This window comes from Triticum urartu, chromosome 7A, assembly GCF_056163025.1.
Source record: "Triticum urartu cultivar PI428250 chromosome 7A, HENAU_Tu73, whole genome shotgun sequence".
In the NCBI taxonomy this organism is placed as follows: domain Eukaryota; kingdom Viridiplantae; phylum Streptophyta; class Magnoliopsida; order Poales; family Poaceae; genus Triticum; species Triticum urartu.
Genome location: NC_141879.1, coordinates 80,488,975 through 80,561,063, shown reverse-complemented (window position 1 = coordinate 80,561,063; position 72,089 = coordinate 80,488,975). Strand labels below are relative to the sequence as shown.

The 72,089-nt window shown below is 45.8% G+C and overlaps 2 protein-coding genes and 2 pseudogenes across 3 annotated transcripts; 2 read left to right on the top strand and 2 right to left on the bottom strand.

Annotated features, from left to right (window-relative positions):
* Positions 1-13,193: 13,193 nt before the first annotated feature.
* LOC125518357 (uncharacterized) lies at positions 13,194-16,193 on the bottom strand (annotated as a pseudogene). Its single transcript, XR_015611515.1, has 6 exons — positions 15,933-16,193; positions 15,666-15,858; positions 15,245-15,440; positions 14,669-14,872; positions 13,818-14,167; positions 13,194-13,728 (listed from the first exon to the last, which is right to left on the bottom strand). The product of XR_015611515.1 is annotated as an uncharacterized LOC125518357 (transcript).
* Positions 16,194-29,879: 13,686 nt separating this feature from the next.
* LOC125523306 (uncharacterized) lies at positions 29,880-33,280 on the top strand. Its single transcript, XM_048688354.2, has 4 exons — positions 29,880-30,023; positions 30,104-30,219; positions 31,031-31,218; positions 32,258-33,280. The coding sequence occupies exons 3-4, from the start codon at positions 31,038-31,040 to the stop codon at positions 32,923-32,925; spliced, it is 849 nt and encodes a 282-aa protein (XP_048544311.2). The 5' UTR covers positions 29,880-30,023; positions 30,104-30,219; positions 31,031-31,037; the 3' UTR covers positions 32,926-33,280.
* Positions 33,281-43,068: 9,788 nt separating this feature from the next.
* Positions 43,069-45,332, top strand: LOC147957986 (uncharacterized). Its single transcript, XM_087531911.1, has 2 exons — positions 43,069-43,489; positions 44,665-45,332. The coding sequence occupies exons 1-2, from the start codon at positions 43,069-43,071 to the stop codon at positions 45,330-45,332; spliced, it is 1,089 nt and encodes a 362-aa protein (XP_087388037.1).
* A 6,009-nt stretch (positions 45,333-51,341) lies between these two features.
* LOC125531680 (small nucleolar RNA Z247) lies at positions 51,342-51,480 on the bottom strand (annotated as a pseudogene).
* Between the last annotated feature and the right edge of the window lie 20,609 nt (positions 51,481-72,089).

The following is a 72,089-nucleotide window of genomic DNA, read 5'->3' as shown; positions in this document are numbered from 1 at the left end:
AATAGACGGCCGTCTCACCGCCATCCACAGATCCTTCAGAAAACTACCCTCCATGGATGCAAGCCACGAAGGCACGCCTCACGGCGGACTGAGTCCGGAGAGCCGCCTCGATGAGGTCGGTGCAGATATCTGGCTCAGGGCCCGGCTTGCCGATCCGGCCGATGAAGACATGGATTCCTCCGAAGGGGACCCGATACCCGTACTCAATTGAGCCGGCGTCGAGGCCCCAGTCTGCGTCGCGATGTAGAGCTTGCCACGACGACTCTTGGTCATCTGGCCCACAGCGTATCCCTTGAGCCCTTCGAAGCTTACCTTCAAGAACTCAAATCCACCGTGCGCTGGCCCCACGGTGGGCGCCAACTGTCGTGGAATCATCACGGCAGATGTCCTAGTGAAAGGACATAGTCGTGGAGCCATCACAACTAGGAAGCTTAAAGGGGTTAATTGGGACAAAGGACACGAGAGGTTTATACTGGTTCGGCCCCTTGCAGTGAAGGTAAAGCCTTGTCCAGTTGATGTGGTATTGCTAGGTTTCGATGAGCCAGGAGCGAATCCGCTAGCTTGGCTCTCGATCTGTTGTTTCTTACCCTAAGCTGCCGCCGGGTCGTCCCCTTATATACACGGGTTGACGCCCTGCGGCCTACAGAGTCCCGTCGGCTCATACAACATGTCCGGCTCGGTGGCATCTCTTACATGCCTTACTTTACAAGTATTATTCATACATGGCGGTATATACTTATGGGCCTTAAGCCGCCTCTGGGCTTGGGCCTATTATAAGCCTTATCATAAACCGTCACCCTGTATACTCTTCGGGCTTCACTTAAGTAACCCGCCATTACGGTTGACCCGGCCCCTCCTGGGCGGGTCATATCTGGTAGTCATATCCCCAACAGAATTTCTTGAAAATTTTACTAACTCTCAAACAAATCTAAGTGAAGCAAGAGAGCATTTCTTCAAAAATACTAAAGCACACCGTGCTCAAAAAGATATAAGTGAAGCACTAGAGCAAGTCCATAGCTCATAAAAAAATTATGTGAAGCATAGAGAGCAATTCTAACAAGTCATGACATAATTTTGGATCTCTCAAATAGGTGTGTCCAGCAAGGAATCAAGAATTAAAACACAAAATAAAACAAGCAAAGACTCATATCATAGAAGACGCTCCAAGCAAAACACATAGTATGTGACGAATAAAAATATAGCTTCGAGTAAAATACCGATGGTCGTTAGAAGAAAGAGGGGATGCCACTCAGGAGCATCCCCAAGCTTTGTTGCTTGCTCTCTTTTGGATAATAGCGGGGGATGCCAGGGCACCCCCAAGCTTAGGCTCTTCTTACTCCTTATTCCTTCCTCCATCATAAGATAACCCAAAACTTAAAAACTTCAATCACACAAAACTCAACAAAACCTTCGTGAGATCCGTTAATATAAGAAAATAAATCACTACTATAAGTGATGTATCAAACTAATTCATATTTTGTTCTTGCATTATATCTACTATATTCCAACTTTTCTATGGAAAAAACTCATCAAAGAAACCATAGAGCCATCAAAACAAGCACACAACGCAAAGAAAACAGAATCTGTCAAAAACAGAACATTATGAGGCTATCTGGATGTTTCGAATACTTCTGTAACTCCAAAAAATTCTGAAAAATTAGGACAGCCTGGGCAATTTGCATATTAATCTAGTGCAAAAGGAATGGGTATTTTATCGCTCTCTGGTTAAAAATGAAAATTAATTTCCCGAGCGCAAAATTTCTTGTTTTTTTCAGCAAGATCAAACAACTATAACCCAAGAAGATCCTAAAGGCTTTACTTGGCACAAACACTAATTAAAACATAAAAAACACAATCATAACAGTAGCATAATTGTGCTAACACTCAAAAACAGGAAGCAAAAAAGCAAAAATAAATTTTACTCATTGGGTTGGTTCCCAACTAGCGCTATAGTTTTACGCCCTTAGCTAGGCATAAAGCAAGGATCTAAGTTTTGTCATCTTTGGTTCGAGATCCATAAGATTCCCTCATGATTGATTCATATGGTGGCCTAATTCTTGTTCTAGGTAATTCTTCCATACCCTTCCTCAAAGGAAATTGGAACTTGATATTGCGTCTTTCATATCAATCACGGCACCGATAGTGCGTAAAAACGGTCTACCAAGAATAATTGGACAAGACGGATTGCAATCAATATCAAGAACAATAAAATCTATGGACACATAATTCCTAGTTTCAATAATAAGAATATCATTAATTATTCCCATAGGCTTTTTAATAGTAGAATCCGTGAAGTGCAAATTTAAGGAACATGATTCAATATCGGTAAGACCAAGCACATCACATGAAGATTCCGGAATACACTAGTACAAAAAGGGTCAAATGTTCAGCTCATTAGTCCCGGTTTGTATTTGAGCCGGCACTAATGTGACCAATAGTGCCGGTTCTAACGGCTAGGCGAGCGGCGCTCATTAGTACCGGTTCGTGGCGAACCTTTAGTACCGGTCCGTGGCACAAACCGGTACTAAAGAGGTGGTGGCCTTTAGTACGAGTTGGTGGCTCCAACCGGTAATAAAGACCCCCCCTTTAGTACGGGTTGGTGGCTCCAACCGGTACTAAAGGTGGTGGCCTTTAGTACGGGTTGGTGGCTCCAACCGGTACTAAAGACCCCCCCCCCTTTAGTACCGGTTGAAGCCACCAACCAGTACTAAAGGTGGTGCGCTGCCACCCGCAGTGCACAATGTTTAGTCCCACCTCTCTAGTTGAGAGGAGCTCGCACCGGTTTATAAGCCCCACCGCGGCTACCGTGTCGAGCTCCTCTCTAAGCAGGCCTTTGTGGGCCAATTGCAAGTCTTCTGCCCTATGGGGCCTACTGGGCCGTACGGGCCTGCATCCTGGCCCAACTAGAGGTTGGGTTTCTAGTCGTATGCAGGCTGTGTCGGCCCAGTAGGCGGGCTGTTTTTGCTTTATTTCAAAAAAATAAAAAAATCCACCAACCGGGACTAAAGGTCCCCAAGACCATGGCGCGCCTCGTGCCACGTGTTAAGCCTTTGGTCCCGGTTCGTGCTGAACTGGGACTAAAGGGAGGGACCTTTAGTGCCCGCCCTTTAGTACCGGTTCCAGAACCGGTACTAAAGGTCCTTACGAACCGGTACTAAAAGTCGTTTTTCTACTAGTGATAGTAGAAACACTAGCACCCAAGTCACACAAAGCAAAACACTCATAATTTTTAATCTTGTTAGATAGTAGGTTCCCATTCATCATGCAATTTTCTAGGAATTGAAACTTCTAATTCCAACTTTTCTTCTAAAGCTTTCATCATAGCATCAACAATATGTTTAGTAAAATCTTTATTTTGTTCATAAGCATGGGGTGAATTTATCATGGATTGCAACAAAGAAATACAATCAATCAAAGATAAACTATCATAATTAAAGTCTTTGTAATCCAAAAGAGTGGGCACATCACTAGCTAAAGTTTTGACCTCTTCAAACCCACTTGTATCAATTTTCTCACCAAGATTTTCACCCTCCGAAATAGCGGGACGCCTTCTAGCTAAAGTTGACTCTTCTCCAGTCCCTTTTTCATCAATCTTAATATTACTAAACAAGGAATCAATAGAAGAACCACCAATCATTTTAAGATCTTCATCACTTTTATCCTCTAGTGAGATTGGTTTAGCAGCCATTTGATTTACTAGGGTAGCTTGTGCATCGGATATCTTTCCTAACAAACTTTCAGCAAAAGCATACTTAGATTGGAGATGTTAAACTTCTCTAATAATATCATCAAGTTGTTTTGTTATAGCATCCAGCACAACGGAGTGCTCCTTATGTTCTTTAGTAAAATACTTATTATGCTCAAATTGTGTAGTCATATATTCCTTAGTACTTTTGTCAATTTAAAGTAAAATATTGGGGTAAGGAACATCATAATATTTTCTTTGAGGCATCATGACTACGCAAACAAGAACACACACAAAAACAGATCCGGCAAGAAAACGGCGAATGAAAAAGAGGGGCGAATAAAACGGCATTTTTTGTGAAGTGGGGGAGAGGAAAACGAGAGGCAAATGGCAAATAATGTAAATTGTGAGGAGATGAGATTTGTGATTAGGAACCTGGTATATGTTGAAGATCCTCCCCAGCAACGGCGCCCGAAATTCCTTTTGATGTCGCTTGAAGCTACGTCAGTATTTTCCCAAAGAGGGAGGGATGATGCAACACAGCGGCGGTAGATATTTCCCTCAGATATGAAACGAAGGTTATCGAACCAGTAGGAGAACCAAGCAACACAACATAAACAGCACCTGCACACAAATAACAACTACTCGCAACCCGACGTGTAAAGGGGGTTGTCAATCCCTTTCGGGTAGCGGTGCCCCAAGATGGGAAAACGGACGTGAGAGGTTTGTAAATATTGATAGATCGAATGCCAAATAAAATAAATTGCAGCAAGGTATATTTGTATTTTTGGATTTAATAGATCTAAAAATAAAAGAAAAATAAAATAGATCGCAAAGGCAAATAATATGAGAAAGAGACCTGGGGCCGTAGGTTTAACTAGTGACTTCTCTCGAGAAAAATAGCAAACGGTGGGTAAACAAATTACTATTGGGCAATTGATAGAACTTCAGATAATCATGACGATGTCCAGGCAATGATCATTACATAGACATCACGTCCAAGATTAGTAGACTGACTCCTGCCTGCATCTACTACTATTACTCCACACATCGACCGCTATCCAACATGCATCTAGTGTATTAAGTTCATGAAGAAACGGAGTAATGCAATAAGAATGATGACATGATGTAGACAAGATCTATCTATGTAGAGATAGGCTCCATCATTTTATCCTTAGTAGCAATGATACATATATGTTGGTTCCCCTTCTGTCACTGGGATCAAGCACCATAAGGTCGAACCCACTACAAAGCACCTCTTCCCATTGCAAGATAAATAGATCAAGTTGGCCAAACAAAACCCAAATATCAGGGAAGAAATACGAGGCTATAAGTAATCATGCATAAAAGAGATCAAAGAAACTCAAATACTTTCATGGATAAAAAGATAGATCTGATCATAAACTCAAAGTTCATCCGATCCCAACAAACAAACCGCAAAAAGAGTTACATCATATGGATCTCCAAGAGACCATTGTATTGAGAATAAAACGAGAGAGAGGAACCCATCTAACTACTAACTATGGACCCGAAGGTCTACAAAGAACTACTCACGTATCATCGGAGAGGCACCAATGGAGGTGGTGAACCTCATCTGTGATGGTGTCTAGATTCGATCTGGTGGTTCTGGACTCTACGATGGTTGGAATTGATTTTCGTCGACTCCCCTATGGTTTATGGAATATTGTGGTATTTATAGAGCAAAACGGCGGTCCGGGGGCACTTGAGGTGGGCACAACCCACAAGGGCGTGCCTGGGCCTCCTGGCGCGCCCTGGTGGGTTGTGCTCTCCTCGGAGCACGCCCAGGCGCAGCCTTGGCCCATTAGGTGTCTTTTGGTCCATAAAAAAATCTCCGTAAAGTTTCGTGGCATTTAAACCCCGTTTAGTATTGCTTTTCTGCGATGTAAAAAACATGCAAAAAACAGCAACTAGCACTTGGCACTATGTCAATAGGTTAGTATCAAAATGATATAAAATGACTATAAATTGATTATAAAACATCCAAGATTGATAATATAACAACATTGAATAATCAAAAATTATAGATACGTTGGAGACGTATCACACAGCCGGAGCCCGACGTGTCATGGCTGCTGCGAGGCGGTGGTGCAGCAGGAGTTCGTCCACCAGGCCAACAGCACCGTCGTCTACCCGCCACTGATGGCGACGAACTACTTCGAGTGGTCGTTGATCATGAAGGTGAACATGGAGGCCCAACGCGTGTGGGACGCCATCGAGGGAGGCGGGAGCTTCAGCCGGGACAGGGCGGCGCTTGCGGCAATACTGCGAGCCGTGCCGCAGGAGATGCACTCCACGCTTGCCATGAAGGCGATGGCAAAGGTGGCATGGGATGCCATCAAGATCATGCGGGTCAGCGATGCTAGCGTCCGTGAGGCCAAGGCGCAGACTCTCCTAAAGGAGTGTGATGCCGTCTTCATGAGGAGCGGCGAGACACTCGATGAGCTCGCCATATGCATGAACGGGATCGCCAACAGGCTGGGCACACTCGGCGAGAACCTCGACGAGGTGAGGGTCGTGAAGAAGCTTCTCCGCATCGTGCAATCCAAGTATACCCAGGTAGCTATTGCCATTGAGCAGCTTCTTGATCTTAAAACCATGTACATGGAAGATCTTGTGGGAAGGCTCAAAACAGCGGAGGGCCGGAGCGACTTGGACGAGGGCGCCAGCAACTACGACTAGGGTGGTGGGAGTCGCCTTCTCCTCATGGAGGAGGAGTGGCTTGCTCGCCACCGCAGCGGCGCCGGCAAGAAGGAGAGAAACTTCGACATTCGCAAGGTTTGTTACTACACTTGCCAACAGTACGGACATTAGTCCAGGGACGGTACCGAGCCAAAGAAGGAGTGGGCGCTTCTCGCCGACGCGGCCGCCAACGACAAGCCGGGTTGTACTGAAGGTCACCATGGAGTTCCCAATAAACACAACAAGGTTAAGGGGGTGATTGTTGGTGTTAACCATTGTTGTTTAGTAGATCATCTAGTTTATTTCTGTTTGGGTTTGTTCAGTCTAAGTCTAGTACATCAATGGTTGGCATCATGGTGAAGTGGACTAACGGATCAGCAATGGTGCGAGCTGACCATGGGTCATGTGAACCCAGGAGTTGTGAGTACATGCATAAGTTTTAGATAGATTGTATCGGTACATGCATGCAGGCGATAGCGAGAGGGATCTATACGTTGCCGTGCCAAGAGACTAGCTCAAAGTGAGGAGAGTTAGTTGAGGCAAAGACGTTGAGTTGGTCCATCAGAGTTGCTAGATGTGCATGCACTTGTTTAATGGAGTACATGTGTGCGTGGAGCGTGATTTTAGGATCACGCCGGTGTGTGTGACTTGGCCCGTGTGTTTGCTTCCCTTTTAAATATCCTTGTAATAGATTTGATTAATTAAGAGAAAGAGAGTCAAAAAAGGCACAAGTTGTGAGATGCCAAAACTCCCGTGTAATCTTCTTCTATATTGTGTGCGTGAGTTCATCTTCTACCTTGGGCAGAGATTACACTTGGCATCAGAGCCATGGTGAGTGAAGGTTCGCGCACTCCATCGCCGGGTCGCCGCCATGTCTCGGCATCGCCGGTGCGCCACGGCCGGAGCCCGACACGGCGTGGCTGCCGCGAGGTGGTGGTGCAGAAGGAGTTCGTCCACTAGGCGAGCAGCACCGTCGTCTACCCACCGCTGACGGTGACGAACTACTTCGAGTGGTCACTTATCATGAAGTTGAACATGGAGGCCCAACACATGTGCGTCGCCATCGAGGGAGGCGGGAGCTTCAGCCGGGACAGGGCAGTGCTTGCGGCAATTCTGCGAGCTGTGCCACAGGGGATGCACTCCACGCTTGCCGTGAAAGAGGCTGCAAAGAAGGCATGGGATGCCATCAAGATCATGCAGGTCGGCGATGCCCGAGTCCGTGAGGCCAAGGCGCAGACTCTCCTAAAGGAGTTTGATGTCGTCCTCGTGAGGAGCGGCGAGAGCCTTGACAAGCTCGCCATACGCACGAACAGGATCGCCAACAAGCTGCGCATGCTTGGCGAGAACGTCGATGAGGTGAAGGTCGTGAAGAAGCTTCTCCACATCGTGCCGTCCAAGTATACCCAGGTAGCTATTTCCATTGAGTAGCTTCTTGATCTTAAAACAATGTCCGTGGAGGAGCTTGTGGGTAGGCTCAAAACGGCGGAGGACCGGAGTGACTTGGACGAGGGCGCCAACAACTACGACCAGGGTGGTGGGAGTCGACTGCTCCTCATGTAGGAGTGGATTGCTCGCCACCGCAGTGGCATTGACAAGAAGAAGAGAAAATTTGAAATTTGCAAGGTTCGTTGCTACACTTTGCAAGATTGCGGGCATTGCTCCAGGGATTGTACCGAGCCGAAGAAGGAGCGGGCCCTTCTCGCCGACGCGGCCGCCGCCGACAAGTCAGGGCTGTACTGAAGGTCGCCATGGAGTTCCCAATAAAGAAAGACAAGGTTAAGGGGTGATTGTTGGTTTTAACCATTGTTTTTTAGTAGTTCATCTAGTTTATTTCTGTTGGGTCTGCTCAGTCTAAGTCTGGTACAACAATGCATGGCACAATGGGAAGTGGACTGTTGGATCGGCAATGGTGCGAGCTGATCATCGGTCAAGTCAAGCCAGGAGTTGTGAGTACATGCATACACTTGTTACATGCATGCAGGAGATAGCGAGAGGGGTCTGTACGTTGTCGTGCCAATAGACTAGCTCAAAGTAAGGTGAGTTAGTTGAGGCAAAGACGTTGAGTTGGTCCATTGGAGTGGCTGGATGTGCATACACTTGTTTAGTTGAGTACATGTGTGCGTGGAGCGTGATCTTAGGATCAGGACGGTGTGTGTGACTTGGCCCGTGTGTTTGCTTCCCTTTTAAATATCCTTGTAATAGATTTGATTAATTAAGAGAAAGAGAGTCAGAAAAGGCACAAGTTGTGAGATGCCAAAACTCCCGTGTAATCTTCTTCTATCTTGTGTGCGTGAGTTCATCTTCTACCTTGGGTAGAGATTACACTTGGCATCAGATCCATGGTGAGTGAAGGTTTGCGCACTCCGTCGCCGGGTTGCCGCCGTGTCTCGGCCTCGCCGGTGCGCCATGGCCGGAGCCCGACGCGGCGTGGCTACCGCGAGGTGGTGGTGCAGCAAGAGTTCGTCCACCAGGCCAACATCACCGTCGTCTACCCGCCACTAATGGAGACGAACTAATTTGAGTGGTCCCATGACCCACAAGTGTAGGGGATCTATCGTAGCATTTTTGATAAGTAAGAGTGTCGAATCCAACGAGGAGCAGAAGGAAATGATAAGTAGTTTTCAGTAAGGTATTCTCTGCAAGCACTGAAATTATCGATAACAGATAGTTTTGTGATAAGGTAATTTGTAATGAGTAGCAAGTAATAAAAGTAAATAAGGTGCAGCAAGATGGCCCAATCCTTTTTGTAGCAAAGGACAAGCCTGGACAAACTGTTATATGACGGAAAGCGCTCCCGAGGACACATGGGAATTATCGTCAAGCTAGTTTTCATCACGTTCATATGATTCGCGTTCGGTACTTTGATAATTTGATATGTGGGTGGATCGGTGCTTGGGTACTGCCCTTACTTGGACAAACATCCCACTTATGATTAACCCCCATTGCAAGCATCTGCAACTACAACAGAAGTATTAAGGTGGAGACTAAGGCATAGCCTAGTGGTGGGAAGGGGCTGATGCCTTCCCACCCACCCAGGTTCAAGGCATGGTACTTGCATTTTGGGCTTGTTGCACCAATTATACTATAGGGGGTTCCCTTGCAGTCTTTCTGTCAAAAAAATAGAAGTATTAAGGTAAACCTAACCATAGCATGAAACATATGGATCCAAATCAGCCCCTTACGAAGCAACGCATAAACAAGGTTTAAGCTTTTGTCACTCTAGCAACCCATCATCTACTTATTACTTCCCAATGCCTCCCTCTAGGCCCAATCAATGGTGAAGTTTCATGTAGTCGATGTTCACATGACGCCACTACAGGGATGACAACATACATATTATCAAAATATCGAACGAATACCTACCCCTTCCCCTAGCGCAGCCATCCCCCTCTCAAACTCCTCCTCCTCCTCCGTTGAGCTTGGTGAAGCCCTGCTGGAGAACTTCAAACTCCACCACCACGCCGTCGTGCTGCCGGAGTTCTTCCCCAACTTCTCCTTCCCCCTTGCCGGATCAAGAAGGAGGAGACGTTCCCGTGCTGCACGTGTGTTGAACGCGGAGGCGCCGTTGTGATCGGAATCAACCGCGATATGAATCGCCGTGAGTACGACTCTTTCATTCGTGTTCTTGTAACGCTTTCGTCTCGCGATCTTTAAGGGTACAAAGATGCACTCCTCTCTCTCTCTCTCATTGCTAGTCTCTCCATAGATTGATCTTGGTGATGCGTAGAAATTTTTTAATTTCTGCAACGATCCCCACATGACTACTTATAGCAAGACTTCTCCCATGTCCTCAGGAACAAACGTAACTACTCACAAAGCATATTCATGTTCATAATCAGAGGGGTATTAATATGCATAATGGATCTAAACATATGATCTTCCACCAAGTAAACCAACTAGCATCAACTACAAGGAATAATCAACACTACTAGCAACCCACAGGTACCAATCTGAGGTTTGGATACAAAGATTGAATACAAGAGACGAACTAGGGTTTGAGATGAGATGGTGTTGGTGAAGATGTTGATGGAGATTGACCCCCTAGAGATGAGAGGATCATTGGTGATGACCATGGTGATGATTTCCCCCTCACGGAGGGAAGTTTCCCCGGTAGAGCAGCTCTGTCGGAGCCCTAAATTGGTTCTGCCAAGGTTCCGCCTCGTGGCGGCGGCGTTTCGTCCCGTGAGCTTGCTTATGATTTTTTCCTCGACGAAAGACTCCATATAGCCAAAGATGGGCATTAGAGGGCCACCAGGGGCCCACGAGGCAAGGGGGCGCGCCTAGGGGGTAGGGCGCGCCCCCACCCTCGTGGACGGTGGGTGGCTCCCCTCTGGTACATCTTTCGCCCAATATTTTTTATATATTCTGAAAATAATTCCCGTGGAGTTTTAGGACTTTTGGAGCTGTGCATAATAGGTCTCTAATAATTGCTCCTTTTCCAGCCCAGAATTCCAGCTGTCGGCATTCTCCCTCTTCATGTAAACCTTGTAAAATAAGAGAGAATAGGCATAATTATTGTGACATAATGTGTAATAACGGCCCAGAATGCAATAAATATTGATATAAAAAAACGATGCAAAATGGATGTATCAACTCCCCCAAGCTTAGACCTCGCTTGTCCTCAAGCGAAAGCCAAAATCAAAAAATATGTCCACATGTTTAGAGATAGAGGTGTCGATAAAATAAAATACGGACATGAGGGCATCATGATCATTCTTAGAACAACAACATATAGATATATTGTCATATGATCTCTTATGATAAAGTAACAATTTCTTGGGGATCGTAGCAGAATTATTAAATTTTCTATGCATCACCAAGATCAATCTATGGAGTAATCTAGCAACGAGGGGAAGGGGAGTGCATCTACATACCCTTGTAGATCGCGATGCAGAAGCATTACAGGAATGCGGATGAAGGTGTCATACTCGTAGCGATTCAGATCGCGGTTGATTCCGATCTAAGCGCCGAACAACGGCGCCTCCGCGTTCAACACACGTGCAGCCCGGTGACGTCTCCCACGCCTTGATCCAGCAAGGGGAGAAGGAGAGGTTGGGGAAGACTCCGTCCAGCAGCAGCACGACGGACTGGTGGTGGTGGAGGAGCGCGGGAGTCCAGCAGGGCTTTGCCAAGCACTACGAGAGACGAGGAGGGAGAGAGGTAGGGCTGCGCCAAGAGAGAGATCAAATCATATGTTGGGCAGCCCCATACCTCAAGTATATATAGGGGGAGGGGATGGGCTGCGCCCCCTCTAGGGTTCCCTCCCCAAGGGGGGCGGCAGCCCTAGATCCCATCTAGGGTGGCGGCCAGAGGGGAGAGGGAGAGGGGGCGCACCAGGATGGGCCCTAGGGCCCATCTGCCCTAGGGTTTGGCCCCCTTCCCCTCTTGGAGGCGCCTTGGGCCCTGGTGGGAGGCACCCCAGCCCATCTAGGGGCTGGTCCCTTCCAACTATTGGCCCACGAAGGCCTCCGGGGCTGGTGGCCCCTCTCGGTGGACCCCCGGACCCTTCCGGTGGTCCCGGTACATTACCGGTGATGCCCGGAACACTTCCGGTGGCCAAATCCTCACTTCCTATATATCAATCTTTACCTCCGGATCATTCCGGAACTCCTCGTGATGTCCGGGATCTCATCCGGGACTCCGAACAACATTCGGTAACCGCGTACATACTTTCCCTATAACCCTAGCGTCATCGAACCTTAAGTGTGTAGACCCTACGGGTTCAGGAACCATGTAGACATGACTGAGACAACTCTCCACAGGGGAACGACCGAGCGACGCTGCTTGGGCCGGCCCACTTACATAGATACGTTAGGAACTGCCCAATCCGGTTTTGTGAACCTTCTAGAAGGTTCCCTGAACCGGGTTTTCGTTTCTTTTATCGGTTTGCTGGTTTTTTCACCTTTTTTCTTTTTTTTCTGTTTCTGTTTCTTTTCCTTTTCCTTTCTTTTTGTTTTTCTTTTTTCTTTTTCAACACAAGTTCGCAGTTCTACAAAATGTTTAGGATTTTCCGAAAAAGCAAAGAAATGTTCTTATTTTTTCAAAAAATGTTCTTGTTTTCTAAAATTTGTTTCATAATTTCTAGAAATACGTGAAAGTTTCAAAAAATGTTCGTGTTCTGCAAATTGTTTTCAAATTTCCAAAACTTTCATGTTTTCTGATTTTTGTTCATAAATTCAATAAATGCTCCGAAATTTCAAAAAATGTTCGTGTTTTTTAAACTGTTCAGAATATTAAAATATGTTCCTGTTTTCAAATGATGTTCTGCAATTTTAAAAAAATGTTCATGGTTCTGAAAAACTGTTCAACAAGTCAAGAAATGTTACGAATATAGAAAACTATTCAGAATATTCAAAATTGTCTCACAAATCCAAATATTGTTATTGTTTTCGAAAAATGTTCTGAAATTTAAAAAAATGTTCAAGCTTTTAAAAACTTATTTAACAATTCAAAACATGAACACATTTTCAATTTTTGTTCTCAAAATTCTATAATTGTTCGAGCTTTTAAAAAAATGTTCGGGAATTTCAAATTATCTTTGCACTTTACAAAAATTGTTCCCATTATTCAATTTTTTGTTCTCAAAAGTCAATAAATGTTCACTATTTCAGTCAATGTTCAGGAATTCCAAAATTTGTTTTGTCGAAATATGTTCACGCTTTTATTTTATTTATTGGAATTTGTCCGAGTTTTTCAAATTTTTGTCTTCTTTATTCAAACTTTGTGCGTTGCTACAAAAAATAACAATTTCGAGGAAAGTTCGAACTATATCAAAAAAGCTGTCCGGGTTCTTTTATACCGCCACGCTCCTCTTTTTCACAAGTAGTTGTTAGGTCAACTGGTTAGCTGCTCTCCGACCGTAGTTGTAGGTGCTGAGTTCGAATCCTGGTGACAGAGACTCTGCCTGCGTTTCCGTTTTTTTAACATCAATGCGCTCACTACATCACCCTCTATTTGGGCCGGCCCAGTCGGGGGGTACGTGCGTGCGTCGCTTCGCTGTTTGACGCAAAATGCGTCGAGTAGGAGCTCCCACTCACAGTCTCCTCCTGTGATTTACTGTACTGGTATGATATGCATAACTTGGGCGTCTTTTGTTGTTCCTGGCCCAAGAATGTGATAGCTCCACCATATTTTTAGCTAGCAACTGGCATTCATCAACATTAGAAGGGCATAACACCCACAAAAGGTAAAATGCTGCCCTCTGAGCAAGACTGATATCGCTTATTGATTCAGCAGTTTTCTCCTCAGATAATACTTCTGATAAATAACCTTGTGAACCTTCCTGGTGAAATAGTAGAGCAGTGGCAAAATTGAACCAGGTAGGGAAGTTCGTAATTGTCAACCTGCAGCACCACAGAAGGAGCAATTAGCTTTGAATTGAACAGCATTGCTAAATATCTGGATATTATTGTTTGCATGTTAATAAGCATACCAAGCAGAACTGTATTTGAATTTGACCAATCCCTTTGGTGGCTGTTTCTTGCCAAAGTGTGACCCTTTTGATGTTTGTGATTGTATGTTTTTCCATGAAGAGTTGTCGCTGCTTGTTTCACCCAAGAAAACCATAGCTTCTATGTAAGAAACAAGATCCAAAATCGTCTGCATGATATGGGTCCAGTTAGTATGGCAAGTAAATCCCTTTGTTGGCTTGGGAAATAAGCATGTGTAAAGGGACATTTCTGTCCCAGTTCCATGGATATTCCCCATCCCATAGGCTCAAGAAGAATCTCTAACACTCATGATACCACTGCTGTGCAAAGTACTAGCACAGAACCCATACCCCTGCAAACAGAAATGATATACACAAAATAAGGACAAATTATAAAAGAGATCTCCACAAAGAAGCCCAGAAGATTAATGCATTCAGACAACATGCAGAACCGTGTGGATCCATAATAGTGCTGTGGGTATACCACTTACAACAGGAGGAAGGAATGCTACAGAAGATTAAACAATTAACTCTCTGGTTAATAAAGTTCCATAACTAACAGATGATGAATTTTAAAATGATACAGAACATGAATCTGTTAATTCAGTTTCGAGGTAGTTTAAATCCAAGCTTTGAAGAGTTTACTTGGCCATGAATATTACCCTATTTTCTAATAATGAACTTCAACCTTGCTAGATGCAGGCTCAAGACATAACACTTTTAATTGTGCTGTGTGCAAGTTTAATTGCAAGTGTGAAAATGATTCGAGATGCCAACTGACATAAACACAACAAACTCAGAGTCACAAACAAAAATAGAGAAGCTAGTACAAGTATTATGAGGTGTGAACTTACGTCGCAAGAAACCATATATGGAATAATGACCACATCTCCAAGAACGCTGATGGGGAGCAAACTAAGCATATTACAATCACACGCCATGCTACCCGATCATGTAATTCTTTTCTCAGACAAAGCAAAGGCCTTGTAATTGCTTCTCGTAGCATCTCTGAAAGATCATGTTTCAGAATTGATGGGTCGTAATGCCACAAATGGACCCTGCCACACACAAACCAAAAATGCAAAACAAATCAGTAAAATACGTAAAAGAATGGCAGGATTTTTTTTCTCAAATTAGGCACAGGAGAAATGATCACTTAATGTAAGCACAGATAAGGTTAAAAAAAGTGCCAATAACCCAACATTGTACTACTCACAAAACAGTACAATTTTTTTGATAAGAGAGGGTTAAGATCGTTGTACACTTCTGGGATTCCAGTTGCACTTTAGCATACATTGCCTTATTGTTCTATATCATGTTTGCAGCGAAAACATTACTAGAAGACAGCTCAAAGCAGACGAATATCATACAACACCCTTAAATCTAATGCTAGTACCATGTTGGTCCATGTAGAACTGTCCCAAGCATACCTCGGCGGGATTGAGCCATCATCGGGAAGCACTTGATAAGATGGATGGGTTGTTACATCCAGAGAAATGGTACCCATCTCGCAACTGCTTTCTCCATCTTCTCTGTAATATGGCGAAGGAAAGAGACACTGGTAACGAGGGGATAACAAGGCTGTTTTCACAGCAGCATGCAACAGATCATAGGAATGCCCCGCAACTGCACAAAATAAAGTCAGAATACATGAACATCAACACAAGCAATTAACATACTGTTAACCTACAGCCAGCCTGAGGAAATGTCATGAGTTGAGCACTGAATTGCAAGTCACGTAGATATGAATGATTAATAATGCCGCGCCATCTTAAAGTTCGTTTGAAAGTTGCAGCATTGCAATCTACTGCATGCTATTCGGGGAGAGCAAAGGAAGGGGAGAAATCTCACCATCCCGGCCCCCCAATTTCTCGACGAGGGCGGCGCAAGAGCGGACCAGCTCGCGGCAGTCCCGGGGCGAGATGGAGCTCCCGACGCAGAGCATCTCGGCGCGGTCGTCGGTCCGGGCCACTCGGCACGAGGCCGAGTCGGAGAGCGCGGAGACGGCGGTGCGGACGAGGCAGCCCAGGCGAGCCCTATCCACCTGCAATGCCAACGCACATCAGCACCGACCAAGGCTCGCAGGGAGGGCAAGGAGATTGGGGGGAGGGGGATTGCCTCCTGTGGGTCGAAGCACATGAGGGAGAGCGCGGCGTCGAGGACCCTGGTTCTGGAGGAGGCAGGGGCGGCGGCGCGGGGGTTGAGGGCAGCCACGAGGGAGGAGATGGAGGCGGAGAGCGAGTCGGCGGCGACGGAGGAGGGGCCCGCGCCGCCGGGAGGGCGGGAGAGGCGGGAGGCCACCTCGGCGAGCAGGTGCGTGAGGTCGTCTAGGGGAGGAGGCGCCATTTTTTTGGGGTTTGCCGCCGCGACGGCGACGGCGACGGCGTCCAAATCCGAAGCCGGGAAGAGGGAATGGCCCGGTGGGCTTTTGTGCTTCGGTTCAGCTGGAAATGGGCTTGGATTCGAAAATCTGTATGTCCTAGTCTTAAACTTGTGGCTTTGCAAGTTGCGGTGGTGTAGCAAGACATGAATTTTGTAATCAGACATAAACTCAGTTTTGCTGATCTGGGTGTATTATACTAGCTTATAGTATAGAAGAAATATATATGGCTTTACAATCATGCCAATTAATAATTAATTAAGATGGAGTTTTAGAAGCTTCACATTTGATAACTATTACTTTAGTAAGTTTGCTTGCATGCTTCACATGATATTTGCAGGAGAACAAACCCACAAGTTCAAACCAAGATTTGCATGCAAGTTCAAGTCTCTTTGTTGGATTAAATATTTATTTCTGAGGCTGCACTTGCAAAATACATCGAATTGGTTGCTAAACTTGGTAGTCGTGTTCAAATACGGTGCATTTGTCGTCCATTCTAAATATTATGGAAATTGTAGTACTAGTACTAAAAATAAAGTTAGAATATTCTTGTCATGTAATAATATGCATACAAAAATAACTTACTTTTAAAACAAGTTAATGTAATTTTTAAAAATATTCACATGTTACTTAAAAAAATCACGCAATAAAGATAATATTGATGTATTTAAAAAATGTATGTATAATTTCAAAAAGTGTTCATTTGAGGATCTATAGTCTTGGGGTACAGTAGGCTATTAATTTTATTCACACAATTTTTTCCATTTAAGTTTATTCAAAAACCAAGTTGATTGGATGATCCAAGAACCAAGTGAGGCTAATTTTGTGGGATCTTCAAAATTAATCAAGATTTGGGGGGGGGGGGGAGCTAGTAACACAAGGGGGTGGAAACACATGTCAAATCCATGCCAACCATGATCTTTGATACCATCTAATGCAAGGTTCCCGATCTTTACGATCCGACTAGTGGTATGAGGATGAACACAAGGGAAACAAGTGTTAAACAAAGGGGGAAAACTCAAATAAAGCAACATAAAGATAACAAGAGCTTGAATGGCTCAAATCCAATAAAACACACCCAAATATGTAGCCTTGAATCTTGGGAACCAAACCCACTCAAGTCTTAATGAAACTAAAATCTCTTATGGTAAGTCCACCGATCCAATAGAACCCAACAAAGAGAAGATTGACAAGAAAAGGTCATGATGTCACTCTAACTAGATCCACTAGGGGATGGGTCTTGGGCACCCCACGAGGGGAGGATCTTGACTCCACATAAGGAGTGGAAAGAGCAATGTTCAATTATCTTTATTAAATTCTAGTCTGACCCTAGATCTGAGGAGAGGAAGAGGTATATACCAGTGTAAGGTAGAAAATGGCATAAGGGGTAAGTGTTGGAAATATGCCCTAGAGGCAATAATAAAATGGCTATTATTATATTTCCTTGTTCATGATAATTGTCTATTGTTCATGCTATAATTGTGTTATCCGGAAATCGTAATACATGTGTGAATACATAGACCACAACGTGTCCCTAGTGAGCCTCTAGTTGACTAGCTCGTTGATCAACAGATAGTCATGGTTTCCTGACTATGGATATTAGATGTCATTGATAACGGGATCACATCATTAGGAGAATGATGTGATGGACAAGACCCAATCCTAAGCATAGCACAAGATCGTGTAGTTCGTTTGCTAGAGCTTTTCCAATGTCAAGTATCATTTCCTTAGACCATGAGATTGTGCAACTCCCGGATGCCGTAGGAGTGCTTTGGGTGTGCCAAACGTCACAACGTAACTGGGTGGCTATAAAGGTGCACTACGGGTATCTCCGAAAGTGTTTGTTGGGTTGGCACGAATCGAGACTGGGATTTGTCACTCCGTATGACGGAGAGGTATCTCTGGGCCCACTCGGTAATGCATCATCATAATGAGCTCAATGTGACCAAGTGGTTGATCACGGGATCATGCGTTACAGTACGAGTAAAGTGAATTGCCGGTAACGAGATTGAACGAGGTATTGGGATACCGACGATCGAATCTCGGGCAAGTAACGTACCGATTGATAAAGGGAATTGTATACGGGATTACTTGAATCCTCGACATCGTGGTTCATCCAATGAGATCATCGAGGAGCATGTGGGAGCCAACATGGGTATCCAGATCTCGCTGTTGGTTATTGACCGGAGAGTCGTCTCGGTCATGTCTGCGTGTCTCCCGAACCCGTAGGGTCTACACACTTAAGGTTCGGTGACGCTAGGGTTGTAGAGATATTAGTATGCGGTAACCCGAAAGTTGTTCGGAGTCCCGGATGAGATCTCGGACATCACGAGGAGTTCCGGAATGGTCCGGAGGTAAAGATTTATATATAGGAAGTCCAGTTTCGGCCATCGGGAAAGTTTTGGGGGTAATCGGTATTGTACCGGGACCACCGGAAGGGTCCCGGGGGTCCACCGGGTGGGGCCACCTATCCCGGAGGGCCCCATGGGATGAAGTGGGAGGGGAACCAGCCCCTGGTGGGCTGGTGCGCCCCCCTTGGGCCTCCCCCTGCGCCTAGGGTTGGAAACCCTAGGGGTGGGGGGCGCCCCACTTGGCTTGGGGGGCAAGCCACCCCCTTGGCCGACGCCCCCCCCCCCCCCCTTGAGATGGATCTCTAGGGGGCCGGCTGTTGGGGAACGTAGTAATTTCAAAAATTTCCTACACACACACAAGATCATGGTGATGCATAGCAACGAGAGGGGAGAGTGTTGTCCACGTACCCTCGTAGACCGAAAGCGGAAGCGTTATGACAACGCGGTTGATGTAGTCATACGTCTTCACGATCCGACCGATCCAAGTACCGAACGTACGGCACCTCCGAGTTCTGCACACGTTCAGCCCGATGACGTCCCTCGAACTCCGATCCAGCCGAGTGTTGAGGGAGAGTTTCGTCAGCATGACGGCGTGATGACGATGATGATGTTCTACCGACGCAGGGCTTCGCCTAAGCACCGCTACAGTATTATCGAGGTGGACTATGATGGAAGGGGGCACCGCACACGGCTAAGAGACGATCAACTTGATCAACTTGTGTGTCTAGAGGTGCCCCCCTACCCCCGTATATAAAGGAGTAAGGGGGGAGAGGCGGCCAAGGGGAGGAGGCGCGCCCAAGGGGGGCAATCCTACTCCAAGTAGGATTCCCCCCTCTTTCCTAGTCCAAGTAGGAGAGGGGAAGGAAGGGAAGGAGAAGGAGAAGGAAGGAGAGGGAGGAAAAGGAGGAAAGGGGGGCCGCCCCCTAGTCCAATTTGGTTTGGGCTAGGGGGGCCGCGCGCCCTGCCTCCTCTCTTCCACCACTTGGCCCATGAGGCCCATTACTTCTTCCTCATATTCCCGTAACTCCCCGGTACCTCCGAAAATACCCGAATCACTCGGAACCTTTCCGATGTCCGAATATAGTCGTCCAATGTATCGATCTTTACGTCTCAACCATTTCGAGACTCCTCATCTTGTCCCCGGTCTCATCCGGGACTCCGAACTCCTTCGGTACATCAAAACTCATAAACTCATAATATAAATGTCATCGAAACTTTAAGCGTGCGGACCCTACGGGTTCGAGAACTATGTAGACATGACCGAGACACGTCTTCGGTCAATAACCAATAGCGGAACCTGGATGCTCATATTGGCTCCCACATATTCTACGAAGATCTTTATCGGTCAGACCGCATAACAACATACGTTGTTCCCTTTGTCATCGGTATGTTACTTGCCCGAGATTCGATCGTCGGTATCTCAATACCTAGTTCAATCTCGTTACCGGCAAATCTCTTTACTCGTTCCTTAATACATCATCTCGCAACTAACTCATTAGTTGCAATGCTTGCAAGGCTTATGTGATGTGCATTACCGAGAGGGCCCAGAGATACCTCTCCAACAATCGGAGTGAGAAATTCTAATCTCGAAATACGCCAACCCAACATGTACCTTTGGAGACACCTGTAGAGCTCCTTTATAATCACCCAGTTACGTTGTGACGTTTGGTAGCACACAAAGTGTTCCTCCGGCAAAGGGAAGTTGCATAATCTCATAGTCATAGGAACATGTATAAGTCATGAAGAAAGCAATAGCAACAAACTAAACGATCAAGTGCTAAGCTAACGGAATAGGTCAAGTCAATCAAATCATTCTCCTAATGATGTGATCTCGTTAATCAAATGACAACTCTTTGTCTATGGCTAGGAAACATAACCATCTTTGATCAACGAGCTAGTCTAGTAGAGGCATACTAGTGACACTCTGTTTGTCTATGTATTCACATATGTATCATGTTTCCGGTTAATACAATTCTAGCATGAATAATAAACATTTATCATGATATAAGGAAATAAATAATAACTTTATTATTGCCTCTAGGGCATATTTCCTTCAGTCGCCCACTTGCACTAGAGTCAATAATCTAGATCACATTGCCATGTGATTTAACATCAATAATTCACATCACCATGTGTTTAACACCCATAGTTCACATCGATATGTGATCAACACCCAAAAGGTTTACTAGAGTCAGTAATCTAGTTCACATCGTTATGTGATTAACACCCAAAGAGTACTAAGGTGTGATCATGTTTTGCTTGTGAGATAATTTTAGTGAACGGGTCTGTCACATTCAGATCCGTAATGTATTTTGCAATTTTCTATGTCTACAATGCTCTGCACGGAGCTACTCTAGCTAATTGCTCCCACTTTCAATATGTATCCAAATTGAGACTTAGAGTCATCTGGATCAGTGTCAAAATTTGCATCGACGTAATCCTTTACGACGAACCTTTTGTCACCTCCGTAATCGAGAAACATATCCTTATTCCAGTAAGGATAATTTTGACCGCTGTCCATTGATCTACTCCTAAATCACTATTGTACTCCCTTGCTTAACTCAGTGTAGGGTATACAATAGATCTGGTACACAGCATGGCATACTTTATAGAACCTATGGCTAAGGCATAGGGAATGACTTTCATTCTGTTTCTATCTTCTGCCGTGGTCGGGCTTTGAGTCTTACTCAATTTCACACCTTGTAACACAGGCAAGAAACTCTTTATTTGACTGTTCCATTTTGAACTTACTTCAAAATTTTGTCAAGGTATGTACTCATTGAAAAAACTTATCAAGCATCCTGATCTATCTCTATAGATCTTGATGCTCAATATGTAAGCAGCTTCACCGAGGTCCTTCTTCGAAAAACTCCTTTCAAATACTCCTTTATGCTTTGCAGAATAATTCTACATTATTTCCGATCAACAATATGTCATTCACATACTCTTATCAGAAATGCTGTAGTGCTCCCACTCACTTTCTTGTAAATACAGGCTTCACCGCAAGTCTGTATAAAACTATATGCTTTGATCAACTCATCAAAGCGTATATTCCAACTCCGAGATGCTTGCACCAGTCCATAAATGGATCGCTGGAGCTTGCATACTTTGTTAGCTCCCTTTGGATCGACAAAACCTTCCGGTTACATCATATACAACTCTTCTTCCAGAAATCCATTCAGGAATGCAGTCTTGACATCCATCTGCCAAAATTCATAATCATAAAATGCGGCAATTGCTAACATGATTCGGACAGACTTAAGCATCGCTACGGGTGAGAAGGTCTCATCGTAGTCAATCCCTTGAACTTGTCGAAAACCTTTTGCGACAAGTCGAGCTTTGTAGACAGTAACATTACCGTCAGCGTCAGTCTTCTTCTTGAAGATCCATTTATTCTCAATTGCTTGCCGATCATTGGGCAAGTCAACCAAAATCCACACTTTGTTCTCATACATGGATCCCATCTCAGATTTCATGGCTTCAAGCCATTTTGCGGAATCTGGGCTCACCATTGCTTCTTCATAGTTCGCAGGTTCATCATGATCTAGTAGCATGACTTTCAGAACAGGATTACCGTACCACTCTGGTGTGGATCTCACTCTGGTTTACCTACGAGATACGGTAGTAACTTGTTCAGAAGTTTCATGATCATCATCATTAGCTTCCTTACTAATTGGTGTAGGTGTCACAGAAACCGGTTTCTGTGATGTACTACTTTCCAATAAGGGAGCAGGTACAGTTACCTCATCAAGTTCTACTTTCCTCCCACTCACTTCTTTCGAGAGAAACTCCTTCTCTAAAAAGGATCCATTCTTAGCAACAAATGTCTTGCCTTCGGATCTGTGATAGAAGGTGTACCCAACAGTCTCCTTTGGGTATCCTATGAAGACACATTTCTCCGATTTGGGTTTGAGCTTATCAGGATGAAACTTTTTCATATAAGCATCACAACCCCAAACTTTAAGAAACGACAACTTTGGTTTCTTGCGAAACCACAGTTCAGATTGTTTCGTCTCAACGGACTTAGATGGTGCCCTTTTTAACGTGAATGCAGCTGTCTTTAATGCATAACCCCAAAACGATAGTAGTAGATCGGTAAGAAACATCATAGATCGCACCATATCTAATAAAGTACGGTTATGACGTTCGGACATACCATTACGCTGTGGTGTTCCAGGTGGCGTGAGTTGCGAAACTATTCCGCATTGTTTCAAATGAAGACCAAACTCGTAACTCAAATATTCTCCTCCATGATCAGATCGTAGAAACTTTATTTTCTTGTTGCGATGATTTTCCACTTCACTCTGAAATTATATGAACTTTTCAAATGTTTCAGACTTTATGTTTCATCAAGTAGATATACCCATATCTGCTCAAATCATCTGTGAAGGTCAGAAAATAACGATACCCGCCGCGAGCCTCAACACTCATTGGATCGCATACATCAGTATGTATTATTTCTAATAAGTCAGTTGCTCGCTCCATTGTTCCGAAGAACGGAGTCTTAGTCATCTTGCCCATGAGGCATGGTTCGCAAGCATCAAGTGATTCATAATCAAGTGATTCCAGAAATCCATTAGCATGGAGTTTCTTCATGCGCTTTACACCAATATGACCTAAACGGCAGTGCCACAAATAAGTTGCACTATCATTATTAACTTTGCATCTTTTTGGCTTCAATATTATGAATATGTGTATCACTACGATCGAGATCCAACAAACCATTTTATTGGGTGTATGACCATAGAAGGTTTTATTCATGTAAACAAAACAACAATTATTCTCTTATTTAAATGAATAACCGTATTGCAACAAACATGATCAAATCATATTCATGCTCAACGCAAACACCAAATAACACTTATTTAGTTTCAACACTAATCCTGAAAGTATAGGGAGTGTGCGATGATGATCATATCAATCTTGGAACTACTTCCAACACACATCGTCACCTCGTCTTTTACTAGTTTCTGTTTATTCTGCAACTCCCGTTTTGAGTTACTACTCTTAGCAACTGAACCAGTATCAAATGCCGAGGGGTTGCTGTAAACACTAGTAAAATACACATCAATAACATGTATATCCGATATACCTTTGTTCACTTTGCCATCCTTCTTATCCACCAAATACTTGGGACAGTTCCGCTTCCAGTGACCAGTCCCTTTGCAGTAGAAGCACTTAGTCTCAGGCTTAGGACCAGACTTGGGCTTCTTCACTTGAGCAGAAACTTGCTTGCCATTCTTCTTGAAGTTCCCCTTCTTCCCTTTGCCCTTTTCTTGAAACTAGTGGTCTCGTCAACCATCAACACTTGATGTTTTTCTTGATTTCTACCTTCGTCGATTTCAGCATCACGAAGAGCTTGGGAATCATTTCTGTTATCCCTTGCATATTATAGTTCATCACGAAGTTCTACTAACTTGGTGATGGTGACTAGAGAATTCTGTCAATCACTATTTTATCTGGAAGATTAAATCCCACTTGATTCAAGCGATTGTAGTACCCAGACAATCTGAGCACATGCTCGTTGCTTGAGCGATTCTCCTCCATCTTTTAGCTATAGAACTTGTTGGAGACTTCATATCTCTCAACTCGGGTATTTGCTTGAAATATTAACTTCAACTCCTGGAACATCTCATATGGTCCATGACGTTCAAAACGTCTTTGAAGTCCTGATTCTAAGCCGTTAAGCATGGTTCACTAAACTATCAAGTAGTCATCATATTGAGCTAGCCAAACGTTCATAACGTTTGCATCTGCTCCTGTAGTAGGTCTGTCACCTAGCGGTGCATCAAGGACATAATTCTTCTGTGCAGCAATGAGGATAAACCTTAGATCACGGATCTAATCTGCATCATTGCTACTAACATCTTTCAACATAGTTTTTCTCTAGGAACATATCAAAATAAACATAGGGAAACAACAACGCGAGCTATTGATCTACAACATAATTTGCAAAATACTATCAGGACTAAGTTCATGATAAATTTAAGTTCAATTTAATCATATTACTTAAGAACTCCCACTTAGATAGACATCCCTCTAATCCTCTAAGTGATCACGTGATCCAAATCAACTAAACCATAACCGATCATCACGTGAGATGGAGTAGTTTCAATGGTGAACATCACTATGTTGATCATATCTACTATATGATTCATGCTCGACTTTTCGGTCTCCGTGTTCCGAGGCCATATCTGTTATATGCTAGGCTCGTCAAGTTAAACCTGAGTATTCTGCATGTGCAACTGTTTTGTACCCGTTGTATTTGGACGTATAGCCTATCACACCCGATCATCACGTGGTGTCTCAGCACGAAGAACTTTCGCAATGGTGCATACTCGGGGAGAACACTTTTACTATGATAATTTAGTGAGGGATCATCTTATAATACTACCGTCAATCAAAGCAAGATAAGATGCATAAAAGATAAACATCACATGCAATCAATATAAGTGATATGATATGGCCATCATCATCTTGTGCTTGTGATCTCCATCTTCGAAGCACCGTCATGATCACCATCGTCACCGGCGCGACACCTTGATCTCCATCATAGCATCGTTGTCGTCTCGCCAATCTTATGCTTCTACGACTATCGCTACCGCTTAGTGATAAAGTAAAGCATTACAGGGCGATTGCATTGCATACAATAAAGCGACAACCATATGGCTCCTGCCAGTTGCCGATAACTCGGTTACAAAACATGATCATCTCATACAATAAAATTTAGCAACATGTCTTGACCATATCACATCACAACATACCCTGCAAAAACAAGTTAGACGTCCTCTACTTTGTTTGTTGCAAGCTTTACGTGGCTGCTACGGGCTTAAGCAAGAACCAATCTTACCTACGCATCAAAACCACAATGATAGTTTGTCAAGTTGGTGCTGTTTTAACCTTCGCAAGGACCGGGCGTAGCCACACTTGGTTCAACCAAAGTTGGAGAAACTGATACCCGCCAGCCACCTGTGTGCAAAGCACGTCGGTAGAACCAGTCTCGCGTAAGCGTACGCGTAATGTCGGTCCGGGCCGCTTCATCCAACAATACCGCCGAACCAAAGTATGACATGCTGGTAAGCAGTATGACTTATATCGCCCACAACTCACTTGTGTTCTACTCGTGCATATAACATCAACACATAAAACCTAGGCTCGGATGCCACTGTTGGGGAACGTAGTAATTTCAAAAATTTCCTACGCACACGCAAGATCATGGTGATGCATAGCAACGAGAGGGGAGAGTGTTGTCCACGTACCCTCGTAGTCCGAAAGCGGAAGCGTTATGACAACGCGGTTGATGTAGTCGTATGTCTTCACGATCCGACCAATCCAAGTACCGAACATACGACACCTCCGAGTTCTGCACACGTTCAGCCCGATGATGTCCCTCGAACTCCAATCTAGCCGAGTGTTGAGGGAGAGTTTCATCAGCACGACGGCGTGATGACGATGATGATGTTCTACCGATGCAGGGCTTCGCCTAAGCACCGCTACAGTATTATCGAGGTGGACTATGGTGGAGGGGGGCACCGCACACGGCTAAGAGACGATCAACTTGATCAACTTGTGTGTCTAGAGGTGCCCCCTGCCCCCGTATATAAAGGAGCAAGGGGGGAGAGGCGGCCAAGGGAAGGAGGCGCGCCCAAGGGGGGCAATCCTACTCCAAGTAGGATTCCCCCCTCTTTCCTAGTCCAAGTAGGAGAGGGGAAGGAAGGGAAGGAGAAGGAGAAGGAAGGAGAGGGAGGAAAAGCAGGAAAGGGGGGCCGGCCCCCTAGTCCAATTCAGTTTGGGCTAGGGGGGCCACGCGCCCTGCCTCCTCTCTTCCACCACTTGGCCCATGAGGCCCATTACTTCTTCCTCGTATTCCCGTAACTCCCCGGCACCCCCGAAAATACCCGAATCACTCGGAACCTTTCCGATGTCCGAATATAGCCGTCCAATATATCGATCTTTACGTCTCGACCATTTCGAGACTCCTCGTCTTGTCCCCGATCTCATCCGGGACTCCAAACTCCTTCGGTACATCAAAACTCATAAACTCATAATATAAATGTCATCGAAACTTTAAGCGTGCGGACCCTACGGGTTCGAGAACTATGTAGACATGACCGAGACACGTCTCCGGTCAATAACCAATAGCGGAACCTGGATGCTCATATTGTCTCCCACATATTCTACGAAGATCTTTATCGGTCAGACCGCATAACAACATACGTTGTTCCCTTTGTCATCGGTATGTTACTTGCCCGAGATTCGATCGTCGGTATCTCAATACCTAGTTCAATCTTGTTACCAGCAAATCTCTTTACTCGTTCCGTAATACATCATCTCGCAACTAACTCATTAGTTGCAATGCTTGCCAGGCTTATGTGATGTGCATTACCGAGAGGGCCCAGAGATACCTCTCCAACAATCGGAGTGACAAATCCTAATCTCGAAATACGCCAACCCAACATGTACCTTTGGAGACACCTGTAGAGCTCCTTTATAATCACCCAGTTACGTTGTGACATTTGGTAGCACACAAAGTGTTCCTCCGGCAAACGGGAGTTGCATAATCTCATAGTCATAGGAACATGTATAAGTCATGAAGAAAGCAATAGCAACAAACTAAACGATCAAGTGCTAAGCTAACGGAATGGGTTAAGTCAATCACATCATTCTCCTAATGATGTGATCTCGTTAATCAAATGACAACTCTTTGTCTATGGCTAGGAAACATAACCATCTTTGATCAACGAGCTAGTCTAGTAGAGGCATACTAGTGACACTCTGTTTGTCTATGTATTCACACATGTATCATGTTTCCGGTTAATACAATTCTAGCATGAATAATAAACATTTATCATGATATAAGGAAATAAATAATAACTTTATTATTGCCTCTAGGGAATATTTCCTTCACCGGCGCCCCCCCTGGACCCCTATATAAAGAGGGGGGAGGGAGGGCTGCACACCCTAGCCCCTGGCACCTCCCTCTCCCTCCCGTGACACCTCTCCCTCTCGCTGAGCTTGGCGAAGCCCTGCCGAGATCACCGCTGCTTCCACCACCACGCCGTCATGCTGCTGGATCTCCATCAACCTCTCCCTCCCCCTTGCTGGATCAAGAAGGAGGAGACGTCTTCCCCAACCTTCCGTGTGTTGAACGCGGAGGTGTCGTCCGTTCGGCGCTAAGATCATCGGTGATTTGGATCACGACGAGTACGACTCCCTCAACCCCGTTCTCTTGAACGCTTCCGCTCGCGATCTACAAGGGTATGCAGATGCACTCATCTCTCTCGTTGCTAGATAACTCCATAGATTGATCTTGGTGAAGCATAGAAATTTTTTTATTTTCTGCAACGTTCCCCAACAGTAAGGTACAAGGGCTTTGCCCATATTCACACATAGATGGAACCTGAAAGGGGGTAAGTGGGAAAGTCCTCGGGCATGACTGCAGACAGTTTGCGGTTTCCGGTTTGTCTGCACGCATATTGGAGGTGGCGCAGACATGTCCATGTTTTTCCACTAGCAGAATGGAGGTCGTGCGTATAGTCCGTGCTTTGTTCGCGGCTTTTTTGCGATGCCTATAGTGACTCTTCCATCCTTTTTATTTGGGCTTATCTTCTCCTCTCTCAGTTTCGCCTCCACCGTCACTTGTAGTGGTTCTTGTGGATACCTGAGTATGTATCCACTTGAGTTAACAAACCATTCATACATGGTGAAAAGTCACATGTGTTCAGGAATAGAGTCACCTCGGCTCGTAGAGCTTTAGCTTGGGCTCTCTTCATGGGGCCAATGGACATCATCGAAGTAGTCGGTGGCATAATTGGACTTGAGGAGGTGATGTCCGAGGGCCACACACGTATCACATGATGACCTTGACTTAGATCCACATGATTATTATTTTTTTGTAATAAACTTCTCAACATCTTGATCCTTCATAGCTTAACATATAAGCTAGAGCATGCTTTCATTTTGAGTTCCTCATAAGAACTCCGTCTTCTACACTTTCTTCTGTTTCAACCTTGAAACCAATACATGGTCCTCAAGTATTGCCTATGAAAAAATCCTTTAGATATAAATCAATAAAAAAACTAGTTCATAAAAATATCATTAATTATCAAAACCACGCATGGGGCTCCATGCGCTTTCCTGATCACAGTCGCACAAAGTGCCAACTTGTGTGTGTGCGCGTGAGATGGTCCTCAAGCTCAAAATGCATGCCCAGTCCAATGTGGTCAAACGTACACGCCTAAAGATCTCCTTCAAGTTCTTTGGACCTTTCAAGATTGTAGAGCGTGTCAATGTAATGTCAATGTAATCGCTTACATGTTGGAGTTGCCACCAAACTGGCATGTGGACCGATCTTCCATGTGTCGCAGATCAAGTCGTTCACCGCGAAGCTATAGACGGGTCTTCTTTGAGCTGCAGCAACCCGATAGCCTTACAACGGTGCCTCTATTCCCCGCTTATACTGGACGGCTGCCTAAAAAAAGGGTAACAACGCGGTGGTGCAGATCCGGGTACAATTGTGGTCTCTATCACATGATTCCGCGATGTGGGAGGACTACGAAGTGCTACACTACGGCTTTTTATTGGCGCCAATCTGGTAGGGATAATCGTTTCAAGGAGGAGAGGATATCACACTTGTGCCTACGATTGATGATGTTCTCGCGAACTAGAAGGAAGGAGAGCGGGACCCGCGTGTAAGTGATAGGAAGGTGTTGACATGTGTGTGTGTGTGTGTGTGGCCCCAGTCACAATGTGTAGATGATATAACCCAGCCAACGTACAGAATAGTGATGAGAAAGTAAAATCTTGCTTCCCATAGTGGATATTTCTAACTCGCGAGCTTTAGTGGTCTCTCTGTTTGATTTTTAAAAAATCACATTTTCAAGTTTTTAGAAATGTGGAAAAAAATCTTGCATGCTGTCACCGACGTATCCCACAAACACGCAAAATGTCAATTTGAAATACTTTATATTCGAAGCTACACAAAAATGACAGACGTGTGGATTTGAATATACACACTTTCAAGTCTTCAAAATATACAAATCTTGTCTTCTTAGAATTTCACATCGTGATATTTCATATTTGTAGCATGCATCATTGAATCCATCCACAGAGTTTTTTGAAAACTTGTACAATGTGGTTCCTATTTTTTTACAACGGGGTCACTACTATAGAGCTCAGGAGTCAAATAGCTTTTCGACCTTCCCATCTCCTTATCGCACCCACCTTCTCCATTGCTTAAAAAGAAAAGAAAAACTTATTTGCTTCTTACCTCCTCCTCAAGTAAGCTCCCGAACTGGGCCTTCGTCCAGAGCCCGCAATCCACGGCCCCTTCGCTTCACATCTAACCCCGAGCCCCAACACTGCACCGCTTTCTCCTTCCGCTTGCTTCGCGTCGCGGAGCCGCGGAGGAAGGAAGACCCACGGGCGCGGCGCGACTCCTGCCGCCAGCGAGCATCGGCGGCGGCTGCTGCGTCGGAGGTCAGTCCCGTACCGCTCGTGCTCTTCCCCCGCTTCCCCCTCCCTCCCTCCTCGCTCGCTAACATCTCGGGCGCGCGCAGGTAGGCAGGCAGCCGCGGATGCACCCATTCCGTCCTCCGCTCCGGCGACGTTGAAGAGGTCGACGACGTGCGCTTCGCTCACCACCCGCTCCTCCTCCGCCGCCCCGCCCGCGTGGGTAAGTGCATCGTCCTCTCCTCCCCCTCTCGCCCCCTCCCTCGGCCGCGACGCGCGTGCGCCCGCCAACCGGAGCGCGGCTGGCAGATGGATGACCGATTTTGGGTCCGTTTTCCATGGATTACGGTTCGGTTAGATGAATCGATGCTTTTTACATGTTGAATGAGCGATTGCTGCTGGATATGGCCCTGGATCCTGCCTCTGTCTGTCTCGCTGTATCGGTGTGTGCCTCTTGTGGTTGTTCTGCTGCAGTGCTGCTTCAGTTCCAGGCCTCCGTGCTGTCTGTAGTGTCCGCGCTAGCGTGTTAAGGTTCTGGGTCAACTCTGTCGAGTCCTTGAGGTTTGCTGCTCTGCGGTTGTGTGCCCTGTATGTGTGCTTAGTCTGAATCAAGTTAAGTTCATCTGCTCGTTTGGTATGTGTGTCACTCTGGTTTCCCCACGGCTGAACATAACTGCATTTTGCTGAACTGAAACGTGTGGTCGGCCAGGACATTGTCTACCAGCAGCGAGCTACAACTCTGTGTGTGCAATAATCCAAGCTTGCTTTTGTGGACAATGCGTTGATTGTTGAGGCCTTTGGTACCCAGTTTTTGGACAATTTCTGCTTCCTTCCATGCGGATGCCACCCGCGGCTAGCTTGTACACCTGCCGCATTTTTTCCTCAAAAAAAAGAAGTCCTAAAACCTGCCTGATGTATTGCTTGATGGAATGCCTGAATCTGTGCTCTGTTGATTATTTGCCTAACTGTTTTATCTAGTTGTTTTCATCTACTGCTGCTGTTTGTTTGAATGCTCCTTTGATGCTATATGCCAGAGAGAAGATGATGGGCGCAGCGAGGAAGATGGCGACGGTGGTCGTCTTTGGCCTGCTTATCACCACTGTCTCTGCAGGAAGAGTGAGTATGCTCTCCTCTCCAACATCCGCTGAGCATCTGGGACGCTCCTCACTTGCCTCGGCCACCACTTCCTCAAGCAGACCAAAAGAATCTACAGTTCGTATTGGTATGTCTTTCGTTTCCACCACCTTTCTGCATATGCTTAAGACATTCCATACTTTTGTACAAGCTAGGAGATTATCACAGGAGTGTCATCTCGCTGAGACCAACGAGTGCCCTGCACACCCACTGACACCCAGTATAAGCTCACTTCTCCTAACTAAACTACAGCCTCCAACTACGGCTAATTTTAATTGCGCCTAGTCAATCATGATCTGAGTAATCCGCCAGCGCTCTCGGGCTTCTGAAAGTTTTAATTGAGTTGGAATAGAACGTGCACACATGTATACACTTGGCAGGATAACATGTATAATGGTTGCACTCAACTCTATGCATATCTAACTTCAAAACAATTGTAATGGAGACTGCACACAACTGAGGTGTAGGATCCTACATTGGTGCATCACACATTATCATTCCTCCTGTTTGATATTTACAGCTGCATGTGGATGGAAATTTCTGAAGTGTTGTGAACTTGTGATATTTGGGAACTCCACTAGGACCTGAGTTTCTCATGTTAGTTTGCATTGCAGCAAGTGTGGGAATGTTAGTTGTACATTCCTGACAATGTTTGCGATGGGTGTTTAAGATTAGATCGATTTTCTCAAGAAATTTTTTGTTACATGGCATTCTATTTGTACAGCATTGGTCTAGTTCATACGGCGGCCATACCGCACATGGATGCATGTGTTTGTCGCCTTGCGTGTCTTCTGAAATCAGTTGTAGTTCATTGCTCAGTAGATTCTTCTTCACCATACTGAATTACTAACTCTGTCAAGTTATAGGCTGTGTTCGTTTCCTCAACAGATTCCTCTCGTATTTCATCTACTTGTACTAGTTTTATTTTCCTAACAACATCCTAGTATCGCAGAGCGAACGCCTGAACTGTTTTATCTCCACAATCAACTACTAGTTTTTTTATATTCAGTTGCTTCAAGAAGTCTGTTCAGACTCTTAGCTAGACCTGCCAACATTAATTCTCGTCCTTTTGATGCTATTTACAAGTGTGGATGCAAATCTTGTCACTGATTGAAATTTGCTTGCAGATTCTGTGGTTGGCTGCAGTCCAAAGGAAGTGGCAAGAGAACTGGTAATCAATTGCCGCGAGCCTGTCAACGCTCCAATGCCAATTGAGGCTTGCTGTGCGGTCGCTGTCGGCACTGTTGGAAGGCCCTCGTGCTACTGCTTGGTCAAGGAGGAGGCTGCCTTTGGGATGTCGCCGCTTTTCAACATCAGCAACATGGCGCAGCTGCTGGCCAGATGTGGCGCGTCAATCTACTTAAACAAGTCCCTCAACAACCGATGCGATCGGTCATACGATGAGAAGGAAACAGCCGAGTGCACATCGCCTCAGATGACACCCAGGACAGACAGTTGCAAGACCGCCAAGGTGTCAGGTTATGTTGCCTGGATACTGGCCGCTGTGTTGGCTGGGTTCTTGGTTTGCAAGGTATGTTGCCAACCAGCACCGGCAGCACAAGTTGTGTACATGCCAGAGATTCAGTTGGTGAGGCCTAGAGGAAACTGCAATGAAGACCAGGGACCGAGAGCATCTGACGCAGGGGCTGGAACCAGTGGTAGTGATTCATCTGCTACAAACTCTGAAGATGGTGAAGATACCGTTTCGCATACAAGTCAGGACCTCATCCTAGAAGGGAAGAGGAACCGCAACCCGAACCCGAGGTTCGTTGGAGGTCCATGGGTTAAGAAGTGAATGATAAAGGCGAAGTATGCTACTTGAAATATGCTGATGGCTTGCTGTTGACGGAGAAAATCTTGTCTTGGTACTGATTGTATGATCGATTTTGGAGTACCAGCGATACCATTTTGCTATGCACATGGTCTTAGAATATTGCTGTAGCTTAAGATTCCTCCCTTGTTGAGATAACACAGCGCCTATGCGTCATATTGCATTCAGGTGGGGATTTGTGATTCTCAGTGGCTCACGCGCTGGATAAGCTGGGATGCACTATTTTTTTTTTCCTTTTTAAGAACAGGGTTGGTGTGAGGCATGAATTGATAGTACACGTAAGATCAACTGGATCCATATTGAAATATCCTTGCTATTCGCAACTCTTATCTTCCTTCCTATTCGCCAGGTTGATCAAAACGTCAATCCTTTTTGTTGCCATGCACCAGAATCCGCAAGAAACGTAGTACAGTGCATCAGGATAATGTTATAACTTCGCAACTATGATTAGCACATAGAAACATCATTAGCACTAGCACCCATGTTTCTGTGACTTTCTTTGCTCCAAACGTTAGTAAACACTGTGAACCAAGGAAGGATCGGCATATCAGTGTGAAAGGCAACTAATATAGGAATGCATCTTCAATTATGTCTTCTTTCCTTTTTTTACTTTATCATTCCTTTTTTTCGTTTTTCGATTATGTTATTTCTATTTTTCTTTTTTCTCTTCCTAGTTCGATAATTTTCTTTCAAATTTGTAAACTTCATTTAAATTCAATGAACTTTTCTAAATTCAATGAACTTTTTTCAAATTTGATGAACTTTCTTAAAAATTTGATGAATCTTTTTCAAATTTGATGGACTTCTTTCATATTTGATGAACTTTATTCAAAAAAGTTTTCCAAATTCGATGAATTTTTTTCAAATTCAATGAATTTTTCTCAAATTGGTTTTCCCAATTCAATGAACTTTTCTTCAAATCTGATGAGCTTATTTCAAATTCGATTAACTTTTTCAAATTAGTTTTCCGAATTTGATGAACTTTTTTCGAAGTTATGAAAATTTTCAAATTTGTAGTCTTTTTTTATAAATCCATGAACTTTGTTTCAATTTTGATGATTTTTTTTCAAAATCGATGAACTTTTTTCAATGATTGGTAACCATTCACTAGATTTTTAGTGAACTTTTTAAATTCTCGATTTTTTAGTAATTCAAAAAAGTGATACATTAGGTGGTTTCGTGCAATAAATAGGGCAGTGACATTGTCATTATAGATTGGCGCGGTTACAGATCACTAATGGCAAATGGCTCGAGTGGCTAGCGAAAGTAGTACGTGAACGGAAGCACGTGAGTTTGAAACTTGAAGAGAGCAGAACTGTTTTTGGGCAATGATCTGCGCGGGCGCGCCGGCCCCAATTTCGGCCGGCCGGCCTGCAGCCACACGATTGCGTGCAGTATCACCATTGGATCTCCCTCCCACAGGTACGTCGTCTTCCTCGGTTGTAGCAAAACCAAACGTTTGTGGTAGCATCCTCGACCACCGTGCGCCGATGCAGCTCCGCCGTCGCCGCTCGTCGTAGCCTCGCAGTTGAAGCTTTTTGCAAGGCCGGTTGAAGCTTTCTATATCGCTGGGGTTGCAGCAAAAAAATGGGGAGACGCCATGGCCGTCGTCAAGGAAGATTTCTTAATCTCTAGTTGAAGCTTTTTCATCTGCGGGTTGAAGCTTTTTATCAAACAGTTGTAACTTGTACTGTATTCCGTTGTCTGGTTGAAGCTTTTTTATCTACTGGATGTTTGGATGTAGCTTTTTGTGTCCATGGTTGTAGAACGGAAAAACGCCGTTTGCAACTCTTCCTAGTGTCGTGGTTGCAGCTCCTCCAGGGCACCATGGTTGTAGCACGGGCACCTTGGTCCTCCCGGTGTTTGGCCTGTCACCGGTAGCAGCAAAAAAGGAAGAGAGGAGGAGGAGGAGGAAAAGGAAGAAAAAGGAGGTGTGAATATGCTGAACTTATACTTCTTCTCTGTTATGCGTAAATCTGCTGGCAGCAGCGAAGTTCGCTTGGTTTGTCGGTTTGGTCAAAACTCCTATTGTTGAGCAATGCAACAGCAAGGCTTACATTATAGAGCATGCGACGGTGACTACCTTTCTAGCATTAGTTTGTGTGATTCTTTCATTGGACATTCTCACAAGCCGTGACTAGTATTTATAAATTATGAATGACGATTAATTGAAATATATGCCACATCCAATTCATGTGTCTTAGTTTATTGGCCAAAAGGTGCTTGCTGGACAATTGCAGGTTTGGTACAATTTTTACAACTTTTTTGTGCATCGCGGGCCTGCTACAAACTTATTGGAAAAGAGAATATTTTCTCCTGTATTTGCAGCACCAGTCGTTTGAGTTGGGGCGACTCTGACCCGATGTGTTCAAATCACTACAAATACTATGATCCGAGGAAATGAAATCGTGATGTGCGTCGGGGCTGTGTATAGGTAGTAAATGGGCCCGGTTTTGGGGATGTCGGTTCTAAATGGGCTTGTTAAGGTGAGGTGGCGTGTGAGGCATATTTTAGCGTGCATACCGCTTCCTCATTTTGTTCTCGCGTTCATTTTGGCGATTGTATAGGCGACGGCGGCAGCTGTGGGGGCGTGCCCTTGCCTTCGGTTCGCAGGAGGGCGGTGGTGTTCTTGTTGGCTGCGTTAGTTGTTCTCTTGGGGGATAGGGTCGGTCTCTGTGATCTGCTGGGTGGGTGGAGGCGTGGAGGTTGGCGGCCGCTTGCGGGTTTCCTATGCTTCTTTGGCTTCCTGTGCTGCGTTTAAGGGTCTGACTTCTTCCCTTTCTATTTCAGTTCCTTTGTATACTGATTATTGTGTTGCTTGTGTGATAATGTTGTATACTTGGGTGGACTATGGATGTGAATGTGATTTTTTTAGGGGAAGGGGTTTTTGATTTTTGTGTGAGGATAGGGCGGCGGGGGTCTGTTGGGTGGAGTTTGGTCGATGTGGGGATTGCATGCCTTTAGTTGTCGAGGCGCCATATGTGGGTTCGCAGGTGCATCTGGGATTTAATCGACGTTGGTTTGTCCATCTCCGACGTCGGTCTGAAGGAGCTTACCTTCTGGGCTGCTGGGCGTGTGGTTTTGTTCGGCCATGTGTGATTCTGACGGCATGATGAGAGAGCAAATGGTGGATGCGGGAATAGAGTTAATGTTTTTATGTGATACTCATACAAGTATTTGGCTTTGAATATACTAGCACATATGCCCGTGCGTTGCAACTGGGAGATAATTGTTTTTTCAACAAGCGGCGAAAAATATAATTGTTGTGTTTATAAAAACGATCTCCACGGCGGTGGGTGACCGAGTGAGGAGCTGCGGTCTTCCCACGAGTCATGTTTGGCCCGTGAGATCTTCATAGTGGTGGGGTTAGTCAACGCGGCGGCGACCACCCAACTTGTACCTTTTTTTCCTCCGGGTCAACCTCTGTCTCGGAGTTGTGGTTCCATCTTCATTTGGTTGCTGGGCGGTGGGCGACCTTCAAGGCACGGTTACTTCGACCACTTTCTCATACGACGACGTAACCGGACGGATTACTAATTACAGCGCATAAATTATGTTTCATTAGCATAAGTAGCGCATAACCAGGCATGAACGTCCCATCATTCTCAGGGTTTATTTTCTTCAACTATTTTTGCGCTCACGTGCCCATAAATTTTATTAATTAGAGCAAAACCAGCATATTCTCTTTTATTAGCACGTGCCCATATTTTTTTCCCATTATAGCCAACCAGCATGGCACGTGCAAGTTATCTCCAGCATATTGTCTTTTATTGGCAAGTTCCTTCGTTCTGCTCATAATTCTCGAAACAACCTTCTTATTCTCACATAACTTCCTTATTTCTAGACAACTTATGGACATATAGAAACTGGTGTTATTTAGTATAAAATTTCAAGATGAGATTGTTCCTATCGTAATTGCAAGCTAGCTGAGTTGGTTTTATCCGTGGGCACAATAGGGAAGGTCCATAGTTCAATCCCCTTGGGCCCCTCTTTTTTTGCTCGTCCGTCCTACAGAAAAAGAAATGTGTGGTAGATCCAGTTTGGCACACCTGGGGGACAACCGAAAAAATTGGGGAGCTAAGTGTTGAATGGACGAAACAAAATCTATACACATTTTTTTTTCTTAGGGCAGCCGTGTGGGAGCTACTATATGACGCTAGTTGCGTCAAATAGCGCGTGGGACGCACAATAGTTCGCGTCTGGGCCAGCCCACTGGCAGGCACCGAAATAACCTGTATTTGCAAGGCACGAGCTATAATCCAAAAAACGACGTGTGGAACACTGAAACACATGACCTTAAAGACCAGATCACGTGCCGCTAGCCACGGCAACAAACGCCTACTACTAACCAATGGCCAGCGTGCATATTTAAGAACATATTGCAACGTTGGATATAAAATACTTTTTGATTTTATTTTAAATATGAATTGCCGAATATTCTTTGAAACATGAGCATTTTTTGAAATTACGAACAATGCTTTTAATATTCCGTTCATTTTTTTAAAAAGCATGCTTTTTTTGAAATAATATCATTTTTTGAACACAAAAACCTTCTATCAAAAATCTAACATTTTTTTTATTTTTGGCCGGCTTTTGAAAACTGAACACATTTTCAACATTCAGAGCAAAATGTGTTCTTAAACTCAGACATTATTTTGAATTTATGAACATATTACTAAAAGAATAATATATTTCATTTTTAGAACATTTTTAAAATACATTTTTTAAATCACACACTATTTTGGAATATTTCTTAGTTTGAAAAAAAACCGGAACGGGAAAATGAATTAATGTTCCAAATATTTTTGAAAACGCGAACACAATATTCTAATTCAAATATTTTTTGAAACTTTTACAAAAATTAAGATTATAAACTTTTTTTAAAATTTTGAATTACGAAATAAGGTAAAAATAAAAATAATTTTGGACGAAAAAACAAAACGGGGCAGCCCAGTCTTGGGCGCCCCGTGCAAATCTACTGCCCAGGGCGAGAAATAGGCTTTTTGAAGCTACATGGGCAGGCAAATAAGTGGGCTGGCTTTACTGGGCCACATCATGTGCGGGCCGAGTACGAAATCCGTGATTGCTAAAAATACAGATGGACGCACAAAAATTTAGTACCACCTCAGATAAAAAAATAAATTTTGACGGTGAACGGATGAAAAAATCGGCGAAACTCACCTTGATTTATTAGTAGGTATAGATGTGTGGCGTTCTGCTTGTATTAAACTTCCTTTAAAAAATATATGATTAGTTCAATGCGTACTTTAAGTCTTTTTTCTTTCTTTCTGTTCTGGGGATTTGAGGTTCTAGCCATGTTTGTACGAGGTGTGTTCAGTGGTTTGGCTCAATGGAGTTATAGTGTCAGTCATTTTATTTTTCAGTAGTGACGTTGTTTTACTTACTTTGCGGGTCCTGCTTGTGGATGTTTATGCGAATCTGTGGTTAATGTTAGATGTACATTGCTGCTATTTGCTTCTCTAGTTTGCGTTTACTTTCTGGTGGGAGCTTTGTTGCTATGAGTAAAGTATGCTCTTCTCATCACTTGGATTTATTTGAGTGTTCTTGCATAACTGCTTTTTGTCCTCTATATATTGGGAAAGTTTGGTTTGTTTTTAATATATACATTATTGGCGTTTCTGTAGGCGTGTATAAGGTTTATTTTTAATGAGAGATGGAAATCTTTCGCTAGGGATGTGTTGATTTATTTTGCTATATAATTATCTTTTGCTTTGCCTGAGTTAGATAGTATGTTTTCAGAAGCATTTGGTCAGGTTCATGATGTAAAAAATAACGATATGTTCTTATTTCGTACCATATTTATATGTTAACGCCAGTCTTTGGGGTTCTATGTTCTGTGCTTTATTTGGATTGTTTTGTTCATTTAATCAGTTAGGAAAGTTGATTTCTTAACTTTATATTTGTTGGTTTTCGAATTTCTTGAACTGGAAGTTGTTGGAATTGGTTTTCACGTGTGTGGGTTTGAGTTGCTGTTTTGTAGATGTTTTACTCAACTGTATGTTGCATTTATGTTGCTGCGGCAATGTTGATATGAGGGGATTGGTGTTCTTCTGCGGTTTTGCTTTGTTCATTGCTCATTTTTTTTGATTTTGTATCAGGTTCTTTGTTATCGCAGACATGGATTAGTCTCTTATGGCCGTTCCTGTTGAGGTGTGCCGGCAGAATCGATTGAGGAGGCGGGTGTTGCGCCGGCTACATTTGCTTGGTTAGATAGTTGTCTTTTCTATGTTTTTTTGTTTTTGCTGCTGTGGTTGATTTTGCCTATTAAGTCAATTGTATTGAGTTGTGCGTCTGCTTGTGAGGTGTGAGCTTAGCGATGCGCTGCATCCATCCAAAGGGGGTGCTTTCCGATCTGAAGGTGCCGTGTTTCTGCTTTTTGTTGTTTGAGTTGTTGGGATTGTGGGTCTTCTATATGGTCTTTGCTTATTTATTTTTTCCGTTATTTTAGTTGGACGGAGGGGCAAGAAACGTGTTGGTATGTGCAATTTTTTTGTCTTAATTTCTTGAGCTTTTTGTTTGTGTGGGAGGTTTCAGCATTTTTGATGTTGTGTTTCTGTTGTAGCAGATTCTGAGATGGACGGTGCTTCGGGTGCGGTTGTTCCTGCTGCTTCGGTTGTGTAAGTGATTCCTTCTTCTACTGATGTTGGTATGTTCTTTTTGGTATCTTTGCTTTATGATTTTTGTTTTTGTGTACTTCATACTATCTTCATTGTGCTTTGTTTTGGAGACTGCATCTTTTTACCTTTTACCTTATGGATTAGTAGGTCGGAGTGGGAGATGTAAGAGAAGACTTAGGCTTCTTGAACTCGCCATGCAACAATCTGCAACCGATCATGCAACAGGTCATTTAGACCTGCTTTACCTTGTCATACATTTTTTTTCTTGTTTCACTAATTTGCATGATATTATTATTTTCAATCACAAAAGGGAATCTAATCATAACTGGGTTTTTTTAGAACGAAGGCTCGAGGATGAGCCCGGCTTTGAATTAACAAATCATCAACCGGCCAGGTATTACAGCCAACAAGTGCCAGCCCAATGCCACTTACAAAGAAAATAAAACATGAGCGGCCCAAAGATACATGGGTGCTGAAGAACACAGCTTACAACAGTCCCAAACTAAAAGCACCTGAACTAGTTAGAGATGAAGAACCGCTTGAAGAAAGGACCGCCCTTGAAGCTCGAAACACCGGCGCCAAAGAAAACATCAGCGACAATGGCATTGCTGACCGCCTTGGCCACAAAGATGCCAAAACTCCTGCACTAGAGACTGGAAAGATACCACACCTTCCTTCTCCCTCGCCGAAGAGGGACCCTACCCCCTCGGCCTGGCTCAAAGGATGCCGCACCGTCGAGCAAAGGATGAGTTAACCCTAGAACAAGGAAAGGCACGATCTTGAGGTTGCAGACATAGAACATTTGCACGCATCCGTGTCGCAGCAACGGGCATACCACACTGGGCATTTAAGCACAAACCGCCGGTGTCCAAACAAGAAGAGAGTAAGCTGCAGGAAATGGCACATCGGAGCTGAAGAAGCAGCGAGCTTGCAGCGAACAACAGGGAAACAGAGCATGCACGGATGCGAGGGATATGGCCCTGGTGCTCACTGAGCTGCCACGGATCTGTTGCTGGGAAGGGGAACCCTTTCCTCTCCCACCCAGGCTCAAGGGAGCCGAGCACCGGTGAACAGAGTGAGGGAGTCCTGGATTAAGGGGTCCTCGGATGGTCGGCCTATGTGATGTGGGCCGGACTAGTGGGCCGTGAAGATACAAGATAGAAGACTTTCCCCCGTGTCCGGATGGGACTCTCCTTTGCGTGGATAGCAAGCTTGGCGTTCGGATATGAAGATTCCTTTCTCTATAAGCCGACTCTGTACAACCCTAGGCCCCTCCGGTGTCTATATAAACTGGAGGGTTTAGTCCATAGAGACAATCATAATCACAATCACATGCTAGACATCTAGGGTTTAGCCATTATGATCTCGAGGTAGATCAACTCTTGTAACCCCTATACTCATCAAAGTCAATCAAGAAGGAAGTAGGGTATTACCTACATTAAGAGGGCCCGAACCTGGGTAAACATTGTGTCCCCTGCCTCCTGTTACCTTCGATCCTCAGACGCACAGTTCGGGACCCCCTACCCGAGATCGGCCGGTTTTGACACCGACATTGGTGCTTTCATTGAGAGTTCCTCTATGTTGTCGATAGAAGGATCGATGGCTCGCCTTGTCATCGACGACAAGATCACCTCTGGAAGGGCCCTAGTTCCCGGGCAGATCCTCCAGATCGGCAGTTTCACCATAGGCGCCCGCCCGGCCGTCAAGCCCAAAGCGGTCCCCCAGATTGCCAAAAACCATCTCTGCATCAACCCCGAAAGCATTGAGAAGATGGATCCAGCAGATATCTCGTCTTTAAACGAATTGCTAGATCGCATCGCCGCCCTAGGGGTCACAACAGATTATGATCTGATCGGGCTTAAAACTGATCAGAGGGAAATCAGATCCCCACCTGTCACCCACCAGGTGACCGTTATGGAAGATCAAGTTGAGGATACTGCTCCTCTTATTCTTAAAACAAACTATGTTCGGGTCTCCGAGCCCTGCGAGCCGGACACCCGTCTTCGAGAAGAGACCATCTGTCCTCTGAACACATAATCAGGTGTTGAGCCTAAAAACCCACAGGACACTCCAGATCCTAGGCTAGTGACTTCAGAAATTTTGCAAAATCTGGATTCCTCAGTGGGCCAGGGTTCGGATTTAAACCCACCCGCCCACCACAATCAATACTCTCCAAGCAATGCCGGTCCCCCGGATATATACGACTTACTGTACATATGGAGGATGAGCCCGACTTTGAATTAACAAAGTCATCAACCGGCCAGGTATTACAGCCAACAAGTGCCAGCCCAATGCCACTTACAAAGAAAATAAAACACGAGCGGCCCAAAGATACATGGGTGCTGAAGAACACAGCTTACAACAGTCCCAAACTAAAAGCACCTAAACTAGTTAGAGATGAAGAACCGCTTGAAGAAAGGACCGCCCTTGAAGCTCGAAACACCGGCGCCAAAGAAAACATCAGCGACAATGGCATTGCTGACCGCCTTGGCCACAAAGATGCCAAAACTCCTGCACTAGAGACCGGAAAGATACCACACCTTCCTTGTCCCTCGCCGAAGAGGGACCCTACCCCCTCGGCTTGGCTCAAAGGATGCCGCACCGTCGAGCGAAGGATGAGTTAACCCTAGAACAAGGAAAGGCACGATCTTGGGGTTGCAGACACAGAACATTTGTACGCACCCGTGTCGCAGCAACGCGCATACCTCACTGGGCATTTAAGCACAAACCGCCGGTGTCCAAACAAGAAGAGAGTAAGCTGCAGGAAATGGCACATCGGAGCTGAAGAAGCAGCGAGCTTGCAGCGAACAACAGGGAAACAGAGCATGCACGGATGCGAGGGATATGGCCCTGGTGCTCACTGAGCTGCCACGGATCTGTTGCTGGGAAGGGGAACCCTTTCCTCTCCCACCCAGGCTCAAGGGAGCCGAGCACCAGTGAACAGGGTGAGGGAGTCCTGGATTAAGGGGTCCTCGGATGGTCGGCCTATGTGATGTGGGCCGGACTAGTGGGCCGTGAAGATACAAGATAGAAGGCTTTCCCCCGTGTCCGGATGGGACTCTCCTTTGCGTGGATAGCAAGCTTGGCGTTCGGATATGAAGATTCCTTTCTCTGTAAGCCGACTCTGTACAACCCTAGGCCCCTCCGGTGTCTATATAAACCGGAGGGTTTAGTCCATAGAGACAATCATAATCACAATCACATGCTAGACATCTAGGGTTTAGCCATTATGATCTCGGGGTAGATCAACTCTTGTAACCCCTATACTCATCAAAGTCAATCAAGAAGGAAGTAGGGTATTACCTCCATTAAGAGGGCCCGAACCTGGGTAAACATCGTGTCCCCTGCCTCCTGTTACCTTCGATCCTCAGACGCACAGTTCGGGACCCCCTACCCGAGATCGGCCGGTTTTGACACCGACATTGGTGCTTTCATTGAGAGTTCCTCTATGTTGTCGATAGAAGGATCGATGGCTCGCCTTGTCATCGACGGCAAGATCATCTCTGGAAGGGCCCTAGTTCCCGGGCAGATCCTCCAGATCGGCAGTTTCACCATAGGTGCCCGCCCGGCCGTCAAGCCCAAAGCGGTCCCCCAGATTGCCAAAAACCATCGCTGCATCAACCCCGAAAGCATCGATAAGATGGATCCAGCAGATATCTCGTCTTTAAACGAACTGCTAGATCGCATCGCTGCCCTAGGGGTCACAACAGATTATGATCTGATCGGGCTTAAACCCGATCAGAGGGAAATCAGATCCCCACCTGTCACCCACCTGGTGACCGTTATGGAAGAGCAAGTTGAGGATACTGCTCCTCCTATGCTGAAAACAAACTATGTTCGGGTCTCCGAGCCCTGCGAGCCGGACACCCGTCTTCGAGAAGAGACCATCTGTCCCCCGAACACAGAATCAAGTGTTGAGCCTAAAAACCCATAGGACACTCCAAATCCTGGGCTAGTGACCTCAGAAATTTTGCAAAATCCGGATTCCTCAGTGGGCCAGGGTTTGGATTTAAACCCACCCGCCCACCACAATCAATACTCTCCAAGCAATTCCGTACTTTTGTACAAGCTAGGAGATCATCACAGGAGTGTCATCTCGCTGTGACCAACGAGTGCCCTGCACACCCACTGACACCCAGTATAAGCTCAATTCTCCTAACTGAACTACAGCCCCCAACTATGGCTAATTTTCATTGCGCTTAGTCAATCATGATCTGACTAATCCGCCAGCGCTCTCGGGCTTCTGAAAGTTTTAATTGAGTTGGAATAGAACGTGCACACATGTATACACTTGGCAGGATAACATGTATAATAGTTGCACTCAACTCTATGCATATCTAACTTCAAAACAATTGTAATGAAGACAGCACACAACTGAGGTGTAGGATCCTACATTTGGTGCATCACACATTATCATTCCTCCTGTTTGATATTTACAGCTGCCTGTGGATGGAGATTTCTGCAGTGTTGTGAACTTGTGATATTTGGGAACTCCACTAGGACCTGAGTTTCTCATGTTAGTTTGCATTGCAGCAAAATTTGCATTGCAGCAAGTGTGGGAATGTTAGCTATACATTCCGGGCAATGTTTGTGATGTGTGTTTAAGATTAGATCGATTTTCTCAAGAATTTTTTTGTTACATGCCATTCCATTTGTACAGCATTGGTCTAGTTCATATGGCGGCCATATCGCACATGGATGCATGTGTTTGTCGCCTTGCGTGTCTTCTGAAATCAGTTGTAGTTCATTGTTGAGTAGATTCTTCTTCACCATACTGATTTACTAACTCTGTCAAGTTATAGGCTGTGTTGGTTCCTCAACAGATTCCTCTCGTATTTCATCTACTTGTACTAGTTTTATTTTCTGAGCAACATCCTAGTACCGCAGAGCGAACGCCTGAACTGCTTTATCTCCACAATCAACTACTAGTTTTTTTTTTATATTCAGTTGCTTCAAGAAGTCTGTTCAGACTCTTAGCTAGACCTGCCAACATTAATTCTCATCCCTTTGATGCTATCTACAACTGTGGATGCATATCTTGTCACTGATTGAAATTTACTTGCAGATTCTGTGATTGGCTGCACGCCAAAGGAAGTGGCGAGAGAACTGGTAATCAATTGCCGCGAGCCTGTCAACGCTCCAATGCCAATTGAGGCCTGCTGCGCGGTCGCTGTCGGCACTGTTGGAAGGCCCTCCTGCTACTGCTTGGTGAAGGAGGAGGCTGCCTTTGGGATGTCGCCGCTTTTCAACATCAGCAACATGGCGCAGCTGCTGGCCAGATGTGGCGCGTCAATCTACTTAAACAAGGCTCTCGACAACCCATGTGATCGGTCATACGATGAGAAGGAAACAGCTGAGTGCACATCGCCTCAGATGACACCCAAGACGGACGGTTGCAAGACCGCCAAGGTGTCAGGTTATGTTGCCTGGATACTGGCTGCTGTGTTCGGTGGGTTCTTGGCTTGGATGGTATGTTGCCAACCAGCACCGGCAGCACAGGTTGTGTACATGCCAGAGATTCAGTTGGTGAGGCCTAGAGGAAACCAAGATGAAGACCAGGGACCGAGAGCATCTGATGCAGGGGCTGGAACGAGTGGCAGTGATTCATCTGATACAGACTCTGAAGATGGTGAAGATGCTGTTTCGCATACAAGTCAGGACGTCATCCTGGAAGGGAAGAGGAACCGCAACCCGAACCCGAGGTTCGTTGGAGGTCCATGGGTTAAGAAGTGAATGATGAAGGCGAAGTATGCTACTTGAAATATGCTGTTGAGGGAGAAAATCTTGTCTTGGTACTGATTGTATGATCGATTTTGGAGCAACTATGACACAACCGCACTAGCTGTGGTTCTAGGGATACCAGCGATACCATTTTGCTATATACACATGGTCTTAGAATATTGCTGTAGCGTAAGATTCCTCCCTTGTTGAGATAACACAGCGCTTATGCGTCATACTGTATTGCATTCAGGTGGGGATTTTGATTTTCAGTGGCTCACGCGCTGGATGAGCTGGGATGTACTATTTTTTTCCTTTTTAAGAACAGGGTTCGTGTGAGGCATGAACAGGCAAGAGCTGTAACATTGACAGTACACGTAAGATCAACTCGATCCATATTGAAATATCCTTGCTATTCGCAACTCTTATCTTCCTTCCTATTCGCCAGGTTGATCAAAACGTCAATCCTTTTTGTTGCCATGCATCAGAATCTGCAAGAAACGTAGTACAGTGCATCAGGATAATGTTATAACTTCGCAACTATGATTGGCACACAGAAACATCAGTAGCACTAGCACCCATGTTTTGTGACTTTCTTTACTCCAAACGGTAGTAAACACTGTAAACTATGGAAGGAGCAGCATATCACTGTGAAAGGCGACTAATATAGGAATACAACTTTAGTTAACGACTCTTTTATCAAGGTTTTGGAGAAAAAGTACTAATCACAGCATTTGTTTTACAAGTAAAAGAAGCAACTTATATCCAAGAACGAATCTCAGCCTAAATAAATTTCCAATAATATCCTTGGGCAGCTTCTTACAAATTACAATCTTGTTCATTTGGAGGCAAAGGCCATATAAGCCCAATGATTCCTTGACATATAAAAGTATTGACTGGACACCTTCAAATTTAAAATCTAAAGAGGAGTTGAAAAGTTAAACAGCCAGCATAATATGTGTTGTGTCCGTGAAAGCAGTGTGTTAAGACTTAAACAAGTTGATATGTGAATTTCCTTGTATCTAACTTGAAGAAACTACTAAAGCAGTTGTAGAAACTGAAAGTAGCCATTTTGCACACCTGTGTAAAAATCAACTCAGTCAGGCCCTACTTGCTTTTTCTCGAGAAAACACCCGTGCCGATGCATACAAGACCCTGAAAGGGCTACACCTGCAAAGGATAAATGGAAAGTTAGATAATTGCGGTCTTAGATGCCAGTGAGCTCAAACATGCTGATATCTACAGGTGGAGGTACTAAAAAATAATTCCATGCCAAATTTTAAATTTGCAAGTATTTTGAAGACCACCGTGCTAGTTATACCTGTAACTGACAAGCTTGCTGAAATAAAATGAGGGCAGGATGCATCTTCTTCATCCCTTTTCTACGGAATAACACGATGAACATGTAAGATGTAAGTAGTACTGTAGTCTGTAGATAGTCTATAAACCAAGGGGAAAATGAAGGTAAGTAATTATTATAATGAGTCTATAATAATCAGTGTTTTTGAAGGAAAGTGATAGCACACATAGGCCTCGTGATTTGTATTTTCTTTCGATTCAGAAATTTATCTTAGGTCATCAAATGGGCTGAGGATACAGATACTATGTATATGTACATTACAGTTGTCCGCTCAGCCAAGGCATTTTGCTCAACCTCAGAACTGAAGCAAGACGTGGAACAAATTAATATGCCTATTCATTTAGCAATGTTTGTTTAGACACTAATTAAGATCTTTTTTATAGGAAACACTAAGAGATCAAGATAGAGTACTATCAATGTAATATTTTTCATTTTCCCATGATTTTCTAGAGGCAATCCCAACATAGAGGTCCACTCTGCCTGAAGTACAACTCATGCATGAAAGTTTGGATCGAACGTCTTGCCTAACGAGGCTGACGGATTCATGTTATATAGATGAGAAGATCCCATGATACAGAGTCGGTTCAGTATTACAAGATCTGGACGAACAAGGAAACTAGAAAGAGTCCGAACCAACTACTAAAACGTAGCTAGAGTCCTGATACAAGACGTAATTTAACATCCTCCCTTAATCACAACCTTGACAAGTTGAGATTATGCTTGAATGACTCAAAACTTCTAGTAGGCAAAGCTTTTGTAAGACCATCTGCAATCTGATCCCTTGAATGTACAAATCTTATCTCCAGCTGTTTGTTGGCAACTCTTTCTCTGACGAAATGAAAGTCTATCTCAATGTGTTTTGTTCTTGCATGGAAGACTGGATTTGCAGAAAGATATGTGGCACCAAGATTGTCACACCATAGACATGGAGACTGAGTTTGCCTTACACCAAGTTCCTTAAGCATAGACTGCCCCCAAATAATTTCCGCTGTAGCATTAGCCAAAGCCTTATACTCTGCTTCTGTACTTGATCTTGAGACAGTAGCCTGTTTCTTTGCACACCAGGAGATCAAATTTGGCCCATAAAATATTGCAAATCCTCCAGTTGACCTTCTATCATCTGGACAACCTGCCCAGTCTGAATCAGAAAAAGCACTGACAAGTGTGGAATATGACTTGCTGAACGTTAGGCCAATGTCTGGAGCATTTTTCACATATCTTAAGATACGCTTTGCAGCTGTCCAATGAGCTGTAGTAGGTGCATGAAGAAACTGACACACTTTATTCACAGCAAAGGAAATATCAGGACGTGTAAGAGTCAAGTACTGAAGGGCGATCAGTTGCATATTTTTCCTGAGAAAGATGAAGACCTTCTCTAGTTTTCTTCACTTCAATGCCAAGGAAGAAGTGCAAGTCTCCTAAATCCTTGAGAGCAAATTCTGAGTTTAGATCTTTTAGCAGCCCTGTCACTGCCTCATTTGATGAGCTTGTAACAATGATATCATCAACATATATAAGCACAAATATAGATGTATTTGACTTATTATAAATAAACAAGGAAGTATCAGACTTGGAAGGAGCAAAACCAAGTTTTTGTAGCTTTAAACTCAACCGAGAATACCAAGCCCTCGGAGCTTGCTTCAGACCATACAGTGCTTTGTCAAGTTTGCACACATGAAAAGGTGCATTTCTGTCCTCAAATCCAGGTGGTTGTTTCATATACACTTCCTCTTCCAGAACACCATGAAGAAACGCATTTGCACATCTAGCTGTCTCAGACTCCAGCCCCTGGACACAGCAATAGATAGGACAAGACGGATGGTAGCAGCTTTAACAACTGGACTAAATGTGTCCTCATAATTGACGCCATATCTTTGTTTGAAACCTTTAGCAACGAGTCTGGCATTATAACGGTCTATAGTTCCATCCGACTTCTTCTTAATTCTGTAAACCCACTTGCAGTCGATCAAATTTTTACCTCTCCGTGGGGGTACCAAATGCCATGTTTTATTTGTCTGAAGTGCCAAAATTCCTCCTCCATAGCCTTTTTCCACCGCGTGTCACCAAATGCTTCCTCAAGATTAACTGGTTCTCCTATTGAACATGCTAAGCCAAATTTAGTAATATGCTTGTAATTTACGGGTTTGATCACTCCCTTTTGTAGCCGTGTACGTGCTAGTTCAGAAGGAGCAACAGAAATAGCTGGCATAGAAGATCCTGGAGCATGCACAGCTGATCGGGGCAGCTCCACCGATCCTTCGATGTCCCCTGTAGCGCCCGATCCCGAGGGAATCTCGCTAGACGACGGAGACAGGCATGGATCTTCTGTGGCCGAGGCTGTAACATATTGCTGCAGAATATGCGTAGAAGATCCCGGCTCCTAACGATCCCGCTTCTGGCGCAGTGCGTCCACTGGACCCGACAGAACCTATCATGGGCTCCAAGATGGGCCCCGAACGGGCCGAGGGAATGGCAGCCCGCCGAGTCTACACCCGCGGTTCGTCCGTGAAGCGCGAGACGACCTGAGGGAGGCCGTGACGTCGCGTGTCAGATGGAGATTGGCGCGGTCCAGCTCTGGCGGTCTGCTCGAGATTGGTTTCTGATCGCAAGGAAGATTCTTCTTCCTGCTGCTGCTGAAATCCCGAGATGGATTCTGCGCCAGTCCTATTCCCTGGTGGAACACACATGCGATAATGCTGATTTTGGACCAGATTTGAACCATTTTCTTCACCGTTTCTTTCTGCATATGTGGTATATGTTCCCGTAGTATCTGCAACATCATGCAACTCATAACCAGGGTCAGCAGAGTTAGTCAATTGATCATTCAAATTATCATCACCCCCTTGATCAATGCCGGTTAAGTGAGATGGAAGAAGCAATATTTCTTTGCGAAGAAGAGCACCAGCATTAGGATGAAGGTGTTCAAAAGGAAAAACTGTCTCGTCAAAGACAACATCACGAGAAATATAGACACGTCCGGTAGGAACATCAAGACACTTAACTCCCTTGTGTTGGGCACTATAACCGAGAAAAACACACTGTTTGGAACGAAACATGAGTTTTCAATTATTGTATGGACGAAGATTAGGCCAACATGCACATCCGAAAACACGAAGGGGTGTATAATCTGGTTTGATATGAAAAAGTCTTTCTAATGGTGTTTCATTCTGGATAACACGACTAGGGAGCATGTTGATAAGATGAACAGCAGTGAGGAAAGCTTCATCCCAAAATTTTAACGGCATGGAAGCACCGGCTAGAAGGGCTAGACCTATGTCAACAATGTGTCGATGTTTGCGTTCGGCAGAACCATTTTGTTGATGAGCATGAGGGCATGAGACATGATAAGAAATACCAATTTGCTGGAAAAAGGAATTTAACTTCTCATATTCGCCACCCCAATCAGATTGGACGGCAATAATTTTACGATCAAATTTGCGTTCAACAAGTGCTTGAAAATTATGAAAAACTTGAAATACATCGGACCGTTTCTTAAGAAGATAGATCCACGTGTATTTGCTATAATCATCAATGAAACTAACATAATAAGTATGACGACCAACAGAAGTAGGGGCAGGACCCCACACATCAGAAAAGATAAGTTGCAATGGCTGAATAGAAATACTAGTGGAAATAGGATATGGCAACTGATGAGACTTAGCTCTCTGACATGAATCACAAATAGTGTCACTACTATGCTCACCAACAAATGGGAGCTTATTATTTCTAAGAACTTGTTGAACTACAATAAATGAAGGATGTCCTAAACGTGCATGCCACCGCTCCGATGAAAGTTTAATGATTCCATATGCTTGTTTATTTGAGCTTCTAAACCGGGGAAACAACGGATATAGTCCTTGTATGCATCTACCTCGATGAAGAATTTTCCTCGTGACCTGATCCCGAATCAAAAAGAAATAGGGATGAAATTCTAAAAATACTTTGTTATCAAGGGCAATGCGATGAGCAGAGAGTAAGTTCTTCGAGGCACGAGGTATATGCAAAAATTTTCTAAGATGTATATCTTGTGTGGGGTTTTGATAATAGAATGACCAATATGACTTATCCGCATACCTATCCCGTTGGCGGTGTGGACTTGATCATGGCCGTGGTATTTCTCATGCATAGTCACTTTTTCTAGCTCGCTAGTGATGTGATCTGTAGCACCGCTGTCAACATACCAATTTGTATCGACTCCATAAGAGCCATCTGCAGCTGCAGCAACTCGTTTTCTTTGATAATTGTTGTCCTCGGCATAGCGCCAGTTGCAATCCTTGGCAATATGATTAGTTTTCTTGCATATTTGGCAGGGCCCAAACTCATCAAATTCATGCCCACGCGATGTATTATTATTACCAGATTGTCCTCCTTGGCGGCCCCTATTGTTGGAGTAGAAGGGACGACCATTACCGGAGTGGTTGTTACCACCACCACCGTTGTAGCCACCATAGCCAGAGCTGCCTCCTTGCTGGTTGTTGTAGCCACCACCTGCTCCTTGCTGGTAGCCGCCACCGTGCTGATGTAGTTGTTGCCGCCGCCGCGTTGTCCACCATAGTTGTTGCGCGGTTGGCCACGGTTGCCCTTGGGACCACGACCACCACGTGAAGCAGCATTAGCTGAGGACTTGAAATTGCCGGCGGCGCCCTGGAACAGCTCCACCCTCTGATCGAAGTTGGACATGAGGGCAAAGAGGGTGTCGAGGGAGACGAGCTCGGTGCGGACGTCAAGGGCGGAAATCAGCGGCTGGTACTCCATATCCAGCCCGGAGAGGATGTGAGACATCAACTCTTCGTCACCGAGAGGACTGCCAGCAGCCGCTAGCTCATCAGCCAGCGACCTCATATGGGCAAAGTAAGTTGCCACGTTCTGGTTTCCCTTCTGCGCATTGGTGAGGGCGACCCGAAGATTATTTATCTTGCTGCGTGATGTAGACGAGAACATGTTGGCGAGGTAGGTCCAGAGGCCATGCGTCGTGGGGATCGACACCACTTGGATTAGTACCTCCTTTGTCGGATTATTGAGAAGATACCCAAGCACGAGCTGGTCTTGGCGAACCCAGATCGCGTGCTCGGGGTTTGGCATGGTGATGTCCTTGCCGTCCTTGTCCTTGGAGGCGAGAACCTTGGGTGGCTCGGCATCTGATCCATCGAGGAGACCAGAGGCCGGCGCTGCGAACCTGCGGAAGGATCTGCGCGCGCTAGAGGATATAATTCTGTTGGGTAAGTTTTTCTGTAACCTGGGTGGAAAGCACAGCGGTGGAGGAAGAAGACGCCATGGCTGGGTGGAGGTTTTGGTATATCGGGGTGTTTGCTAGATGCGATGGAAGAGCCTCGCTCTGATTACCATGAAAGTTTGGATCGAACGTCTTGCCTAACGAAGCTGACGGCTTCATGTTATATACTCCCTCCGTTCCGAATTACTTACCTTAGAGTTGTCTAGATACGGAGGTATCTAGCACTAAAATGAGTCTAGATACATCCGTATCTAGACAAATCCAAGACAAGTAATTCGGAACGGAGGGAGTAGATGGGAAGATCCCACGATACAGAGTCGGTTCAGTATTACAAGATTTGGACGAACAAGGAAACTAGAAAGAGTCCGAACCAACTACTAAAACGTAGCTAGAGGCCTGATACAAGACGTAATTTAACAGTGCATGCCAGCAAGATAAATATAGTGCTTTCAGGTAGTAATTAAGGTGAACTTCACCAATCATGACCATGAAATACTTTACATGATCACACACCATCAGACAACAATTTTAATGTACAAAAAAAAAAGATTCATGAGAGTTAGAAACACCACCATTCAGCTCTCTTTGTAGATACATACACACGTTGATAGATAGAACAAGACATTGACACGTCAAATGTATTGTACTCACTTACAGGAAGATAAGGTGCCGAAGGTAGACAGAATACCACTTCTGAATTAAGCATGACATTAAAAGAAAAATTATCTCTGGGGAGTAGAGATGAAGAACAAACAGCGAAAGCACTTGCCTGCCTGCTCCTCAGCAGCTACATACCACTTTGCCTGTTCGTGGATCAGGAAGAAGGCAAATGAGTTTAAGTCCATGAATTAATATTTCAGATAAAACAAAAAAAGAGAGTAATGTTCGAAAGCTATCCGGTGCCGCTGGATCTATCATAGTGCACACACTGAAAAAGTACATCTACGAACCCCTAATTTATAAAGTCGAAATGATCCAGCAAAGCAAGTGGGAGCTCTTGTAGATGGCGTTGCAGAGAGAGTAGCGCAAGGAAGCTCTGCGTCTCATGCCGTCTCCAGCCCTGAATGTCATCCCTGCAACTGTCACACTGAATTAACTGCACTGCCGATTTCCCTTTTCGGGAGAATTCATCAGATCGAATCATAGTTTTAAACTAGGAAAAAGGCCCGTGCGTTGCAACGGGGCGTACTTAATCTAGGAAAAAAGTGCATGACAATGAGTCACACATAATTTAGTCGTTCAACATCAATCGTGTGACCATATCTAATATATGCGTTAAGATTCCTCATGTATATCTTCTTGTTCTCTCACCCTCTCTGGTGGCACTTAGCCTAGTGCCAATGACATGGTCCATTCTGAAGCCATTTCATGGTATAACATTAGCTACCATCGACTCATATGATGCATGCACCCAGGATATATATTTCTTCTTCTTATTCCACCCACGAGATTTAACGATGTTATCAAGATAGCTTGTCAGCCAACATGGATGTACATTGCACACGACAAAAAGCAGTAATTATGTTCATATCTAAACGGTCTTATATTTCTTTACAGAGGGAGTATATTCTATGTAGAATAAAAATGACCAAGAATCGAAGCTTATTACTCAGTACACTTATCTTGTTACAAGCTAATCCCGTGTCATTATAGAACTTGGTAGAGTTTAGTAACACTTTGATGGAAAAATGATCAACCAAATGATCTGCATGAGCAGACTACCTTATCAGAAATGAGTACATGACTCTCCTTCCTTGCTGCTGGTAGCTTATAACGCTAATACAGCATACTAAACTCAACTCAATCAAGGTAATATGTATGCTCCCCTCTGAAACACGCCCTTAACTACTGAAGAAAAATAAGAAATAGTAGTCAGCTTCATGCAAAAAATCTTGACGAAAAAGAAGAAATAACAATCAGCTCCATGTAAAAAAAATTATGCTGCAGTGTAATAGAAACATAATTAAGTTACAGAAGGCTGACCAGCTATTCCTGTCCACTAAGCAAATCTGTAGCACTGTCAACCAGAAGCATTGCACAATGCTAAACTTAACATATGTATACCACACCGTTCATCCAAACCTATTTCAGCAAAAGAAAGATCTATTATTTTAGTTTTACTTAATTTTTGTAAGCAAATAAAATTGTTGGAAGTGTTGCCGTGCAATGTCAGCTCTACATGGACCGCATAAACCACAGTAAGCTGATGTTAGCTATCATAGGAAAATTGCCCGTGATAATAGAGGTTCAAACTGTAGAAGGAAACACTTGACTGGAGGAGAGAAGAATAGTGATAAAAATGAGTAGTAGTAATTACTAACTGGATCTTACGTGATTGGTTCCCCACCCCCCCTCCTCGCTCTCGCTCTCGCGTCGCCCCCCGCGGGCGGCCGGCCGCGCACCTCTCTCTCCCGCCTCCAGCCTCCCTCTCCCCTTCCTCCCCGCCGCCGTCGCTGGCGCCCGCGGCTGGCCTGGCCCCGGGGTCGCTGGTAGCGGCGGCCTTCCTACCCTTCCCCTCCCGATGGCTCCGGCGCGGGGCGGAGTTGCACCGAGGGGTGCTCCTAGGCGGCGGCGGTCCAGCTGGCGGCGGGGTTCCTTGTCGCAGAGCAGGCGGGCGGCTGGGCGGCGGCGCCGTCGTTGGCAGCAGGGTGGCGCTGTGGCTCGTCCTGGCGGCGGCGCTCGACCCAAATCTCGGCCCTACGGGGCCCATCTGGGCCTGGGCAGGCCGGCGGCGGGGCTGGTTGGCGGCATGATTCTCGGGATGCAAGGGAGAGGCGTTGCGCGACGGGGGCTGGCGGCACCGATGCCAGCTTGCTGCAGCACGGCCGGCGGGGCTTAGCAGGCCCGTTTCGGGCCTGGCCGGGCCAGGGGTGGCCTGGTATGCCCCGCTGCCGTGTCCGGTCGGCTACCGCGACAGTGCCGGAGGCACGACTTCTCGCACGATGGCGGTGGAGGTGGTTCCCTTCCGCTCGGCATTGTTGCTGTTGATGAAGCTATGTACCTAGGGTAGGGTCATGGACCTGTCCAAGCTACCCTCCCCAAGGACATCCCTAGAAGAAATCACCTTTCAATCGACTTGGAGGTGATCCACTCGACGAACTCGAAGACACTCGACCATGAAGCCTACCACTCGACCAAGACCCGCCCACTCGACGGCCAGGAGATCTAAAGACGCTCCGCACGCTAACGGTCGGGCATTAAGTAGCCTTCATGGTCATTATAACACTTTATTAGTGGCATTACCAGTAACGCCCGACCTTAATGTACTTTAAACCCTGCATAACTGAGGGCCGGAGGGGTCTGGCGAACTCTATATAAGCCACCCCCCCTCCTCAGTGCAAGGGGTTCGCACCCCTGTAATTCATACACACATAATCCAGTCGACCGTCTCCGGGCTCCGAGACGTAGGGCTGTTACTTCCTCTGAGAAGGGCCTGAACTCGTAAACCTTGTGTGCTTACAACTACTCCATAGCTAGGATCTTGCCTCTCCATTACTACCCCCCTACACTACTGTCAGACTTAGAACCACGACAGTTGGTGCCCACCGTGGGGCAGGTGTCTTAGCGACTTGTTGGAGAAGTTGCGTTTTTTCCGATCCAAATCATCATGGTTTCAGGCAGAGTTTTGGTAGAGGGCCGCGAGATCCGTCTCGGTGCGCTCACGTTCATCGCCGACGACTCCGCTTGGCTTTAGGAGGCTCCGGTCGACGTCGACGCGCTCCCTGTCCGCGGGGCAACGCACTTTCGCGCGTGCGTTCGCGGCGTCCTCTTGCGGCAACCGTCGACCCATTATCGGTCGGCCCCTGTGTTGTCCTCCCTCCCTGTTTCCCGCCGGCGCAAGCGCTCCGGTCGGTCGAGACTTCAGCGGTGGGTGAGACACGCGGTGGCTCGCCAGTCGGCCACCCCTCAAGTCGCGGCGATCGAGCCCGACGAATCTCTCTACGGCCTGTTCGATCTGTCGACTGGCTCCACAGAGACTGCTTCCGAGTGCGACAGCAGTGATCCGGCGGCGGAGGTTCTGATGGTCGATGGACCTCGCAGTCCTCCCGGTTTTCCCCGCACCGACGGAGGCGGCGGCGGCGGCGACCCATCGCATGCCGATGAGGAATATCTCCTCGAGCCTCTCACGTCGCTGCAGAGAGAAGAACTTCGCCGCCGGAACATGGATGTGCTACACACTCCTATCGTTGGAGAAACCCCCGAGGCCCGTGCCTTGGAGGACGCGCGCTTGGCCAGCTTGGCTGAGCGCACTCGACTGGATAACCTCCAGCGAGCACTTGACGAGCGCGCACGACAACGGGTTCCAGAATCCAGTCGCCGTCAGCTCTTTCCGCCACCAACTCAGGTATATCGAACTCCGATTCAGAATTTAGCAGCTGCAGCCCGTATAGCAGAATCGATTCAGCCTTCTCAGTCAGAGGCTGGCAGAGGCCTGTTACAGATCAGAGCATTACTTAGGGCAGCAGGAGATCAAAATTCAGCTGTGTCACAATCGCGGAATAGGATCCACATCAGATCCGTCGCTGCAGATACAGTCCAGTCAGCCCACAGCCCAAGATCGCCGCCGAGGCGTGAGGGACGTGGAGACAGGCGTGATCAGTACAGGAACCGTGAGCAGTATGATCACCGACTCGATCGTGATGATCGACGTCGAGTGCCCACCCCTCCTCCGAGGACGCCTCGACAGCAGGATGACAGACGTCCTCACAGTGTGGGGCGAAGGATTCCAGTCGACCCCAGGGAACCAGGCTTTGATGCGAGATCTATTCTCGTTCAGGGTTTAGTCGACAGGAACAGAGCTCACCGAGAAGGTAATGACAGAGATGTACCCACCAGCAGCAGAGTACACGTCTCAGGACCAGAGTGCTTCAGCAGAGCCATCAGGGCCACGGTGATTCCTCCCAACTTCAGGTTGGCGACTGGAGTCAGTAAGTTCACTGGTGAGTCCAAGCCTGATACTTGGCTTGAGTACTACCGAGTGGCTGTTCAGATTGGCGGCGGCAACGATGAGGTGGCCATGAAACACCTGCCTCTTATGTTGGAGGGTTCGGCCAGAGCATGGCTGAATCAGTTAGCACCCAGCAGCATTTACACTTGGGAAGATCTTGCCCGAGTGTTTGTCAGAACATTTGAAGGAACTTGCAAGCGACCAGCAGGATTGACAGAGCTGCAATCTTGTGTGCAGAAGTCGAATGAAACTTTGAGGGATTACATCTAGAGATGGATCACGTTGCATCACACGGTAGAGAATGTGTCTGATCACCAAGCAGTCTGTGCCTTCAAGGAAGGCGTTAAGTACAGAGAGCTGAACTTGAAATTCGGTCGAACCGGAGACATGTCTCTGAGTCGAATGATGGAGATTGCCACCAAGTATGCCAATGGTGAAGAAGAGGATTGACTCCGGAGTGGCAAGCACAAGTCAGTCGCCCACGAAACCGGAGGAGGGAATTCCAGTCGGAAGCAAAAGCGGAAAGCCGAGCCAGCTGCTCCGGGAGAAGCCTTGGCCGTAACTCAAGGGAAGTTTAAGGGAAAACCCAAAGGGCCTTGGAACCCTAAGAAAGTGAAAGACCAAGACGGAAATGATGTGTTGGATCTGCCATGCCACATTCACACAAAGAAAGATGAAGAGGGTAAACTCATTTACCCGAAACATACCACTCGATAGTGTCGGCTTTTGATCCAGCAGTTCCAAGGGAAGCAACCCAAAGATAAGGAAAAAGAGTCAGACAAAGTTGAGGATAAGGAAGATAGTGATGATGGATAACCCCAGGTCAATTCCACCCTGATGATTTTTGCTGACGTTGAAAGAAAAAGTCGACTGAAAGTTATCAACCGAGAAGTGAATATGGTCGCTTCGGCGACGCCCAGTTATTTGAAATGGTCTCAGACTGCCATCACATTTGACCAGTCTGATCACCCAACGCACATTGCCACCCCTGGGAGGCAAGCTTTGGTGGTCGACCCAGTTGTCGAAGGCACTCGACTGACCAAAGTGTTGATGGATGGAGGCAGCGGCTTGAATATATTGTATGCAGAGACGTTGAAAGGGATGGACATTTCAATGTCCAGACTCAGTACCAGCAACATGAGCTTCCATGGAGTCATTCCTGGAAAGAAGGCTGAGTCACTCGGCCAAATCGCTCTTGATGTGGTTTTCGGTGACTCCAAGAATTATCGCAAAGAAAAGCTGACATTTGAGGTTGTGGATTTTCAGAGTGCTTATCACGCTATTTTGGGCAGGCCAGCTTATGCACGTTTCATGGCTCGACCATGTTATGTGTATCTCAAATTGAAGATGCCTGGTCCCAGAGGTGTGATCACTATTACTGGCAATCAGAAGAAGACAGAAGAGTGCTTTCAGAAAGGCTCAAAGATCGCCGATGCACAGATGGTAGTGATAGAGTTATAGGAATACCAGAAAACTGCAGATCCAAGTGATTTGTTTCAAGCCAAGAAGCCCGCTACAGAGTCAGCGTTCCATTCGTCCGGTGAGACGAGGTCGATTCATATCCACCCGACCGATCCTAATGCTGCTCCGACTCATATCTCAACAACACTCGACTCCAAATAGGAAGAAGCGCTCATCCAGTTCCTCCGTGAGAATTGGGACATCTTCGCATGGAAGCCTTCTGACATGCCAGGTGTTCCCAGGGGGCTGGCTGAGCACCGTCTATGAGTCGACCTGAAAGTGAAACCTGTCAAAGAACATCTTCGATGGTCCGCCGTCCAGAAGATAAATGCCATTTGCGAGGAGGTGGCTCGGCTCTTAGCGGCGGAGTTTATCCAAGAAATTTACCACTCCGAGTGGCTCGCTAATGCTGTCATGGTCCCCAAGAAGGACAAGTCACTTCGCATGTGCATTGACTTTAAACATATCAATCGGGCCTGCCCGAAAGATCATTTTCCTCTCCCCCGCATCGACCAGATAGTCGACTCGACTGCGGGGTGTGTGCGTCTGTCTTTTTTGGACGCCTATTCCGGTTACCATCAGATCCGTCTGTATGGGCCCGATGAGATCAAAATAGCTTTCATCACTCCATTTGGGTGCTTCTGTTATGTTACCATGCAATTCGGCCTCAAGAATGCCGGAGCCACATTCATGAGGATGATTCAGAAGTGTTTGCTCACTCAAATCAGTCGGAATGTGGAAGCATACATGGATGATATTGTGGTCAAGTCACGGAAGGGTTCCGACCTGCTGACTGACCTTGCTGAAACCTTTGCCAACCTCAGGAGGTATGATATCAAGCTTAATCCATCAAAGTGCACATTCTGAGTTCCTGGCGGAAAGTTACTCGGTTTTCTCATTTCCGAACGGCGAATCGACGCCAATCCAGAAAAAGTTGGTACTATACTCCGGATGAAACGTCTTGTGCGTGTGCACGACGTCCAGAAGCTTACTGGTTTCTTGGTCGCTTTAAGTTGATTCATCTCTCGTCTCGGTGAAAAGGCATTGCCTCTTTACCGACTGATGAAGAAGTCAGACAAGTTCGAGTGGACTCCGGAAGGTGATGCAGTGTTTGCAGAGCTCAAAGCTCTGCTCTCCACCCAGCCGGTGTGTAACACCCTCGATGCGACTATATCTCCCACGTGTCGAGGCACGACTTAGAGGCATAATCGCATTGAAGGCATATGTCGCAAGTAAGGCAATCTTCACAACATCCCATGTAATATGAATAATAAAAAGGGATAACATAGTTGGCTTACACTCGCCACGTCAATCAAGATACATAAATAACATTACATCATCCAAACACTCATGGCCCGACTACGTCGCCAAAATAGAAGATAAACCCAACATGCGACACGGTCCCAATCACCCCCAACTGGGCACCACTACTGATCATCGGGGAAAGACACATAGTAACGTTGAGAGTCCTCGTCGAACTCCCACTTGAGCTCGAGCGCGTCACCTGGAGCGGAATCATCTGGCCCTGCATCTGGTGTAATAGTAATCTGTGAGCCATAGGGACTCAGCAATCTCGCACCCTCGCGATTAAGACTATTTAAGCTTATAGGTAAGGCAAGGTAAAAGTATATGTGGAGCTGCAGCAAGCGACTAGCATATGTGGTGGCTAACTTATTCGCAAAAGAGAGCGAGAAGAGGAGGCAAGGCGCGAGCGAGAAACTAGAGGGCAACCTGCGCAAACATTACTCCAACACCGTGTCCACTTCCCGGACTCCGCCGGGAAGAGGCCATCACAGTAACACACACGGTTAATTCATTTTAATTAAGTTAAGGTTCAAGTTATCTACAACTGGACATTAACAAATTCCCATCTGCCCATAACCGCGGGCACGGTTTTCGAAAGTTCAATCCCTGCAGGGGAGTCCCAACTTAGCCCATGACAAGCTCTCACGGTCAACGAAGGAATAGACCTCCTCCCAAGACGTTCCGATCAGACTCGGTATCTCGGTACAACAAGACACTTCGACAGGTTAAAACAAGACCAGCAACACCGCCCGAATGTGCCGACAAATCCCGATAGGAGCTGCACATATCTCTTTCTCAGGGCACACTCAGATGAACACTACGTACAGCTAAAACCAACCCTCAAGTTGCCCCGAGGTGGCGCTGCAAGTGGCTCTATTTGGACCAACACTCAGAGGAGCACTGGCCCGGGGAGGTTTAAATAAGATGACCCTCGGGCTCCGGAAACCCAAGGGAAAAAGAGGCTAGGTGGCAAATGGTAAGACCAAGGTTGGGCATTGCTGGAAAAGCTTTAATCAAGGTGAACTATCAAGGGGTTCCCATTATAACCCAACCACGTAAGGAACGCAAAATCCGGGAACATAACACCGATATGAAGGAAACTAGGGCGGCAAGAGTGGAACAAAACACTAGGCGAGAGGCCGAGCCTTCCACCCTTTACCAAGTGTATAGATGCATTAAGATAACAAGGCAATATAATGATATCCCAACAAGTAAATAAATGTTCCAACAAGGAACGGCCTTCAATCTTCACCTGCAACTAGCAACGCTATAAGAGGGGCTGAGCAAAGTGGTAACATAGCCAATCAACGGTTTGCTAGGACATGGTGGGTTAGAGGTTTGACATGGAAATTTGGGATGCTTGAAAGAAAATGGTAGGCATCGTAGCATTGGCATAGCAAAAGAGCGAGCAATCTAGCATAGCAAAGATAGTAGTGATTTCGAGGGTATGATCATCTTGCCTGCAAACCTGTCAGAGTTGACTGGATCCTCGAAAGCAAACTCAATGGGCTCCTCGTTAGCCAACTCGTCTCCCGGCTCTACCCAAACAAGACAAATAAGCAACAAGGACACAATCAACCACGTGCAAGGATCAAACAATATGATGCAATGATGATATGCTATGCGGGATGCGATGCGGGATGCATATGCAAGATGTGACAGGAAATGCATGAACCTGGCCTCAACATGGAAATCCAAGTGTGCCACTAGAAAGATGAGATGAAATCGCTTGAAAACGATATAAAGAACGTCGGAATCGGAGTTACGGTTTGGAAATGACAAGTGATTCAAATATGACACCGGTCTGTGATTTACAGCAAGTAGCCATCTAAATGCAATGAGATGAACATGCTACAACACTCAAACATGACAACAAAATACATGGCAGGGATGCATTCAAAATTCTTAACAAAAGTCTAGCACTGAGCTACGGCCAATTCATCCATTAACAGGTTCAAACAAGCATGGCAAAACTGCATATGGAAAACAGATCTCAGACTTAGTGAAATTAACACTTGTCTGGAATTTCAGACCAAGTAGCTCTCTTCGGAGCAACAAAACTACATGCTATAGGATCTGAACATGACAAAGAAGAACATCGCATGGAGCTACTCAAATAGCTTAACAAAAGTCCCTTAGTGACCTTGAGCCAAAAGGGATCAGAAAATATACTAACAAGCACGTGAACATAGCAAAAGCATAATCAGTTTTCAGACTTGGTGAAAACTGGCACATGCTGAAAACAGATATCAAGTAGGCATGTTTACGAGCTCGATGCTCTCACTACGGAGCAAGTAATGCCAAGAAAAGCATACATCTATCAAGAACACATAAAATGCAAGCTAGACATGGCAAGAACAATGGCATAGCATGGACGGATCAACTACAACATCATCGGCAAAATTGCAAACGAGTTGACAATCTGCCCAGATTCACAAAGTATCAAAAGTAGAGCTCGATTGACTCAAGCTAGGGTGCTCCATAATTGCAAACAAAGGCATGGATGGATAGAGCACTACAATATTAATAGAACTCCCTTACAGATCATCCTCAAAAGAGGCACGGATCACTAGGAAACAACATGAACATATGGCATCATGAGATAAACAGGACAAGGACTTAGTGGAAATGCTAAGTCCCTGAAAACAGAATTACCAAGTGCACCACTTTGCAAGCTTGCACTAGACACCACACACATCACAAAAATACATGGGTTGCACCTCTGGAAAGATGACAAAACCCTTAACAAAACATATGTAGAGCATCAGGGCATATCATGCACACAATAATCATGGCAAAAATGACAAAAGTCTAAATGGAGTAGCATATCTGACAATTAACTCAAGTAGCTCTCTTCTAACAGCATTTCTGGCATCAAGATAAACTCAAATGAAAATGATGCAATGGAATGAAATGATGTACTCTCTGAGATGAACATTTTGATATACTATATGCATGAATCAAAGCTACAGATGCAAAGTTACAGGGCCGAGAACAGGAGCATATGGATCTGTGATTTCGGGACTTAGACGAAAAAATCACCCCGAGATCTAGGGTTTGCGCGGAAGCCGAGGCGGTGGCGCAGTCCGCCGGAGACGACGAAGACGGCGGCGGCTGGGGTTGGGGGCGCCGGATCCGGTCGCTCCTTGACCGGATCTGGCCGGCGGAGCGAGCTGGCGGCGGGGGCGGCGCGCTGCGCGACGGCGGCGGCGGACAGCGACCCGCGGTGGCGGCGGACGGCGGGCGAGGCGGCGCGGCGGCTGGGCGGGCGAGGCGGCGGCGGTAGCTGGCGCTGGCGGCGCGACGCGATGGCGGCTCGGGGCGGCTCGGCCCAGGCGGCGGCGGAGGAGGGCCCGCCCTGGGCCTGGCGGGCCGGCGGCTCACTATTGGCGGCGGCGATGCGTCCGGTCGGCGGCGGACATGTCCGGTGCGCACGAGGGGATTTTTAGGGTTTCGGGGGAAGAAGGAGATCCGAAAACGGAGGGGTCTTTATATAGGCATAGAGGGAGCTAGGAGAGTCCAAATGAGGTGCGGTTTTCGGCCACACGATCGTGATCGAACGCTCTAGGTGATGGAGCGGAGTTAGGTGGGTTTTGGGCCAAATTGGAGGGGTGTTGGGCTGCAACACACACGAGGCCTTTTCGGTCCCTCGGTTAATCGTTGGAGTATCAAATGAAGTCCAAATGATACGAAACTTGACAGGCGGTCTACCGGTAGTAAACCAAGGCCGCTTGGCAAGTCTCGGTCCAATCCGGAAATGTTTAATCCCCACACACGAAAGAAAGCTAGAAATGACCACCGGAGGAGAACGAAGTGCCGGAATGCAAAACGGACAATGGGGAAAATGCTCGAATGCATGAGACGAACACGTATGCAAATGCAATGCACATGATGACATGACATGAGATGCATGAAAACGACAACAACACACGGAGACAAAACCCGAAGCCGAGAAAATGAAATAACTTAACACCGGAAACGGCAAGAGTTGGGGTACAAATTGGGAAAGTTATATCCGGGGTGTTACAACACTCCACCACTACGAAAGGATATCGTCCTGAGATCTAGGACTGAAAGAACGCCGGGTACTCAGAACGGAGGTGATCCTCGTGTTCCCAGGTAGCTTCACGGTCGGAATGGTGTGACCACTTGACTTTGAGAAATTTGATTGACTTGTTGCGAGTCTTGCGTTCAGTCTCTTCAAGAATAGCAACTGGGTGCTCACGATAGGAGAGATCTTCTTGGAGCTCAATGTCCTCGAAGTTGACGGTGCGGTCAGGAGTCTTGAAGCACTTTCGAAGCCGAGAGACATGGAACACATCATGAACATTTGCAAAGTTTGAAGGAAGCTCGAGTTGATAGGCGAGGTCGCCTCTCTTGCTGACAATCTTGAAAGGTCCCACGTATCTAGGGGCAAGCTTCCCTTTGATATCGAAGCGACGAGTACCTTTCATAGGAGAGACGCGGAGGTAAACATGATCTCCGATCTCGAAAGCCAAATCACGGTGCTTACTATCATAGTAGCTCTTCTGACAGGATTGGGCTGCTTTGAGGTTATCACGAATGACTTTGCACATTTCTTCTGCCTCTGTGATTAAGTCATTACCCAAAAGCTGACGTTCACCGGTTTCAGACCAGTTGAGAGGGGTACGGCACTTCCTGCCATACAGAATTTCAAATGGGGCCTTGCCCGAACTTGCTTGAAAACTGTTGTTGTAGGAGAATTCAGCATAAGGAAGACAATCCTCCCACTTCATGCCGAAGGAGATCACACAAGCCCTGAGCATATCTTCAAGAATCTGGTTGACACGCTCGACTTGACCGCTAGTTTGAGGATGGAAAGCAGTGCTGAAGCGGATGTTGGTGCCCATGGCCTTCTGAAAAGAATCCCAAAACTTGGAGGTAAAGATGCTGCCATGGTCTGAAGAGATCACTTGTGGAATACCATGCAGAGAGACAATCCGAGAGGTATAGAGTTCCGCCAATTGAGCTGCAGTGATCGACTCTTTGATAGGCAGAAAGTGAGCCACTTTGGTGAGTTTGTCGATGACAACGAATATAGCATCATTGCCACGCTTGGACTTTGGAAACCCAGTCACGAAGTCCATTTCAATGTGGTCAAACTTCCATTCTGGAATGGCAAGAGGTTGGAGGAGACCAGCTGGCCTTTGGTGTTCTGCCTTCACTCTTCTGCAGACATCACATTCATTCACGAATTGAGCAATCTCGCGCTTCATTCGAGTCCACCAATAAGCTTGCTTAAGGTCCTGATACATCTTCGTGCTCCCAGGGTGGATGGAGAGGAGAGAATTGTGAGCCTCGTTCATGATCACTTTACGAAGTTCACCTTTGGGTACAACAATTCGATCCTCGAAGAAGAGAGTGTCCTTGTCATCAAGGCGGTAGCACTTGTACTTGGGTTGACTCTTGGCAATCCCAATCTTCACCTTTTTCACCATAGCATCAAGAAGCTGGGCTTGGCGAATCTGATCTTCCAAGGTAGGAGAGACTTGAAGGTTGGCGAGGAAACCTTGAGGAACAACTTGCAGATTGAGTTTGCGGAAAGCTTCACAAAGCTCGGGTTGATAAGGTTTGAGAATCAGACTATTGCAATAAGCCTTTCTGCTCAATGCGTCAGCAATCACATTGGCCTTGCCTGGAGTATACTCGATACTCGGATTATACTCTTGAATCATTTCGACCCATCGAGTTTGCCTGAGGTTGAGATTAGGCTGAGTGAAGATGTACTTGAGACTCTTGTGATCAGTGAAAATGTCCACTTTTCTTCCCAATAGAAGATGTCTCCAAGTCAAAAGAGCATGCACAACTGCCGCCAACTCAAGGTCATGAGTGGGGTAGTTCTTCTCATTAGGCTTCAACTGGCGAGAGGTATAAGCAACAACTTTCTTCTCTTGCATCAATACTGCGCCAAGACCTTGGAGGGAGGCATCACAAAAGACCTCGTACGGTTTGGATTCATCAGGCGGAGTCAGAACTAGATCAGTGATCAATTTCTCTTTCAAAGTGTTGAAAGCAATGTCACACTCCGGAGACCAAACGTACTTGACGTGCTTCTGGAGAAGATTTGAGAGAGGCTTCGCGATCTTAGAAAAGTTTTCAACGAATCTTCGACAATAGCTTGCGAGACCGAGGAAGCTGCGGAGTTGCTTCACGTTCTGAGGAGGTTCCCAATTCACAATTGCAGACACCTTCTCGGGATTCACGGCAATGCCCTTGGCAGAGATGATATGACCAAGATAAAGAACCTCATCGAGCCAAAATTCACACTTGGAGAACTCGGCGTAGAACTGATGTTCTCTGAGCTTATCAAGAACCAAACGCAAGTGCTTGGCATGATCTTCCTTGTTCTTGGAGAAAACCAGAATGTCGTCGAGATAGACCAAAACAAATTCATTGGTGTAGGCGTTGAAGATGAAGTTCATCATGCGAGAGAACGTCGGAGGAGCATTGACGAGGCCAAAAGACATGACAGTGTATTCATATGAACCATAGCTTGTTCTGAAAGCCGTCTTGGGAATATCTTGTTCACGGATTCGAATCTGATGATAACCCATACGGAGATCAAGCTTGGAGAATACTTGGGCACCTTTGAGTTGTTCGAACAGCTCATTGATGTTGGGAAGTGGGTATTTGTTCTTGATGGTCTTCTTGTTCAATGGACGGTAATCAACACAAAGTCGGTCTGTTCCATCCTTCTTCTTCACAAAAAGAACACCACAATCCCACGGAGAAGAACTAGGCCGGATGAGACCCATTCTTTCTTGAATATCGAGTTGCTTCTTCAGCTCCTTCAACTCTTTAGGTCCGAGCTTGTAAGGACGCTTGCACACAGGTTCCGTACTGGGCTCAAGATCAATGACGAATTCCACTGGCCGGTGTAGAGGCATTCCTGGAAGCTCTTCTGGAAAGACGTCTTGATATTCGCAAACGACTGGAATTTGCGAGATAGCATCCAATTCACCCTTCTCATTGAGAGAAAACAGACGGATGGTATCATCACGAGCGGCAAAGACAATTACATCCTCAGACGAATGAGTCAATTGAATCTGCCTTGCAGCACAATTAAGATGTGCCTTGTGCTTAGTAAGCCAATCCATCCCGAGAATAAGATCAATATCCGAGTTGCCAAGAACCACCGGAGAAGAGAGAAACTTGTAATTACCCAACGTGATAGAGACATCCGGGACGCAATTTTTAGAAGTCATTTGCTTGCCCGGAGACACAATCTTCAACGGAACAGGAATCCTTTCGGTCGCAAAATCATGCTTGGCAACAAATGGTGTTGAAATAAAAGAAAGCGATGCACCCGTGTCAAAAAGAACTTTTGCAGGAACATCGTTAACAGGAAGGTTACCCATGATCACATCTGGCGAGTCCTCTGCCTGAGCTGCATTCAGTAAATTGACCTTGGCGTGCTTGGGGTTATGCTTGACCACAGCTTTACTTGCCGATCTGACAGGAGGAGGAGGAGGAAGACGCCTCTGGTTGAAACACTTGTTGGCATAGTGACCCTTCTGTTGGCACTTGTTGCACGTGACCTCTGAAAGCGGACGGTGATACGGAGCACTCGATCTTGGAGCTTGAGACGAAGTCTTGTTCTGAAAGCCAGGGTTGGATGGGTGGGAAGAACCACTGCCACCTTTGCTCTTCTGCTGATACGGCTGACGGAATGGAGGAGGAGGAAGCCAATACTTCTGCTGCTTGGCCACTTGAGTAGAGGAAGAAGGAGTAACATCTCTGATTCGCTTCTTGGAAGCATCACACCTCAACTGAGCAGCCTCTTGCTTCAGCGCCATGTTGTAGAACTCATCGTATCTCAAGGGCTCGAAGAGAACAAGAGTGAGCTGAATTTCTTCTCTAAGACCACCCCTGAACTGATATATCATGCTCTTCTCATCAGGGATGTCCTGCTTGGCAAAGCGGGCGAGCTTCTGGAACAACTTGTTGTAGTCATAGACAGACAAAGAGCCTTGCTTCAGGTTGCGGAATTCCTCACGCTTGCTTTAAACCACACTCTGAGGAATATGATGAGCTCGGAAATCTCGACGGAAATCATCCCAAGTGATAACACGTCCACCTCTGGAATCCTTGTACTGCTGAAACCATTCTGCAGCTTGATCTTTGAGTTGGAAGGAAGCGAACTTGACGAAATCCTCAGGCCTGACGTTGCTGCACTCGGAATGCTTGCACAGATCCACGAGCCAATCGTCAGCATCGGTTGCCTCAACACAATTGCTGAAAGTCTTTGGCCCGTTAGCAAGGAACTGGTTGAGTGTAGCAAAGTGATTCTGATTGTTGCCTTGATTCCCTTGGTTGCCTTGATTGCGCTCTTGAAGAATTTGCATGATCAACTGTGTGTTTGCATTGGTTGCGGCCATCACAGCTTACCATGCCTCCGGAGGAGGTGGAGGTGGTGGCGGATCTTGATGCTGATTCTGACTGGTGCTCTTAGCGGGAGCCATCCTGAAGAGGTTGACCACCGTTAGCACATAGACAGATAAATGAAGCTGAATCCAACGGAATGAAAATTGCAACATATAGTCTTCACATCCGAACAAAATGAACGAATGCATTCCTCTTGAAATGGTCACATATCCATAAAGTGAGAAGCCACGTAGAATTAAGGTAGAGAAATAAATCAACAAGGTACGGATCAAGAACGAATAATCGGTAAGAAATCCCAATCTCAAACCAATATCCGTGGAAGAAGAACTAGAGCTACAAGAATTCCCACCTATGAAACTCCCGAACCTTTCCGGTTATGCAATCAGGTGTTGGGGATACAGGGGAAGCATAATATCTCACCCAAATCTAGCAAATCCTACATCCAGCTGTATCCATCCTTCAACACATAACCGAGAAAAAACTTCGGAAACCATCTACCTCAACCTTCGAAAAGCATCCGTTATACAAGTTATGGCGATACTCCCGAACTCCCGCCCCAGTACTGGGTGGCGTCGAGGTTATCTCACCAACGAACTGCATAAAAGAGATTTTCGATGTCGGCGAAATAAACTCAGGTATTCCAGAATTGCAACGATAAAATTATGATGACAACACCTCAGAGCTCAACTCCCCGGGACACTTCCACTAAACCCCTGACAGGAGGCACCAAGACAATGTTCTCATCATAAAACCATCGGAACGATTCCAAGATACCCGCGTGATCCTAAAAAAAAATTTAGTGAAATTTGAGAAGAGAAGAGTCAAAACTCTACGTCAGGATGCCTTACCAGAGCGATGAGGAGACTGGGAAGTAAAAAGAATTCCTAACTCTCTGATATATAATTCCTAAATGACTCAAAACATTTTTCTAGACACAACTCGGCTGCTAAAAACGATCAAGCAATGGGGCTCCTAAGGTCGGGGAAGGCTCTGATTACCAACTTGTAACACCTTCAATGCGATTATGCCTCTAAGTCGTGCCTCGACACGTGGGAGATATAGTCGCATCGAGGGTGTTACACGGTGCTTGTTGCCCCAATCAGCAAAGAGCCTTTGCTGCTTTACATTGCAGCCACGTGACAAGTCGTCAGTACAGTACTTACGGTCGAGCGGGAAGAAGAAGGAAAAGCCTTTAAAGTTCAGCGCCCAGTATATTATGTTTCTGAAGTTTTGACTCCATCAAAGCAAAGATATCCTCATTACCAGAAGCTTGTATATGGGATTTATATGACCATGAAGAAGGTTGCACATTACTTCTCTGACCATTCCATTATAGTCGTCAGCGACGCTCCATTGTCAGAGATTCTACACAACAGAGATGCAACTGGTCGAGTGGCAAAATAGGCGATTGAACTCCTTCCCCTAGATATCAAGTTTGAGGCAAAGAAAGCTATCAAGTCCCAAGCAATAACAGATTTCGTCGCCGAGTGGATTGAACAGCAACTACCGACTCAAGTTCACTCGGAGCACTGGACCATGTTCTTCGATGGGTCTAAGATGCTGAATGGTTCCGGTGCTGGGGTAGTATTGGTTTCCCCCCGAGGAGATAAGCTCAGATATGTTCTCCAGATTCACTTTGATTACTCCAATAACGAAGCAGAATATGAAGCACTTTTGTATGGGTTGCGAATGGCCATTTCACTCGGCGTCCGTCGCCTCATGGTCTATGGAGACTCAGATTTGGTGGTTAATCAAGTGATGAAGGAGTGGGACGTCAGAAGTCCGGCCATGACTGGTTATTGCAATACAGTGAGAAAGCTAGAGAAGAAATTCGAGGGGTTAGAGCTGCATCATATACCCCGACTGAAAAATCAAGCATCTGATGATTTGGCAAAATTTGGTTCCAAGAGAGAAGCCATTCCCAGCAATGTGTTTTTGGAACACATCCACACACCATCAGTTCAAGAGGATCCTTTCACTGAAGAATCCCCGCAGCCAAAAAGTGCCTCGGATCCGATTGAAGTTGAGGTTCCAGCTGTGGTCGACCTGATCATGGAAGTTTTGGTCATCACTCCCGACTGGACGGTGCCGTACACCGCGTACATCCTAAGGAAAGAACTCCCAGAGGACGAAGAAGAGGCTCGACAGATCGTCCGTCGATCCAAGGCCTTTACAGTCATAAAGGGATAGTTGTATAGAGAAAGCGCGACTGGAGTCAGTCAGAAGTGTATAACACCAGAAGAAGGTCAGATAATCCTTGATGATATCCACTCGGGGACCTGTGGTCATCATGCGTCCTCTCGGACCATTGTGGCTAAAGCATACCGAGCGGGATTCTACTGGCCAAGAGCAAATGAAATGGCGAAAGAGATAGTCGACAAATGTGAAGGATGTGAGTTCTACTCCAATATGTCCCACAAACCCACGTCAGCCCTAAAGACCATTCCACTCGTCTGGCCCTTCGCTGTTTGGGGATTGGATATGGTTGGACCACTGAGAACGGGCAGGAGCGGCTTCACTCATGTGCTAGTGGCAATCGACAAGTTTACCAAACGGATTGAAGCTAAGCCTATCAAGAATCTTGATGCCTGCACTGCTATCAGTTTCATCAGAGAGTTGATATCCAGATATGGAGTTCCGCATAGCATCATCACTGATAATGGGTCAAACTTTGATTCTGACAAGTTCAGAGCTTTTTGCGCCTCCCAAGGCACACAAGTCGACTATGCTTCAGTCGCCCACCCCCAGTCGAATGGACAAGCATAAAGAGCAAACGGTCTAATTCTCAAAGGACTGAAACCCCGACTGATGCGCGATCTCAAGCACGCAGCAGGCGCATGGGTCGACGAGCTTCCATCAGTTCTTTGGGGATTGAGGACCACCCCAAACTGGTCGACTGGAAGAACCCCATTCTTTCTGGTCTATGGAGATGAAGCAGTTTTGCCGAGTGACCTGCTTCACAATGCACCCTGAGTCGAGCTCTACTTTGAAGATGAAGCAGAACAAGCCCGACAGGACGCAGTCGACCTCCTGGAAGAAGAAAGAGAAATGGACATGATCCGATCGACTATCTATCAACAAGACTTGCGTCTATTCCATGCTAGAAATGTGAAGAGTCGAGCTTTCCAAGAAGGAGACTTGGTCCTCCGAGTGGATCAACAGAAACCACACAAGCTCGCTCCTACTTGGGAAGGTCCCTTCATCATCACCAGAGTCCTCCACAATGGAGCGTACCACCTTTACAATGTCAATTGCCAGATTGATGAGCCACGAGCTTGGAATGTGGAGTTGCTCCGCCCCTTTTACACTTGAATTCTCACTCGGATGAGATGTAATAAGAAAAACTTGTGTAGTTTATTTATCAAAGACAAGAATGTTATAATTTTCCCAGTGATTGTTGTTGCCTTTGTTTGCGTGTGAAATCCCCCAGTGGGTGGCTTAGCTGCGAATCCGTTTCGCCTAAGTTTGTAAAAAACATTCCTACCGAGTGACGAGCAAGTCTCCCACTCGGGGGCTTAGCTGCGAACCCGTTTCGCCTAAGTGTTTGAAAATCCTACCGAGTGGTGAGCCAGCCTCCCACTCGGGGGCTTAGCTGCAGTCCAGTACTCGCCTAAGTGTTTGAAAATCCTATCGAGTGGTGAGCCAGCCTCCCACTCGGGGGCTTAGCTGCAGTCCAGTACTCGCCTAAGTGTTTGAAAATCCTACCGAGTGGTGAGCCAGCCTCCTACTCGGGGGCTTAGCTGCAGTCCAGTACTCACCTAAGTGTTTGAAAATCCTACTGAGTAGTGAGCCAGCCTCCCACTCGGGGGCTTAGCTGCAGTCCAGTACTCGCCTAAGTGTTTGAAAATCCTACCGAGTGGTGAGCCAGCCTCCCACTCGGAGGCTTAGCTGTAGTCCACTACTCGCCTAAGTGTTTGAAAATCCTACCGAGTGGTGAGCCAACCTCCCACTCGGAGGCTTAGCTGCAGTCCAGTACTCGCCTAAGTGTTTGAAAATCCTACCGATTGGTGAGCCAGCCTCCCACTCGGGGGCTTAGCTACAATCCAGTACTCGCCTAAG

What these genes read in the sequence shown, in the direction of transcription:
- LOC147957986 (XM_087531911.1), top strand. Translation starts at nt 43,069, where the DNA reads ATGGCTCGCCTTGTCATCGACGGCAAGATCATCTCTGGAAGGGCCCTA. An exon ending in TCTTCGAGAAGAGACCATCT is followed by an intron (nt 43,490 to 44,664) that starts GTCCCCCGAACA and finishes ATTTACTTGCAG; the next exon opens with ATTCTGTGATTGGCTGCACG.
- LOC125523306 (XM_048688354.2), top strand. Translation starts at nt 31,038, where the DNA reads ATGATGGGCGCAGCGAGGAAGATGGCGACGGTGGTCGTCTTTGGCCTG. An exon ending in AGAATCTACAGTTCGTATTG is followed by an intron (nt 31,219 to 32,257) that starts GTATGTCTTTCG and finishes ATTTGCTTGCAG; the next exon opens with ATTCTGTGGTTGGCTGCAGT.